Raw genomic sequence first — 72089 nt, 5'->3', positions numbered from 1 at the left:
TCCCATCAGCATTTAATAGAGGGGATGAGCCTGACTTTGTGGGTCCATAGATTTCGTTTATGACATGGTAGAAGTTCTTCATATCGTGCTTGTCAGCAAATTCCTGTATTGTTTCCACTTTCTTGCTAAGCCAGGTATCTTGCATTAGGCGTAGCTGTTTTTGCACATTTTTGCGGATGTTAGTGAATGCATCTTTAGTGGACTGGGAGTTTGGGTTGTTCAGATACAATTTGTGGAGCTTGTGCTTTTCGTCTAATAGTTTTCTGATCTCAGTACTGTTTTCATCAAACCAGTCCTGATGCTTTCTCTCCATAGGACCGAGTATGTTTAATGCTGTGCTATAGATAGCTTCTTTGAAGCATTCCCAATTTATCTACATTAGATTCAGTTAGAAGGGTGGACTTGAGACAGTTCTCTATCGCATCTGCAAGCGACTTTTCAGTTTTGTCATCTGCTAAGCTGGCCGTGTTTAGCCTTTTTAGGGGTTTAGATTTTTGCGGACGTCTCTTTGGTTGGATACGAATGTTTAGTTTTGTGATGATGAGGCGGTGGTCTGTTCCACACTCTGCACCACAGCAAGATTTGGTGACACGAATGTCCTGACGGTCCTATTATAAGCTATTCCGACAAGATCGACGTCTAATCTTTCGACACAAGAAAATGAGACAACATATGTACGAAGCTCAAAATTGGAACCAGCGAAATCTGCCCATGTGGAATGTCAACAGAGAATGCTGACCATGTCCTTCAAAACGGCTCCCTTTACCAAGAGGCCCGTACAATACACTGGCCCCAAATCACCACAAACTATATGGAGAGCTCCCTGATGTGGAAACCACAGCGCAGTTCATCTCATATATTGGTCTAGTCAACTGAACACTCCACCATAACAATGAGAACGAGGAAGAAGAAGAAGGAAACTAGTTTCACCGAAGGTGTATGTGGAGTTCTGTATAGAGGTGTTATACAATAAATGCATTTATAATATCAGAATATTAGATTGCATTGTGACTAAGCTCACTCTCAGCTGCTGTAGTATCTATGAAAAAGGAAGATGGGCCAACCCCAATTGGAAATCATGGACTTTTAAACCTCCTACATATGCTATGTGACATTGAAGAAAAGAAACATGACATCCCAGTGCTCCACCAGGATGTCACCTATGATTCGAAAAAAACAAACTTATAACATGCATGCATGACATTGCTCACACGAGGTCATTTTCTAAATTGCAGTGACAGTATTTTGTTATTTAATAATTTAGTGAGACACTCTGGTTTTGTTATTTAGTGAGACACTCTGGTTTTGTTATTTAGTGAGACACTCTGGTTTTGTTATTTAGTGAGACGCTCTGGTTTTGTTATTTAGTGAGACGCTCTAGTTTTGTTATTTAGTGAGACACTCTGGTTTTGTTATTTAGTGAGACACTCTGGGTTTTGTTATTTAGTGAGACACTCTGGGTTTTGTTATTTAGTGAGACACTCTGGGTTTTGTTATTTAGTGAGACTCTCTGTGTTTTTTTTATTTAGTGAGACACTATGGTTATGTTATTTAGTGAGACACTCTGGTTTTGTTTTTTAGTGAGACACTATGGTTATGTTATTTAGTGAGACACTCTGGTTTTGTTATTTAGTGAGACACTCTGGTTTTGTTATTTAGTGAGACACTCTGGGTTTTTTATTTAGTGAGACACTCTGGGTTTTGTTATTTAGTGAGACACTCTGGTTTTGTTATTTAGTGAGACACTCTGGGTTTTGTTATTTAGTGAGACACTCTGGGTTTTGTTATTTAGTGAGACACTCTGGGTTTTGTTATTTAGTGAGACTCTCTGTGTTTTTTTTATTTAGTGAGACACTATGGTTATGTTATTTAGTGAGACACTCTGGTTTTGTTATTTAGTGAGACACTATGGTTATGTTATTTAGTGAGACACTCTGGTTTTGTTATTTAGTGAGACACTCTGTTTTTCTTTTTTAAAAAAAGCTTATTTCAGTTTACCCCGTCTGCCTGTCTGTCTGGTACAACTTTTGTACACCTTATTTCTCCCACTTCTCTCTGTCGGATCAAGTTTAAACTTTACACAATTATTCATTGTTCCTAAATAAATATGAATCAATCAAAAATTAAAATAACTAATTAATTAATTAGTGGTATTTGTGTGTGTGTGTTTATATTGAAAAGGAGAGACAAATCTTGCAGTAATGCGAGATATGGTTTGTAAATGAGGAGTATTATTGTGGAGCTTTTTCTATTAGATAAACTATTCTTAAAGCATTTTTTTTTCATTTTTTTTCTCACTTTGCTCAAAAGTGACCTACATATAACTTACCAAAAAGTTGACCTGGCTCCCAATATGAAGAATTAAGTTGGCTCATAAATTCCTTTAGTATGAAGTAAAAGAATGAAACGACTTTTAAAAACAATTCTTGTCTTAATACAAAATATTATTATAAATTGGGTTTAAAGTAAAAGCTTATTGCAAGACATGTTTATCGGTGATAACTGACAGAGACTTATAGAAGAATGTGTACCTATTACGCTAGTAAGCCATGAGCCTATGACATAAAGGTCTATCTTTAAAGAAGATTTCAATGAAAAAAAAGGTCTTTTAAGATTTAAATGTTCAATTACCATTTGTTGAAGTGTTCGGGAAATGTAAAAAATGTAAAGAAAATGCTTATTATCTACAGAAAAAGAAACAAAGTGTGGAAAAGATATAAAACTATAAAAATGTAGCAAATATATCATGAGTATAAATATATATATATATATATATATCATGGGCGTAGCCAGGATTTTTTTCGGGGAGGGTTTTGCCCCCTCCCCCCGACTCCCCCCCCCCCCCGCGAAAAAGAATTATATATATATATATGTGTGTGTTTGTGTACATAATTAATCTTTATTACATTCTGACCCTTTCGGAAGACGTTTATTGTTTATTGTAGACTCCCCGCCCTTGCTAGCAAGGGGGTCTGGGGGAGTTCGCAGCGCTCCCCCAGCGCGGGGCGAAGCCCCGCCGCCGAGCACTATTTCTGGTATTCAAAGCCAACAAAATGCATATTCTGAGGTATCTACAGTGCATTATCTTGCTATTAAAAAGTTTTATTTCAAAAACCTAATGTGCTATTCTTACTGACTTAGACCCTCTCGCGCCGTTCGACGCATTTTCCGGCAAGCTGTTTCCGCAACTCTTATTTTGCGTAATTCATTTTGTCGGAAAACATGTCCCGCAAAACCTCATGCGACGCTCTGTCACAACCTTACTAAGGATTCGACTCCCAGTTCGGCATATGATTTCTTTGATTTAGACCCGATCTCTATGACTGACTCCTAAAATCTGTCTTAGCCATCTTTGTTGAGACACATTTAATGATTTTCAATTTCGGCAGAAGACTATTCACACTTAATTAATGGAGCCCAAGCCACTGGTAGAAATTTGTAACCTTTCTTGACTACGCTCTTGGAATTACATGCCTGTATTTCGCTTTAGATTTTATATCGATAAGGAAAGTTTTTTCGTCAAATCATCTGTTGAGGGGTTTTAAACTAAGAAATTTCTGGAGTTTTTTTTTTGTTTTGTTTTTAATTCAAAACCCCATTTAGCTACGATCATAGAATTTGGTGACTGTAGTTTGCTTTAAAATAATATTGAAGAGAGAGGTTTTCAACTCTAAACGCTCTGTAGGGGAATTTTAAACTCAAAACCATCTGGAGGGGTTTTTAACTTTAAAGAAAAAGCCATCTGGAGGAGGGGGATTTAAACTCAAAACCCCCTTTGGCTACGCTCATAGATTTTATAGTGTGTAATTTGCTTTTTTTTATATTGAAGAGGTACTTTTTAGCTTCAAACCCCAACTGGAAGGGGGAGGGGGGTTAAACTCAAAACCCCTTTGGCTACGCTCATAGAATTTTGAGTGTGTAATTTGCTTTTTTTTTATATTGAAGATGGGGTTATCGTAAATTTTGGATGGGGTTTTAAAATCAAAATCTTCCTCAACTGTGCTGTTGGAATTTGGGGATTGTTGTTTGCATTTTTTTTTGTTTTGTTTTATAGAAGAGGGGGATTTAACTGCAAAAACCTCTGGTAGGGGGTTTAAAATTCAAAACCCCCTGTAGGGGTTTTTAAACTCAAAGCCCCCTGGTAGAGGGATTTGTATCTCAAAACCCCCTGATAGGTTTTTTTTTTAATCTCAAAACCCCCTGGAAGGGGGATTTAAACTCAAAACCCCCTGGTAGAGGGTTTTTAACTCAAAACTGCCTCGGCTGTGCTGTGGTAAGTGATGATTTAGTATTAAAATCTCACCTAAAATAAATAAAATGAAAGCAAAAATCGGTCACTTAATTCCGTCCCCCCCCCCCTGCGGGGGGGGATTTCATTTCGGGGGGGGTTTGAACCCCAAGAACCCCCCCCTGGCTACGCCCATGATATATATATATATATATATATATATATATATATATATTAAATTATTAGCCTTTACATTTTTTCTTTGTTTAATGAAGACTTTTCAAAATTAAAACAAAAGGGTCCTATACGTACTTTAATAACTGTTACAAAGTTACATAGCTTCTCGCTTGCTTGGCAATAAAAGCGCGTTTTGAACAGAACAATAAATTCCAAAACAATTGGATCAGATATATAAAAGAAACACAGAGGTACATTATTCTTAGTAGACTCTGTATTCCCGATTTAAAAAAAAATGTTTATTTTAATAAAAGTAATAAATATAGCCCCTATGTTCCTCCAAAATAAGCCTACATCGTCGCTAGATTCCATAATACTACAATAAATCCAGAACAATTTACATAACATCCTTAAAATAAGTAAAGCAAAACTACATGTAGCCTACCAAAGTCCAGGAGCGAAGACGGGGTTCGGTGTGTGTGTGCGTGATGCAAATCAATGTGACTAGCATGCTACAGCATGAAGGAAGCGCTATAGTACAATCATTCTCAAAAGTTGTCATTTCAGTCTTTTTCACTATCCTTAAAATGATATATTTAGTTAAGTTAAACAAATTCTGAATGTCTGCAAACTTACAATTCACGTAACTTGGTCCTAAGGTTAACCAATGGGCAGCTTCACAATAACATTTCATAGAAAGCCTATATTTCATCCCGAAACAACCAGCTAAATCAAATGCATTTATTAAACGTACGTTATTTTATTGCTTCGACTACCAACTGAACATAGCGATAAACGATTGTATATTGTAACCCAATCCCTCCAAAAACAAACCCTAACTAAACCACACTCCAGTGGCTTTTCTGTTGAAATGTTTGTAACTCGACAAAAATAGCACGCCCGAAATAACGCTTAGTCAGTATGAGCTGTATTGTCGTCAGCCTTACATGTCATTTTAAAACGTAAATAGAGTCGAGTCACTATTACGGAACAGGCATATTTGTGGAACAGGCATGTTTACGGAACAGGCATGTTTGCGGAACAGCTCGTCGAAATTAGTTTGAAATTTTCTGCTAAACTACTGTAACGGTACCATTTTTCTACATTTCTAATAAAAATGTTTTCTTTTCACAGCGGAAGATTAATTTTGACACCAGGTTAAAGTTGACAGGTGTGAATCGACCATTATTTTTCACGTACAAGGAGAACCGCATGGGTCAGGGCTTAAGGCTTTATTAAAATAATAATGACCCATCACCTGCATGATACACCCAATTTTCGGATTAATTAAGAATAGATGTGGAAAAAAACGTGATTTCATAAACATTTAGGCCTTCCAATAATTGATTAAAAACAATTGAGAGATGTTCACCCAGTTTTTATCTTTTTTTAAGAGTCACAAAGCATCAAACAGCTATAGCAATGCGGGAAATTAATTTATCCCTTCAACCAAAACAAATTATTATTTGTGTATAAATATGTTTTGTATTTAATTAGGTTAAATTATGTAAATATCTGCTGTATAGGCCAACTGGCGGCCTACAATATATAGAGGTCTAATTAATTTTTGTTAGTATAAGGTTTTCTTTTTTTTTTCTTTTGGCTTGTTCGTTTAATTGTTAATATTATTGCTTTTCTACAGTTGAATACAAATCATAATATCGATTATAATATAATAATATAATTATATTATATAATAATAAACAATAATATATAATTTTAATATAACAAACAAAATAAGACAATACATTAAATTTAAAATAAAACTTTGTACGGAAAATCAGGGTAGTGTGATGTCAATTACAATGAAAGAAGAAGTAAAGAACCTAAAAGTGGCAATGGATCTTAAGCTTTAATACAAATAAAATTAATGTAAAGGATAAGAACTTCAAGACTAATAAAATATATGCTTTAGATAGGCTTTGTTCCGACATTTTTACCGTGTTCCACAATTGTGACAATTGTAAAAAATCATGTTCCGTAATTGTGACAGACCATATCAAAGTTGATTTAAATGTAAAATTTAAATATGTGTTGCAAAACTAAACAATGCATCTATTTGTATTGGAAAATGGATGGACAATGCCTGGATACGTTTAGTTTTTCCATAGGTCTAACTATAGGTCTCCGGATGTTCTTCTTCATCAATCAGAGCTTGCCGGAGACAAGCTGTAAGCGCCTCCTTGCTACCACCAAGCTTCAGGCGTCTATAAAGAAGTTCCTGCCTTAGATTATAACAATATGTATATCACTGTCACGTCCCTAGTGACACTTTATTGTTCACAAAATGAGGACAGTTTTACCTAGCTCAAATTAGGTCCTGCATCTGCTTTATATATCATTTGTACATACATTTATTATTTCAAGTTTGAGTTTTAAATAATTAAAACTCCAGAAAAGCATATCAGCATTTTGTTACTTCGTTAAATTGAAGTGTTTCAGCTATAATCAAGGCACCTCCGAACCTGCATATGTCACAAGATTATCTCATTAAGATCATCAAGTCAAACAAACACAATAAACACGTGACATAAATTGACACCTCCGACGTATGCCAGCCTCTCACTACGAAGAAAACTTCACGTTCAAGCACTGGCGGATCCAGTGGGGGGAGTGGGGGCGGTAGGGGCGTTTGCTCCCCCCCCCCACTCGGGCGACCTTCCCCTCCGAAAAGGGGGGGGGGCGAATTTTAGTATAGAATTCACACAATTTGTATATGAAATTATTACTTAAGTTAATAATATATACTAGCTATTTATATTTCAACCTATTTTTAGATTATTTCGCCCCCCCCTGTAGTATGTTGGCCAATTTGGTGGGGTCGACGGCATCAATCTCGCCCCCCCCCCCAATAAACTTTCGAGGGGGGGGGGGCAGTCCAATTTATTTGTAGAAATCACAGCTTGCTAACAGAATCAATTAAGTATCTATATAATAAAACTTGTTAATAATATTTTAACCGATCTTTTTATTATGTCGTTCCCCTGTTGGCCGATTGGGTGTGGGGGTGAATACCTCTACTGCCCTTCCCATCTAAAACCCTTTGAGTGGGGGGGGGGGGGGCGGTCCTACTTTTAAGGAGAAATCATAGTTTGTTAACAACATTATTTTAATTAATATATACATTTTATATTATGTCCCTTCCCGGATGTCTTCCTGCTCTTTCCTGTCCTCTTTCTTATGCTTGCTCATCAATTATATAGTTTAACAATTATTTTTTTTTTTGTATAAAGAAAATGATTCATTGCATGTAAATTATGAGTGAGTCTGGTGTGAATGTATATTTTGGTTTTTGGTGTGATGCACAAAGTGGAAGACAAATTTTCTTATGGAGAATAAAGATTATTATTAACACATTTTATTATTATTTTTTGGTTTATACAAAGAAGGAAAATAGATTCTTTTTTTTGTTTTGTTTTTACAGTGTTTTAAATATACTAATACATCTATATCTTAGACACCTCTACCACAGTGACTGCTACAACCCAAAAAGGCAAAATGTATATTTTATTTTAACACTTGCATCAACTCGCTCTGTCTTTTTTGTATATTGGACTTTTGCGATCGAATCTCCGACCGATTCTACTCACCCAACCATCAAAGTCTGCATACGAGCTCATGCTCGATGACAACACATATTAAATCACAAAAACAACCGAGTTGTTATAATTTATTGATTTATTTCGGTGGGAAGCGTGGTCGAGAGGCCAAGTGTGCTTGAACTTGGCTTGGCTACCTAGAAGGGGGCTCGAGGTTCGACACCCGACTCGGGCAGAGTTGTGTTTACTGAAAACCAACTCCTAGATACCCCCTCCCCGCCCCCCCGGTCCACAAATGAGATTGGACCAAAAGCGCTCTGAGCATGCTATAAGCATGAAAGTAGCGCTATATATAAGCTATAATAATAATAATAATAATAATAAAGATAATGGTCCGACAGTTACGCTGGGCAGGGCACGTATTCTGTATAGGAGACCAACGTATACCGGAGGCAGTCTTTTTTTTTGGTGAGCTAAAAGGTGGTCGACGTAACAGAGGCGTTCAACAGAAACGCTTCAAAGACAAGCTTAGGCGTCAACTTTCCTTAGCTAATATAGAAAAGAGCTCCTGGTTGCAAGCAGCCTCAGAACGAGACCGCTGGAAGGCCGCGGGAGACACATTTGAGACCAAAAGAAAATCCGCTGCCGAGGACAAACGCAGACGGCGAAAAGAAAATCTAAATCGACCACCTGCGGACAATGGTTATGCTTGCCCTGGCAAAATATGTAGGTCACAGTTGGGGCTGCGCAGCCACGGGAAATACCGCATTCCTCACTAATCTTCGAACTCGAAGAGAAGCCTTATTATTATAGATAATGTACCAAAAAAAGGGTGATAAGCTTATAAAGTAAACCCCTTTTTTAAAATTAACTCACACTGTATCCCTGCGTTCTAATTGTTTAATTATTTGAAACAAAACAAGAGAGCATTGCATTTGAAATGTGATCTAAAAGTTGATTTTTGTCAACAGGATTTAGAGTCGGAGGACCAGCGCACAACACACATCAAAAAAAAACAACAAAACAACAAACAAACAACAAAGTAAAACACATCAAGTGCATATTGTTGAAAAGATTGATACAATATAATTTGTTTTGACTTTGGGATAGTCAACTTTTTAAATGTGCATAGCCTAGTTAGCTACTAGTGTACAATTTCTTTACAGTGTGCAGCAACAGTTTCGACTGAACAACAAAATACGTTAATGACTTCCATTTTGGTATTAAATTAATAACTGACATACAATCACAGCAATGCTATATAGTTGAAACAGTAAACTACAACTTCTAAAAAATTAGCCAAACTATTTTCCCAACTTTGAAATGAATCTGTTGATTTTCCTCTTCAACAGATTATTTATTTTTATGTACTAAAATAAACTGGATTCTGATGATCTGCTTAATTCTTGAAGCCTCATGGCATCCAGCTTTCACCAATTAAGGCCAACCCATTACAAACTGCATTTATCAATCATACAAAACCATTATAAAATGTGGTTTATATAACATTAATATTCTTTAAAAAATGGTAACCATCAAGAAGTGTGTTTATTTATAAAGGTGAGCAGATGGTTTGGTTGTATAGGCTGGATAAATTATAATAAAACCAGGATGTGGTCTGTTGTAGTTCAAGCTAATAAAGACCAGCATGAGAGTTGAAGAGAGGGGAGAACAAGCGAGAGACTTTTGACAGCAACAAGATATATTATTTATTGAGTGAACCATATTTTGCTTAAATTGTTAAATATACAACTACATTGAAATTGAAATCTGTGTCATACAAAATTAAAAAAAAAAAAAAAGCTTCATATCTTTAGCTAGCATCTACATTGTTTGGTCTTTACCATAATGAAGATGGTTTTAGTCTACAATATTTGCATTAACAAGATCAAATGTAACCTAATGTAAGATAAATTAAAGATAGTAAGCAGTGGAAATATAGACAAAAAAGACATCTAATGTTAGTTACAGAATAACCTGTTGGTAAAAAAATTAAGTGTTAATCAATGTATTTGTTTTCTGAAGTTATCTTTGTCTCTCAATATACTGCACAAACTTACATAATGTTTTAACAATACACTGGTGACACAACATTAAGTTACTGTAGTTTAATCCTTTCAAATTCAATCCAAACAAAAAGAACAAAATCCATATGATGAAAAAAAAATCACAGTAAAAGAAATCACAGATAAAAAACTGTTATGATATAATGATAACAAGGTAGTTGACAGACAGTATGAACTGATTACAACAGCCAGAAAGGAACAATGAAACTCAATATCTTACTCTTTCTTTTATGGTCTTTAACTAAGACCATTCCATAAACAACAATAATTCTGGTCTCTTTTTGAAGTATTTTTTTACTGCCACAAAATCTATTAATTTACACAATTGGTCATGGTTATATACTTATATGCAAAGCTTTTATAGACATCCACTAGAATTTCATTTTTCTCTTCTAACTTTCTTACTGGATTGAATGTGCAGTCTTTACCTAACTAAGATGTTTCTAATCAACAATGGCGTCCAATAAAGGCATTCAACAACACAACCATTTCAGTCAAATGCGTGGGGCTAGAAGAGGGGGAAAGCTTCACCTTTCTTGGTAGTATTTTAGAGAACCTTGGAGGAACGGAGCAGCCTTTCATCAACTGAACAACTCCTGAGGATCTAAGGAAATAAGTGCCACTACCAAGATCAGTTCCTTCAAAACCACTGTTTAGCCAATACTACTTTATGGAGCAAAGACCTGGAGAACCACCACTGCAATCTATAAATATTTAAATATAACTGAAAAGAAGTGTGAAGATCAACAGTGATACAAAATACTCTCAGATATATTAGAAATTTATATGTTCAAAAATCTGGCCAATAAATTGTCTCCTTTAGCTGAAGTAATTTTGCATAGATGCACACATTTCTTTGCTTATTTCAGTTTGAGATGCAATTGAATATAACTTAACTAAAACAGGAACTGTAAGAATCTTTCTTACAAGTGAAATAATTAATAAAAGATTGTGTGAAACTAACAAACTAAGTGGAGACAACAAAGTAAGTAATATTCAAGCCAGATAACAAACAATAGTTTATCTATGAAGATACACAAATATTATAAATATTTTTTTGTTCAACAATTCCTTAGCACTAATATTATAATGTAATATAACACATTGATACAATAATGTACACAAGAAAAAAAAAATGTTTAATAATTCAAGGTTATATTATGACTCCTTTCAGCCATAAATTTATACATACCAGTAGGTACAAAAATTTCTTACACATAAAGGAATGGAGGGGTAAGTTTTCAAACTAGTACTATGTCACTGACAGCTGCACTACCACAGATTTTACCCATTGAGCTACACAGTGTAATTGCATAAAAATGTTTCAGTACTTCCACTATATAAATATAGACATCTAGAACTAGATCAAAATCTACTTGGACTTCTGATTTTGAACTCTTCTAGTCAACTCTAGAATGACCTTGGGACACATATAAGTGGTAATCATCTTCTTTTTTTGAAGTAACGTCTGTATTACAAAAGATGAGATCCAGATCTACTCTTAATCTAGAATCTAGATGTAATCTATATTAGATGTAAAAAATTAAGCAAAGCTTAGATAACTTATCAATAAACGGAAAGTAATTTTAATATTTTAAACAACTCAGTTACTGTTCATTATGCTGACTAGATCTATGCCATGTAAATGACTTGTTTTTTCAAAGCGAAATTTAAATTTATTTCTTGTTCTTAATTGAAAAATTATAACAGTTCATCACAAGAAAGATGATGCCTATTATAAGCTATCCTGACAAGATCAACATCTAATCTTTCAACTAAGGATCGGACACAACAAAATGAGACAACATATGTACCAGAACCTCAAAATTGAAACCAGTGAAATCTACCAATGTGGAGTGTCACCAGAGAATGCTGACCATGTCCTCCAAAACTGCTCTCTTTATCAAGAGGCCTGTTCAAGACACTGGCCCCAAAACACTCCAATAGAAAGAAAACTATATGGAGAGCTCCCTGATTTGGAAACCACTGCTAAGTTCATCTCATATATTGGTCTAGTCATCTGAACGCTCCAACATAAAAATGAGAAAGAAGAAGAAGAAATATAACGGTTCCATAACGGAGTGACTGGAATAGAGGTATTGTAAAAATTATTAACACTTTCCCATTTTTAAAGCATATAAATACAAATAAAGAGAGACAAATGAAACACTAACAAAATTGTCTTATTTGAAGAAAATTAAAATACAATTGTAATCAGCAGACAATTTTCCAATGCAGAGTTTTGTGGTGTTAATATAATGATTTTTTTATTTTATTCCATCTTAAAATGTATCAAAGTGGTAAAATAAAAAATGAAAGACATTTACCAGTTTCTGATATCTTTACAACCAGCATTATAATTTGATATCCATGCAATCAGCATTATAATTATAAAAAAAACAACTTTTAAAATAATTGGCCTTAACTGAAAAACATTAACAACTTTGTTTCCACAATTAGTATTTTTTTAACTCTGCTGTGACAGTATTCTCAAAGATAAAATTGCAATGACATAAAGGAGATAACTGCATTCTTTTTGTATTTACATATATGGCGAAATATCAAGGGTTTTATCCCCCTTATAATTGTACACATTATGTCTGTCACACCCACTCTTGGATCAAGTTGAAACTTTTAACAATTATTTATTGTACCTTACAAAACATTAATAAATAAAAAATAAGCAGTTAGTCCATTAATTATTGGTAATCAATTATTTTGTTTCATATAAAAAAGGGATATAACTTCTACATTATTGAGATACATAACAGCAAGTGAAAGAAAGAGTTATTTCCCTTACATAAGCTTTTTCATTTGCTATCACATTAAATGAGAGAATAAGAACACTGGTCTGAGCTTCCAGGCAATAAATTATCAGGAAGTAATAGTATCAAAATTTCACATACGGACTTCCATCTGGAAATACTAGACTAACTCCACTATAGTTAAGACCATTGCTCGGCAATGATCCATTATGAACATGGCCCACACCAAGTCCCACACAACGAACTGGGGCTCCACTACTTCCCGGACAGGTAGGAGTGTTATATGTTAGCATCATTAAATCTAATTTGTCATCAAATTTGCCCACCTTGTAGTTGTCCAAATACACACCGAAACTCACTTGTTTAGCGTATCCATGAGGATGTGACACAATGAAAGTAAAATAATTCTTTGAATTTTGAAATTTGTTACAAACTTTTTTCCAGAGATCAACCCGCTGCACTACCAAGCTCAAAAGCCTTTCCCGATAAGCCATGGACCCACAAGACATATAGCTAATTAAACACCAGTCTTGCTCAATATTAACCTCAAGTAAAATCAAATCTTCTAGTGTAAAAAGTTCTGACTTCTCCTCATCATAAAACAACCTGCAGCTGGTGTCAGCACATTCAATGTCATCATAGACAACATGAGTTGCTGTCCTAACAACTACTTCCCACCAAACATTTTTTGGTGAGTCTGAATTACGACATGGCCGACACATACATTTTTTGTATTCTCTTATTATATCTTTTCCATGTCTGTCACGTCCGACTCCATCTGTAAACTGAATAACTTCATTTACTTGCCCACTGCCAGTTCTTAAAAACTCTGTTCCTTTCTTGTCATAAAAAGGATACGGCATATTTGTATCCGGCCAGAATTCCTGCCGTTCTTTACTGACTTTTTTAACCTTGATTCTTACAGTCAGATCAGCTACGACCTTGACAAATTCAAACAGATCCACGTCACGGTATTCTTCTGACAAATCATTGATTTCAAATTTCTTGTAGGGAATAAAACTTGAATGGCCTGGATTCTTTTTGCAATCAAGCATATGTTTGTGCAGATCTGCCTCTTCACCTTCACACACTTGATTTTCATGCTGACCTTGAGAAGTGAACAAAAAACACACATACATTTTACAAAAAGAATTTTTAAAAAATTTGATAAAGTAAACTTGTTAGAATTAAATAAATGTAAACATTCCATTAAACAATTAGTGGTTTAAAGAAGAGAAGATGATAGCAGGTATAATTGTGTCAATCTAGTCATGCATGTTAATCAGTGATTTAATAATCTGTCTAGTTGTTGGTTTTCCTGGCTGATTCAAAAAACCCAATTCATGCTATAATGGCACCAAGGAAGAAGAAGCAAGTGTTAATGTTTGTCCTAGCATAGTGAATAAGAAATGTGCTTTTATCTTTTTGTCTAGGTATTTTATTACATTTTGTTTTTGCATTAGTAAATTATTGTTCAGTCCCTTCTTTATTATTACAATGAAAATTAAATATTGTCTGAAAGGTCTTACCATTCAGTACATGGGTACGCAAATAGGCAAGATTTTTTCTAGCTTCACTAAAATCTGTAAACAAAAAAAATCATTAGTTAACATCATTTGTGCTAGATATTGCAAATTGTTTTAAAATTTTTAATATAATTTTTATTTTACTCTACCTGGAGATTTATTACTATCTTGTGTGTCCATTTGTGATGACATCGCCTGCAACATTTTAAATTAATATTAAATTTACTATACCTTTTTTTTTTTGAGAGAGTTTATAAGATTGTTACAGTATAGAAAAATAAGTACAAGATATTAACATGAATTCTTGTTACCTTCTGAAGCTAATACAGTTCTTTACAAGTAACCTAGATCCCAATTTTATTTTAAAAACGAGGCTAGGAAGTGTATATAATATGTTGGTGGGGGAAGATAAAAAAACTATGGAGTATTTAAAAAAATGCATAACTGGAAGTTGACCAATTAATGTGGTTGTGACCAAGCGTTGCATGAGGTTTTCGGGACATGTCCTCTAACAGAATGAATTATGCAAACCATCAATTGAGATGACATGGAGGCCAATACGAGTGCAAGACACTTAGTTGGTATTATTAGTTTGTATAGTGATGCACCATAGTTGACTGACTTTGAACTTGACATTTAGTGACGTCCAAACAACTTAGTTGGGTTATAGATATTTATGTTAATATAGTCAGTTGGTGTTAGGATTTCAGAGGGATAATGTGTGATATTATGGACAGAGACTTGACTGTAGCCTTTTCAGTAGTAGTTTCTATAACGGCTTGGATCTTACTCTTTCTACTTGTTACATGTGTCTACAGTCTTGTTAGTTAAGTACATCAAATACACCCATACAAGAAACCCAGACATTTCCAGAGTAATCTGTCGAAGTTAGACAGCCATCAACAACAACAAGGGTAAGGCCATAGATCACAGAGGAAAGCATGACAAACAGGCACATATATAGCTTGGCACCGCACTTTCATGAGGACCTCAGACTCAGAGCAGAGCAGTGGGCACCAGGTGGGAAGAGGCTTCAAATATTGCCAGTGACAGATATATATTATATATATATAATATTTGGGCAGACATCTTGCTGCCCAAGCAATGTGAGGAATGGTGGGGTAGGATATAAGTATTATAAGTCTCTTAGTCCAAGTATTTATAAATATATATTTGTGCAAGCTGCTAGATCTATTTTTCCATATTTATTACATATTAGCCCTAGATCTAGAGATAGTCTGATTATGTCTGATATCTGTTCTAATTTAGGGTTTTAGTTTTAGTTTTTTCTTCAAGCTTTTTTAAGTTAACCTTTAGAAATTAGAGGCAACCAATAGATCTAAACCTTAATTTAAATAACAAGTATCTATGAATTAATACATATTTTATTAGATTATTAGATCTAGCTAGGACTAGATCTGTGTGTAATTACAATTTAAAATTTAAATATTTTAAAGTTAACAAAAAAAGTAACATCCAATGGACAATAACTGAATAAGTTGAATAATGCACTATATCTAGACCTAATTTAATACTAATAGTCTGAGTGTATAAAATAAGAGGAGACGGTAAAGTCAAACAGTTATATTCATAATAATAATATTCATTGTGAATAGAGTTAGAGGTCTAGTTAGATCTAGATGTCTAGTCTAGTAGTTTTTAAAATAAAAAAAGTTAGATTACTAGAATCTAGATCTAGATCTAGGGGCTAGTAGTTAGTAGTAGGGCTAATAAATATGCTACCAATGCTAGAATCTATGGCAGTCTAGATCTAGATCTATCTAAATAGAAATCTAGATCTGCTAAATTAAATACCTTTTAATTCCTGGTTACTGGTTGATATAGATATTTGTAGGTAGACATGCTAGAGTTCTAGAATTTAGAATAGGCCTAAGCCTATAGTATATCTAGTCAATCTAGATCTAACTATAAACATGCTAGACAAAAAGATGAAAGAAAACGTAAACAGCCTGAGTCATACCTATTTTTAGAAAAATGAAACTAAACATAGCCTATATATGTAGCTTCTTATATTAGGCACAGCTCATCGAATTCTCCTTTAAGAAACACGTCGCTTTTTTTGTTTATAATTAATTTGTTTTTATGTTTGGAGCTAAAAACGACGTTTCGGGACAGTGCATGTCCAATTTTAGTTAAGTTCCTGTATTTTTGTTCCGCAGTTTTTTAGATTCTCGGTAACCAAGTATGTAAAGCTATTGTTTTATATATATATATATATATATATATATATATATATATATATATATATATATATATATATATATAGAGAGAGAGAGAGAGAGAGAGAGAGAGAGAGAGAGAGAGAGAGAGAGAGAGAGAGGCAATATACTATAAATACATATTGCAGAAGTGAATCTACTTCTTTTAATACAATCTAAATAATTTTTAATTAACACAGATATAATTTATTAGCAATAACATTGTGGTGTTTCTTAACGGTGCTCGATGTGCGCTAAAGGAGAAAGCACAAAAACTGCGTTTATTATAGGAGCATGAAGTGACCTAATTTATTTTAAAATAAAATCTTGATTATGAGTGGTAATTCAAAGAAACACAGCTATTTTTATAGTCCTTTAGTTGCAGAATAAGAATCTGCTTTCAGTTTTTTTTAGTAAGTTAAGCCGTCACCAAATAAAAATAAAATAAAAATTTGACCTAGTTCCCGAATACGGTGTGCCTAATATAAGAATCTACTATATATCATATGATTTCTACTCTAAGTAGTCTAAGTCTATACTCTATGGTATGTTACAGTATGTACTCGTCTCTACTCTAGACATAGACTTATAATAGTTAGTAGTAGGCCTATATTATACTAGACGTCTAAATCTATATTCTATATCTCTATATATAACTTAATATAAGTCTATGGATCTAGATCTAGATTCTACCCTTCTAGAATATTGTTATGACCCTATTGGCGGCGCTAAAGGGTTAACTATTAGCTCAGCTGACACACACGTGAAACACTCAGGTCAGCGGGGCCATGGACAAGGGACAGTACTACGATTACACGCAAATATGACCAATGTTATGGTCATGTGATCGAAAGCCTGCGTGTACGAGTGACACAGTGTGTAGAAAGACAGTTCAAGACCGGAGAGTGTCGAGACCAGGACTGTTAGTCGGCCATGAAGTCGGTCCTGATTGAGTTCTCATGTGTAGATGTATAAGTCCAGAAAGAGAGACTGTAGTGTTTTGTACGGTGATGTACAGAGTGACATTTTAGTTGTTGATGTGTTTGATGCCAATTGTCTAGTATTGGCTGTTATCTACTTATTCACTCATTATTAAAGTACCCGATATTGTGAAGCTCTTGTTGTCAGGTTCTTGATGTGTTGATGTGTTGTCTTGTGTTTAGCAGTGTTTACAGAAGGCCTGATTAGGAAGAGAGATCGTAACACTGGTGTCAGAAGTGGGATTTCCTATGGCTTCTGTAAAACCGCTAGATGAACTGAATCTGAAAGAACTGAAACAAGAGCTGAAGTGGCGAGGACTGAAGTACTACGAAAGGAACAATGAAACTCTTAAAGAACGTCTCCGGCAAGCCCTGCTGGATGAAGAGGAAAATCCGAACACGTACCTCTTTGAACTCGAACCTGATGTGGTAGAGCTCTTGATCACATTTCAAAAACAGATGTTGGCTGGCTTTCAGAATGTGATTAAGGGTGACTCGCAGAAAGAAACAGGTGAAGAAACAAGAGAAGAGACCGAGACCAATAGTTCAACCAACGCTTTTGATACAGACGTCCATGACGTGAGTGCCTCCATCAGCCAGATAGAACAAGACAACGTCGTGTCTTACCTCAAGCCTGTAGCTGAGGACATTAAAGACATCTGTCAATCTGTCAGTGCTGATGAGAGGAACTCGAATCCTGATGGCTGCACCCAGATGTTTGGCAAGAACTTTGTGTGCCGAGCTTTGCAGGGAGAACGCCAACTCCAAGGAACCCATCGGCAAGGTCTGCATCCAACAGACGTTTGTCCAGCTGACGAGACCAGAGTGAGAAACCCTGGTGATGGTCAAGTAAGCGAACTGGGGCCTGATGATGATGATGAGGGGCCTTCGCAAGTGGAGTGCTGCCAACTTGCTCCACTGGTTTGCCCTCAGGACAAGACTGAAGATGATGTGTGCCACTATTTCCCCTCCTGTGGACCTGATACCCATTCCCAAAACCCATCTCTTGAAAGCCCTATGAAACAACCTGATGGGCCAACGGTCCTGGTGACCCCATTCCTGACATATCCCTCCCCATGTGTTAAGTGGCTGCTCTCAGTAGTGAGCTACCGAAAAAGACGACGTTTGCTGAGTCCAAAGTGCACGGCGATGCAACCACGACGTCAGTGCAACCAGGTGAAGGTCAACTGGAGCAGAAGGAGAAAGAGACATACGCAGACTACAACACTGATGGCTCCATCGAGATGGCAATATAAGCCCATTGTCACCCCCACCGATAGACCTCCTCCTGCATTGATTCACCTCCACTGCCCATGTCGTGTGATAGATTTTTGTCCGGGACGGACAAATCTGAGAAGGGGGCAGTGTTATGACCCTATTGGCGGCGCAAAAGGGTTAACTATTAGCTCAGCTGACACACACGTGAAACACTCAGGTCAGCGGGGCCATGGACAAGGGACAGTACTACGATTACACGCAAATATGACCAATGATATGGTCATGTGATCGAAAGCCTGCGTGTACGAGTGACACAGTGTGTAGAAAGGCAGTTCAAGACCGGAGAGTGTCGAGACCAGGACTGTTAGTCGGCCATGAAGTCGGTCCTGGTTGAGTCCTCATGTGTAGATGTACAAGTCCAGAAAGAGAGACAGTGAGTGTTTTGTACGGTGATGTACAGAGTGACATTTTAGTTGTTGATGTGTTTGATGCCAATTGTCTAGTATTGGCTGTTATCTACTTATTCACTCATTATTAAAGTACCCGATATTGTGAAGCTCTTGTTGTCAGGTTCTTGATGTGTTGATGTGTTGTCTTGTGTTTAGCAGTGTTTACAGAAGGCCTGATTAGGAAGAGAGATCGTAACAATATTCTAGATTGACTAGATCTAGATCTATAAGATATGCTAGAAAGAAAACGAAGTAAACAGCCTGAGTCAAACCTATTTTTAGAAAAATGAAAATAAACATAGCCTATATATATATAAAATTAAAGGCTATCATAAAATGCGTAGTTCATCGGTGAAATAAGTCTATATGAGTGAGATATAGATTAGATATATAGACAATGGGCGTAGCCAGGGGGAACAACCCCCCCCCCCCCCGATTTGAAATTCCCGGGCAGGTGGGGGGGGTCTGGGTCGGAATTTAGTGACTGATTTTTTGCTTCATTTTGTTTATTTAGGTGAGATTTTAATACTGAACCACTAATTGTCCCAGCAGAGCCAAGGGAGTTTTGATTTTAAACCCCCCTACCTGTGGGTTTTGCAGTTAAATCTTCTATAATCAATACATTAAAAAATGCAAACGACAATCCCCAAATTCCAAGAACACAGCTAAGGAAGATTTTGATTTTAAAATTTTAAACCCTCCTCCAAAATTTACGATAAACCCCTCTCTTCAATATCAAAAACGGCTACCTGGTCATGCGGTTTGCGCGCTGCACTGTCGTTTTGATTTATCTATGGTCCTGGGTTCAAACCCTGCCCGCTCCAATCCACTGTCGTCCTGCGGGAGGTTTGGACTAGGAAGTAAACTTATCTTCCACTCTGAAGAAACATTCGAAACATGTAAAACATTTTACAAATATAAAAGCAAATTACGCACTCACAATTCTATGAGTGTAGCAAAGGGGTTTTAAAATTAAAACTCCTTCCAGTGGGGTTTGAAGCCAAAAAAATACCTCTTCAATATAAAAAAAGCAAATTACACACGTTAAAATCTATGAGCTTAGCCAAAGGGTTTTGAGTTTAAACCCCCCGCCAGCGGGGTTTGAAGCGAAAAAATACCTCTTTAATATATATATATATATTAATATATATTTATATATGTAGAAAGCAAATTACGCACTCAAAATGCTATGAGCTAAAAAAAAAAACCTCTTCAAAATAAAAAAGAAAAGCAAATTACACACTAAAATTCTATGATCAAAGCCAATTTAAGCCAATAGGGGGTTTTGAATTTAAACCCCCGTCCTCCAGATGGCTTTTTTTAAAGTTTAAAACCCCTCCAGATAGTTTTGAGTTTAAAATCTCCCTACAAAGAGATTTGAGGTTGAAAACCTCTCTTCAATATTATTCTAAAGCAAACTACAATCACCAAATTCTATGACCGTACCTAAATTGGGTTTTGAATTTAAAGAGATTTTTTTATTTTAAAACACCCCAACAGATGATTTTGACGATAAAACTTCCCTTTTCGATATAAAATCTAAAGCAAACTACAGTCACCTAATTCCAAAAGCGTAGTCAAGAGAGGTTACACATTTCTACTAGTGGCTGGGCTCCATTAATAAAGTGCAGTGCATAGTCATCTGACGAAATTGAAAAATAATAAATGTGGATCAACAAAAATGTCTAAGACAGATTTTAGGAGTCCGTTATAGAGATCGGGTCTAAATCAAAGAAATCCTATGCCGAACTGGGAGTCGACCCCTTAGTAAAGTTGTGAAACAGCGTCGCATTAGGTTTTCGGGACATGTTCTCCGACAAAATGAATTGCGCATAATAAGAGTTGCGATGACAACTAAGCGCTACTTTCATGGAGGTCCTTAGAGCAGGTGGGAAGAGACTTAATTTGCCAGTGACTGATTTTAGTGGAAACAGCTTGCCGCCAAATACGCCGAACGGCGCGAGAGGGTCTAAGTCAGTAAGAATAGCAGATTAGGTTTTCGAAATAAAACTTTTTAATAGCAGGATAATGCACTGTAGATACCCCAGAATATGCATTTTGTTGCCTTTCAATACCGGAAATAGTGCTTGGCGGCGGGGCCGATTCCCCCGCTGGGGAAGCTCTCAGCGCTCCCCCAGACCCTATTGCTGGCAAGAACGGGGATTCTACAATTTCTCCACTATCTCCAGGAAGAACCTAGAGTACAATAAACGTCTTTCGAAAGAATGCGAAAGGTCACAATGTAATAAAGATTAATTATGTACACACACACACACACACACATATATATATACATGCGGCTCGCCGGATTGTTTTATTCGTCTCGCAGACACCTACAGATATAAGGAGCGCCCACAAATTATACATATAAAAAATGCAACAAAAAAAAAAAAAAAAAAAAAAACATAAAAATAAATACGTACATTTAAATATATATATATATAAACTATTGAAATTTGTTATTCTAATCACCTATGGTGAATAGGCTAAAGAAAAAGTATTGTTATATATCATTCTAAAAAACTTTTTTTTTAAATTTATTGATCAAATTACTCTAAACTTTATATGTATAATCCCTATGAATAACCATAAAAAAAAAATGTGGTTAAAATTGTTTTCTTATTATAGTTGTCATGGAAACGGCCGCCATTTTGGATTTTTCGTTTATCGTTTTTAAATCGCTAAGGCTCTAAAACTATTTAATCTATTGCCAACCAAAAATACACAATGTGTAAATCAATCATACCAGAACATTTTCTAGCATTTAGTTTCTAAATATAATAAAACCTTTTTTTTTATATTTTTTTTTCAACCTTGCTATAGAAAAACTTTTTTTTTTTCATTTTTCAAGTATTTTATTGCAATTAAGACAAAATATTAATTCAGACTTAGAAAATGTAAGCTAGAATTTGTTGTACGTGGTGTAAGTAATAAGCAGGACAAGTTGGATTGAATTCTATGCAGAAGTAGTGAAGGAGAAGTAAAAAATATGAATACAAATAGTATTTTGAGAAAAAAAAAACGAAACAAAATTGGAAAAGAGACAGCTGTAGATACCTTACAAAAAAAATATAAAAAAATAAGTAATTTTTTGCCAATCATGAAAATGATATTTTTATGTCCAGAAATGGTTGGGCTATTTAAGTTAGGTTAAAATTGAAAATCGAAATTTGTGACCTTTTTACCTAAATTTAGTGTCCCACATAGCCTTAAAGCAGGGGTGGGCAACATTATTGTATCGAGGGCCGCATTAAAAGAAAGTTTGGGAATGGCGGGCCGCATATATATATATATATATATATATATATATATATATATATATATATATATATATATATATATATATATATATATATATATAGAGAGAGAGAGAGAGAGAGAGAGAGAAAGATAAGCTTGCTGTTTAGAATGTCTTTTAATTCATATATACACTGTATTACGATTTAAAAAAAATTGATGTTGCATTTTTATATTACAATATCCCCACAAATATACAGTTGTACTTAATGTGCAGTATTTTACTTCTTAACTGTGAAACTATCTTACTAGTTGTCCTTCATGGTGCAAGGGACCCGAACAAGACTCCCCAAAGACTATTCAGAGAACTGCCTGATCTGGAAACCACTACGCGGTTCATCTCAGATATAGGATTACTAACCTGAACCCTTCAACATGTAAAATGAGAACGAAGAAGAAGAACTGATGTATGTGTACCCAAATAGTGTGAACAGCAGCAAAGGTTTTTTTAAGTGTGGAAATACAGCTTCTGGCACCCATAAAGCTCCCGTGGTAGTGCTGACTGGAAGTTCTCTTTGCTTTGATTTATGTCCTCTGGAGCTGAATCGGCTTCTCTTAATAAGTGTTGTACTTTTAATCATTTCACTAAAGATAGTTTCACTTTTCAGCAAAGGAAAATGACAAAAACCTTTTTTTTTTGCTTGCCCATAGAAATGGGAAAGCCTTGTTTGAAAAGATTTAACATGCATTTACATTTCATATGTAAACAATCCATTGAAATAGCAATTATAAAAAAAACATGAAATTTTGTCTTCCACTCTTCATTAGAAATATTGGTATCAAAGTCACAGTCAATGTACTTCTTCTTCTAGTCAGCTTTATTGCTGCTGAGCTGTGAGCTCTTTTGCAGACTGTACCAAGAAAAATGTGTACTGTTTTCTTCAGTTGTTCAGCACTGCCGTACAGGTGTTGGTTATGTTGGGCTGTAGTGAAAGTAGGGTCTGCCTAAGGTGGATTAGGGAGGGGCATTCAAAGAGGATATGGTTTACGGTTTCAAAAGGGTGGGCGCAGGGTCTGCAAAGGGGGAGTTGTGTGGAGTTTATTTTGTTCAGATGGTGTGTGTCCTGTTCTTAGTTGACAAATTGTAGATTTTTCTTTGCGGGGGAGGAAGTTAATACTGTCCAGTTTGTTAGGCATAGTCATTTCTTTGTACATGGCTCTGCCTGTGTTTCCTGATGCCCATTGGTTGAGCCACTCCTCTTTGTGATTGGTGACTAACATTGACCTTAGGGTGAGGTAGCTTGCAGGTCTGTCTGGTTGTTCCATAGAGGATGATAGCTTATCTGCATTTTCATTTCCCATGATGCCAATGTGTCCAGGGATCCACTGTAGTGTGATATTGATATTTAATTTTGATATAATCTGATGGATTATCACAATGAGTGTTGTCAACTCTCTTGGGCTGTTTGAGGTGTTGCTGTTAAGTGCTTGCAGAGTGGATTGGGAGTCTGTAAAGACATCAATATTTGATAGTGATTGCACTCCTTCATATTATTTGTTTTCCACTGTCTGTAGTACTATGGTAGTCAATGTCCTTCAAGTAACATAACAATTTCATCCTTGAGATTTTATATCCTTCTCCTTTGCCTTGCCCATACTAAGCTAGCGGATACATTGGATTATTTATTCATAAATCAGAGCTACCCGTGGTTAACTCCCCAAGCTCTAGTAATTTTTATTACTTTCATTGGCTCTATAATTAAATGTTTAATATATGCAGCTTTGTGCAAACTTTCCTGTTTCAAGTTTACGGTTCTCAGTTAAAGATCGAGCTCCATCAGTTGTTACACTTACCATCTTGTTCCAAGCTTACCCAACACTCAGACATTGTGACTTGAATTGAGTATATTGATGTATAGCCAATAAGCATAATCTTCGTTTACTTAAAGCTTTTTATAATGAGACAGTTTCAATAATTTATATAGATTTTTTTAAATATTTGCATTTTTATATCTATATACTATCGGCACACCTGATTTCTGTAGGTGTCGGCGGGCCGCATAAAACACGTCGGCGGGCCGCATGTGGCCCGCGTCGTCATTTGCCCACCCCTGCCTTAAAGTAAACGATGATTAATTTCACACAAAAAGGTAAACTCATGCCAGTATGGATTCAGTACTGTTACGAAGAACTGTGTTGAAAGTGTTGTATTGGCATGGAACAAGATGGTAAGTGGTAACAACTGAAGGAGCCTGTGCTTTGACCGAGAAAATATCCCTACCATAAACTCATCATGATAAAGTTTGCACAAACCTGCATTGAATAGTGAGCATATTAATGATCGAATAATCTTAGTGACCAAACCTATCAGAGCTAGATATCTTAACCACAGGCTGAGAAGTACATGAAGATTTGGAAACTAAACCTTAAGATGATTGGTAACAGAGTAGTATCCGCTGACTTAGAATGGATAAGGTATTGAGAAGATTAGGGGATTTCAAGGAATAAATTATGTTCCTTGAAAGAAATTGACTGTCTTTGTTATTAATATTTCTAAAAAAGAGTGGAAAACAGACTTCATGTTTTTCATTGACATTATTTCAATGGGTAGTTTGGACAAGACATGTAGGCCTATGTGCATGTTAAAGCTTTTGAAACAAAGCTTTCCCATTTCTCCAGAGTATCAAGTGAAAACAGTTGTGCTTTTTTTTTTCATTTTCCATTGCTGAAACTGAAAGGTCCATAATATATATTATACATATACACATATGATGATGTATAGTATGGCTTTCATACACTGAATGACTACACAACACACATTTCGTGAACACATTCTTACGGACGAGTTACAAGCACATGTAAAGATAAGAACGACAACCGATACAGAATATAATTTACATAACATTCACCCCCGGTTCAAATAATGCTAACTAGTATTATAAACAATGAAAGAATTAAGTAAGTGCAGAATAATAATAGAGATTCAAGTAAACAAACAATGTAGAATAGCATGACATAATGTAACATGTTGATATAAGTAAGTGTAGAATAATAATAGAGATTGGAGTAATTAAACAATGTAGAATAGCATGACATAATGTAACATGTTGATATAACATGGTAAATAATATAGCGTATTAAAATATATCATGATATCATGATAGATCAAATATCACATTAAAGTCAAGTCAACAAAACCAAATAAAAGTAGTAAAATAAACAAATGTCATTTTGGAGACAAAACTGAATGTCAAAGTAAGAACTTTACTAAGCTGATGAGCTTTTACACTTTGTAGTTGGGATTAGTTCTCCTTACTCTAAGATTGTATGTATGTGTAGTTTCATCTGCTTGAGTTTCGGACGGTCTGGCTATGTCTTCAGTGGTGCTGGTGGTTTCTTCAGGCATGATAGAATCAGTAGGTTGATTCCTGGGAGGTGAGCTTTGGATGGGGCAGCCAATATCAAGCTCTGTTCTACTCTGATTCTCATTTTCTATAGCTTTTTGTTAATGAGCGAGAGAAGAAAGCAACGGGTCGGCCATCTTGGTTGAGGGTAGCTGCAATGGCTATATCAGAAGCATCCGTCTCAACGGTTAAAGGGCGATTCAGATCAATAGTATATACGGCGGCTTTTTCAAGCTCATTTTTCAAACTTTCAAATGTTCTTTTGACTTCTCCGGAGACAGGAAAGTGTTGATTTCTTGTTAACAAGCTTATTTTTGTTGAGAAGTTAAGTATCCACTGTGAGTAGTAAGCCAGAAGACCCACTACTCGTTTCTGTTCACGCATGTTCACTGGTACGGGTAATTCCCTTAGAGCGTGAAATCTCTCAAGATCCGGTTTAAGTTGTCCTTTGGAAATCTCGTATCCTAACAGTCTCACTTTAGCAGTGCTAATTTCATTTTTTGTTTCATTAAGAGTGATTCCATACTTTTGAGCACTATCAAGAAATCGCTGTAGGTTTCGGTCGTGTGATTCAGAGTCCATACCGCAGATGGTCACATTGTCCACATAAGCAAAAGTGTCAGTGAGTCGTTCGTCTTCGATGATTTTGTCAATCGTACGCTGAAAACAAGCGACTCCATTCGTAACGCCAAACGGAATTCGACGGAATTGATACAGTTTCCCACATGCTTCGAAGGCTGTGAACGGCCTTTCCTCTTCTTTTATAGGAATCTGATGGTATGCACTTTTCAGGTCTAAAGTGCTATACACAGAGTATTGCGAAATCTTCTCTGCCAGTTCGTCAATTCTTGGCATAGGGTAGGCGTCTAGTAGAGTGAACCGGTTTATGGTTTGGCTGTAGTCCACAACCATTCTTTTCTTATGTCTGTCATTTGTTGTGACTAGGACTTGTGCACGCCAGGGAGATTTAGATGGTTCAATAATTTCATCCTTTATTAGTTGTTGAATTTCCTTCTCTATAAACTTTCTATCTGGAACCGAGTATCTGCGAGACCTTGTAGCCACTGGGGTACAGTTTGGTGACAGATTACTAAATAGACTAGGAACCTCTACCTTCGCTGGCTGGAGAGTACTCAGGCATAATGATGGTTTCTGACCATCGAAAGGAATAAACAAATTTCGGTGCATGATAATCTTTTCGATGGCTACCATAGATTATGTTTTTTCCAGTGACGGCAAAAGGGTCGTTGTCACTCAGTGCTGTTAGATCAGTGTGTCACCCACACCGCGCAACAACTTTGGGCTTGTGATGTTCATGGATTCAAACGCTCAACACGTTGTCCCGGAGTAGGTTTGAGATGAAGGTACTGATCTTTATTTCTGAAGGATTGCTCGTGATTGCTTGTGTTGCCGAGAGGCAGGGGCGGCCTTAGCAGTGCGCGAGGCACTGGGCGAGCGCCATTTGCGGGGCCCTTAGCCATAAGGGTAGACTATAATTACAATACAACATCACGCTAACGGGCTAATCTGTCTCTAACGCTGTAACAATAACATTACAGTATGTCCATCTCTAAGCTGTGGGCCTTATTTTTGCTACAAAACATAGAACATGTCGTAGGTACTGTTGGCCTACTATTGTCCGCTTTAGTACATTATATACTGTATTGTAATTGTTCTGCATTAACAGAAGCAAATAATACAAATTAGAGTTAATAAAACCGAACATTATTTTAACTCAAGTGGGGTATAATCAACAATATTATCGATAATTAGGATAGAAAGAGTTAAATGCCGCGAAAATCTGACATTCGCGTGCGGTCTTAGAACATATCAATAGTGAAAATCAATAAAACACTGTATATTTGTTTATTAATTTTCATAAAAAAATCGTTTTGTCAAAAGTTGCATCTATTTTACTAGAAATATTATTAATGACTCTTTCATATACCACTTTTCATAATGCAAAGATAAGTTCAAACTTGATCACTACGCATTTTTCCTAATAAAATCCGATGGATACGTCGGTGTTCATATACGAAATAAACTATTTGGATTAGTTGCTTCCATCTAAACGTTTTCAATGTGAACTGTTAAACAATGAAAGCCTCTTAAAATCGGCAGGTCATTAGACGCAGCCTTTACCGAAACTGAACGGTATTTCGAAAGAAAAATGTATGTTAGGAGCTTAAGTAATTAGTATCTCAAAGATACTTGGAAAATATTGAGTAACAAGTCCTAGCTTATGAGAACTGATTTGGTTTTCGAAGTTGGTGACAATAAAATTTTCGATCGCAGGCCCTCTCCCCCTCCCATAGGTGCGGGGCCTGGGGCGGTCTCCCCACTTGCCACCCCCTTAGGCCGCTACTGTCGAGAGGCTTAATCCGAGAAGGTACTGATCTTTATTTCTGAAGGATTGCTCGAAACTGATCCAACAAACTTTAAAACTTAACTTTCAAAATAAAATTATCGTAATTTTTATTTTTTTTTTACTTTTTATGTATTGCATTGGCAACCTTTCAATAGTACTCCAGTTTGACACTCGCCTCGAGAAGAGGTTACAGTACGCCTAAAAGCAGCATGGAGATACCTCTTCCATCATATGTCCGCAAAAGAGATTAAACAAAACACATGAAAGTAGCTCTATAATAAATGAAAAAAGAAACTTCACATGACACTTTCTCAAGCTACCAGCAATATCAGACTTTGTCGTTAAAGTCACTTTAATGACTATTTGATTTTTTAATTTCTTTATTCTTTTATTGTATCTCATTTTATAAAAAAAAAAAAACGAAGCCAAATTTCAGACTCTCGGTCAGCTGTCTGAAGTAGCACACTTAAATCAGGACCTGTTGCGATATTCAACACAGATCATGGACATAAATAAACTGAAATCTCATAACTAACTTTCGGAACATACAAACAAACAAACGCGTCGTATTCTTATCGCTTCATAAATTTTAGTTCTTATCTTAGTCGTTCAGTTGGCCTTTTAAACTTTTGGTATAAATCAGTGATTCCCAAAGTGATCTATATAGACCCCTAGGGGTCTACGAAGACTTCCAAGGGGTCTACTAAAGTGAAAATATAAATTGGGGGTCTATGGGATGTCCACAGGGGTCTACGATAATGGATTTTATTTAACGCAGGATGTGAATTTAATTTTTACATCTTATCAATGTAATTATTTCCTACACTATCTTGCTATTAAAACTAAAAAATTGTTGTATTTAACTTCAATACTTATTAATTAAATAGCTTAAATAATTTTGTCTACAAGTAACTAATGTTTAACATAAAGAAATTTAGATTTTAAAGCGTTGATTACTTAAAATTGGGATTCATTCCTTCCTTGTCAAACAAGCGGTTGCTTAGTGCCTTTTTATGACGATATATGAAACAAATTATGCTTCAGGATCATTTGAGACGATGCCCCCCCTGATAAAAAGATAAAGGTTTGAAAAAGTTTCGAACTCTCAAAGATTAAGTTCAGAATCGATCCACAAAATCTCTTTTCAACATCATATAGAGAAGATGATGGTTTGTAAGCGTCTTACTAGATCTCTTTATTTATAGCCAAATATTGAAAACACTATGGATAAAACATTGATTTTACCAGCTGTTGAAGTGGATTTAAATTTACATCTGATATTATTAAACGAATTTCTTTAAGCAACAATACAGTTCAAGGGCACATCAGTTTTAAAAGCTTACATAAAAGCTTCTTATAATTCTTTGTAAACAACATATACAGTTTGGACCAGCGGCTCGGACAGGGTGTAGAGCTGTGTGCTGCAAACTGCCTAAATGTTGAGGGCTCCTTATTTTTCCTCAGGTTGACGCATGAAACCTTTCCCATGTTTGGGTATAGCTGCAAGGCGGCAGTGGTTTGAATTCAGTTTTCTTTCTACTAAGTGGGTAGCAAGCTGAGGCTAATGAGGCCCTCTTGCCAAAAGATGTCTGGTTTAGGCGCCAGTTACTCGCCTTCGCCCTTTCTTCTGTTAGTGAAAACAGCTCCGTGGTTCCTATATTGAGCCTGACAATAAAGTTAAAGAAATACATGAGAAACTGCTCTATTGTCACAGCCTGGTTCTTGTTGTAGGCGTGATGACGCGAATGTCTCTGTGTGTTGTAGATACCTCTTCTGGTACTACCATAAAGTTCTTCTTAACCAAATACTTTCTTACACGCACTAGATTTGCTAGTGCGTAAGAACACTAATATACTAAACTCTCCAACGACAACATTTAGAATCATTTATAAACACTCTGGTAGCAGACTTGGATTTTATTACGTACAAAATATAAATCACAAAAGATATTGGCGACTTCAGCCATTAGAAATTATACATCCAGTTTCTCACTTAATTTATCCAATGAAATACGTATACAACACAGTAATAACTTTATGATCATATATTATACCCGAGGAGATAATAACGCTCCTCTCTCTACAAGAGACCAACCTCAACTGAGGTGTTCACCTCGTGGTCATTTCCCGACCAAGAAAGATCTCGTGCTGACCGCACGGAATAGTTAAGTGACTACTAGTCACCAAATGTTGCAAAGGTTCTAAAACTGATATATGACATCTATGTGAAAACTTTTACATTGATACTTAAGCCAAATTAATTAATGAATATTTATTGTTTGAAGGACTATTTCATTGAACAACAAATTCCTGTATGAAACATAATATACGTAATGATGCAGAAAAAAACAACAAAAAACAGAAACATTTCCAGTGTGTTTGGTGATTCCAGTAATAAATCTTAATTGTTATATTAGTTGGTTTAAATTTAAAAAAAAAAGATCTCTCTAACTTATCATGTAGCTTTAAAATACTTTTTCTTTCTTCGACTCACTAAAGTTGGTAATTTGTTTTAAAAAATGGAGTTGATGAATTTGCAAAAAACGCAATATAAGTTAAGCAGGGGTCTACCGAAAACCAGAAAACATGGCAAGGGGTCTACGAGACAAACAAGTTTGGGAACCACTGGTATAAATAATCTAGGGGACATAGCTCATATATGAATAGCAGCAAAATTAATTTGGGTATTCCTATTTCCTAATTGAAATAACAGCCTTCCTTTTAGCATGGGGAGAGTTCCATTTAGAGCAGCGTGAGGCGTCTAGTTTTATTTTTGAATTGCAAAAAATGTTTGTATTAATTTTAAATGTTATTAATAATCTAGTAAAGATTGTATTGTTACTACTGTTTCAAAAGAATAGATAATTTAATTGGGAGAAGTCATCCCTTTCTATAACTATAGAAAAAAGGAGGATTGCCTGACCGTTTGGTAGAGCCAATGCGTTCGTCTTGATAGTCCCGGCTTCGAACCGTGTCCGCCCTCGCGAGAATTGGGCTGGAATGTAATAATTTTTAAACTCAATGAACATTCAAAACATTCAATACAAAGAAGACTTTTTTTAAAAAATAACTTTTCTAATGTATAATTTTCGACAACACTATAGACGCACTGTACACCCTCTAGCAGTAAAGAAGTCATTACATCTCCGCCCATGTTGTCTTTTTCCCCGTAAGTCACGTAAGTAAGGTCAAATTCACTCTAGTGACAAACCATCAACGAATCTTTGTTGTTGGTCCTTTAAATTAAACTTTTGCTCATTCTCACAAGACAGGAGGAAAACAATCCAAAATTTTTAGATTTGAAGAATAAAACCCACAATTTTATTTCTTTGAATCAAAAGATGCAACTTTCTCTCCTTACTAAAAAAAAAAACCCATCTATTTTTACAAAGCTTATATCAACTCACTTTGTCTGACTGTATGGTGAAAAGGTTAAACATGTTTTTTTGTTTCCTCCCATTTCCCACTCATACATTGAACCTGACAAGACATGAACAAATATAAACAAAATTAAACAGTTAATTTTTTTTTTGTTGGTGATTAACTATTGTGTCTGATTTCGAAATAATGGAAACGAATACTACTTAACGTGTGTGTGTGTGTATGTGGATTAAGTCCCATTATTTGGTTTCGACACGTTTTTCTCCCACTTCCCATTCTGGGATCAAGTTGAAATTTTGCACAAGTATTTATAGTCGATAACAATACTCGATAGTTCCAAAAATTAAACAATTAGTTAATCATTTAGTAAAAGTAATTTTGTTTTATAACAGAAAATGAATTAAATCCTCTAATTTTTCAGATAAATGACAGTAATTAGCAGTTATTTTTCCTTAGATAAGCTTTAAAGCTTGATACCTTGTAATGATGTTAAATTTATTGCACTTAGTAAGAATAAAAAGAATGTTACCCTTTCAGACCTTGCGATCTATGGGACAAGGTAATGTAAAGGTAATACGTTTCTGCGGCCCAAGAATAATGAGGGTGTTAGGTGGCCAGCACAACGACAAACCGCCTTTAGTTTCCTCAAGTAATTTCAGGTATCCATTACAGCTAGGTGCAGTTCGAGGAGTTCTAAAGATACAGATATTAAAAATCCCAATCCTCACCATGATTTGAACTTTCGACCTCCTCAGTTCGAAAACTAATTGTTTTACCACTTAGCCAACGCGCCTCTTTCAGATATGCTAGTTTTGTCAACCATGACTTTAAGATCCTTTTGTTCTGAATTACCTTGTGTCTTAAGGCCCAGCTATGCGCCCCGGAGAGGAAGCTCAGATACTGCATCAAAGTGGCTGAAAACAAAACATGGAGGCAACAGTCACGAGTTTTCAGCAAAACCAAAATCATCTGGGAGCATCCATTGTCTGCAAAGACATAAGGATCTACCTATCTCTCTCTCTCTCTCTCTCTCTCTCTCCATATATATTTTTTTGTGACGGTACGCACGTTGCGGAGTATCGGCACCTTTTTCAATGTGGCGAAAAATTATTACTTTTTTTGTATTTTAACGTTTATTATTAATTTATTAGTAGTTAAAAGTTAGGCAATCCATCACTGAGTAACGGCATTTATTGTTTTTTTTTTAAAGCACTGTATATATATATATATATATAAATATATATATATATATACATATATATATATATATATATATATATATATATATATATATATATATATATATATATATATATATATTGTTATAAACCTGGTGGTGGCACAGATGGGGGTAGTGGTGTGAGTGTAGTCAGTCGACGAAAATCGCCCCAGGCCAGCGCTAGACGTGCGGTCAACCGTGACGAGTTACGACGGTCAGCCGAGACGAGTGTCAACAAGGCGGTTCGGGAAGGATGGACGGCGGTCCGGGAAGGAACCTGACGTCGTGAACAGAGCTCAGGAGCGTCACGAGAGTTATAGTCATCTGACCACCTAGAAACGTCGAGGGGCGTTCTGTCCGGTTCGAGAAGGCCAGTAGGGACCCTATATAAGAGCGGTGGTGTCGCAGTCAAGACGGTCGATAAAAGGGGCTCAATACAGCAAGGGTCAGAAAGCGGGTTCACGACAGGAGTTCAGAACACGGTCGACTACAGCACAGTTCAACTGTGTGGTTCTGTACGGAGCATTACGACGGTTCAGTGCGGAGTACTGTCAAGTACAGTTGAGACGAACGGCGTCTTGATCTTGGTCTGTGATCGAGTCCGACACAACGAGCCCAAGTGTGTGAAGTCAGTCCCGAACTGTTGAACCCAGTGCAAGCCAGGAACGAGACGGAGAGGCCAGTGCAAGACTTGATACGGCGGAACGGTGTTATCGGAGAGATATTTGTTATCGCAGAGCTATTTGTACTGTTCTACGTGCTGCCAATTGTACAGTATTGGCTGTTATTTATGGACATTAAACCTTTACGTTATTTTGGAGCCCTGACTTGTCAAGTTCATTAAGTTGGTGGTGTAAGGTGCAGTTTGCAGAGAGCCTGGATAGTGAGATTCGTAACAATATATATACTAGCCTGACATTACCTGCGGCCTGCGGGTCTACGTTTGTATTTACTAATGTAGTGGATTGGATTTAGATGTATGTTAAACTTAGCTAATGATCCTTTCAAATGTTTTTTCTTTCGCTACGAAAATAAAATTAGTTTTGCGAAAATGGATTTACATACATATCTATTAAAAACGAAAAGAGCGATAGCCTTGTTAAATGAATGGAATTATAAAGTAAACAATTAAATGAACAATTAAACAATTAAACGAAATAATTTTTAGTACGCGATGATTCATGAATGAATATAGATCTAGGCCTATCTCAACTCGGCTTCGTAGCTTTCGTAAACGAATGTATTAAAAATGCTTTAGAAAACAAAATTTGGATGTTAATATGATCAAAATATGAAATGAATAGACTATAATTAGTATGTTCATGTGTTAAAGTATAAAACTATCTGTGCGAAGAGAAGTTATATCATCTTATAGTTGAATTAGAGTTTTAGATCTAGGGATGGAAAGATGTGTAACATTACGGTATTGTCTAATGAAAGTATACTCGTCAGGAAATCTGTAGTCACAGATATAAGGAACTAATTTATGTCAAAAATGGTTTTGAAACACAAATTTGAAGGTTAATTTTATTATATAATGAAATCAATGGACCTTCTTTTGTATTTTCATGTGTTAAAGTAAAAAACTATCTGCGCAAAGTGTATTTTTTAAAATTAGATCTAGATCTAAATCCTTTCGATCTTTTCTCATGTCAATATTGTAAACAATGCCTAGATCCATAAATACTATATTCTGTTAATAGAGTCGGACAACTTTATTTTTTTTGAGTGTCTTAAGTTTGTTATAGGGCTACAATACATACACTACGGTCTAAGTTAGTACCCAAGGAACATTCCTGCCAAGTTTTATCAAGATTGGTCAAACGGTTTTGATTTCTATTCGTCACATACATACATATATACATACATACATACATACATACATACATACATATATACATACATACATACATACATATATACATACATACATATATACATACATACATACATACATATATACATACATACATACATAATACATATATACATACATACATACATACATACATACATACATACATAGATACATAAATACATACATACATATATACATACATACATACATACATATATACATACATACATATATACATACATACATATATACATACATACATATATACATACATACATACATACATACATACATACATACATACATACATACATACATACATACATACATATATACATACATACATACATATATACATACATACATACATATATACATACATACATACATACATACATACATACATACATACATACATACATACATACATACATACATACATACATACATACATACATATATACATACATACATACATACATACATACATACATACATACATACATACATATATACATACATACATACATACATACATACGCCTTACTTTCTACTTTATAGTATATATATATATATATATATAGATAGTATATAGTATATATATATATAGATATATATATATAAACAAGTTAAAACAAGTCACTTTGAAGTGCATGAAGTCTGGATGAAGTTTTCTTTCTCTGACAAGCTATCTTAATAAGTTAATTAGAATGTAATAAAATTGCTTCATATTCATTTCCCTTTTCGTCGCTAACTCGTTTATTGTTACTTCTTGAGACACCTATCTAGGTCATAATTTGGAGAACACTGCTGTGGTCCTTATAAAGAACACACTTAGCCAATTTCACAATACCAGTCATTTCTCAGGCTCAAAAAGAAATCAGATACATCCACAAACTTGAGTCACAACAACCAACTACTCACGCGCACACACACACACACACACTAATGGCGATACACACGATCGTAAATTCGCAGCTACCAATCACAAACGCTCATGTCATGTTTAGGGGACCATTTGTTATGTTTTAAATAACAGGGAACTAACGTTAAATATAGTATCATACAAAAACAATTAAAATGGTAAATAGATAAGACAAAGCCTCATTTAGTGTTGCCTCACCAGATATTGTAAACAGTTCGAGAAAAGAAACAATATTATTGGATATATGAAAAAAACAACTTTTGTCCAAGGATGAACGTGAAGGTAAGGTTCGTTGTAAGTACCACCAGCCGCCAGGTGGTGATATTTTATATTCAGTCTACATTTATATGGACCTATACGAAAGAGACTTTAACTCCATTATTATTATTATTATGTTAGAAAAGAACAAGTATTTATTCTCTGGCGAAGCCAGAGTCAAGATTTGTTAAAGCGAAACAAAATTCATCGTAGTCCCTTTATCAGTTTCCAGCGAGGAATTTTCTGGTGATGTGGCAGGTCTGCAGAAGTACCGCCTTCTGACAGGCAACGAGAATGTTGCTAGGAATGCCAAGGGCTTTGAAGGTATCTGTGAAGTCAATTGTTATTATCCCCTCGGTTGATATAACAATGGGATAATTTGTTGTTTTAGATAATTTCCATAGACGCTTAATCTCCAAGTTAAGGTTCCCATCGTTTCGTTGTTTTTTTCAGCTTTGTGAGATAGTGGTACAGCAATGTCAATAATGGTAGCGGCTTTTTCTTTTTTATCGATGAGCAGCAAATCAGGGCGATTAAAATCTACCGTCTTGTCAGTCAAAATAGGCCTATTTTAGTAAAGTAGATAACCCGTAGACTCGTAACCTCTTGTGGTGAGTATTTGTAATAAGGAGAAGAATCCTTACCGATCAAATTGTGAGTCAAAGCCAAGTGCTGGTGTATTAGCTTTGCAACTTGATTATTGTAGGCAGATTCCGATAGGGCTGAACATCCTGCCATTATGTGCTCAATTGACTCACCCACATTTACACATTTTCGGCATTGGTCAACAATATTTAGTTTTAGAATATGTTTCTCGTAATTTTTTGTCCTAATTACTCTGTCCTGTATTGTCGTGACAAAGTCTTCAGTTTCAAGGTAGAGATGACCTGCTTTGAGCCAAACTAAGGAAGCAGCCTTGTCAATGTTGTCCCCATCTAATAAAGTCGTGTATTATCCGTGGAGAGTTTTTTCTTCCCATTAGTGAATCTCATGCCCTACGTCAACATCGTGTAGGTATTGGTTCGGAGGGGTCGCATCGGAGTCGTATTTGTGCAGGAAAGAAACTAGTTCATTGCTGGAGGCGTGCAGTTTCGATCGTATTTTGGAAACTTGCGTCTTACACAGTTTGAAGATGTTTAGTGGTACATGACTCTAGTACTAGTACACTGAATCTAGTACTAGTAAGACTAAGACTAAGACTGCTTTATTGATCCTTACGGAAATTTGTTGTGATTACAAGGACTCGTGTCTCATATAAAGACAACACAACAGAAAAATACACATAAATACAACAGACAACATAAAGAGTTCATTCAGCGACTACACACAGGTATCTTGGTGCATTTCAATGAGTGGCGGTGATAGAGTCTGAATGTACACTGACTCTAGTACTGGTACACTGACTCTTGTACTGTATAATTAACGTGTTGAGGTAAATGGTATAACGTTAGGGACATTTTGATGGAGCTTTTTAGATTCTATTGTTTAAATGGGCTTTTACAAAATTGCAATTTTGTGCGTTGTGTCCACAATCTTCTGGCATAAGCGAATTTGGAGGTGCCAACAAATTTATCCAACACACCACTATCACCAAAAGAAGAAACACAACGCTGTATTTTCGCTAAAGCCCCCCTCAGAATCTGGGCACCTAGAGGAGCGATGTAAAACGAGTCCTTTTTATTTTTAGTTTTTTTAGAAATATTGCTGCCTACACAATTTTTAAGCGTCAGTAAAGTTTTTTTCTGGTGATAGAATTAAACATTCGGCTGGTTTCCGTTTCAGTCGGCAAGGGGTCTGATTTCGGGTCTGGGCCCCAGCGATGAGCGTATTCTGGGGTTTTCTGCTTTAGAAATTCTTTCCCCTACATTTACACCTTTTTATAGTAATAAGAAGAAAGAATATAAAAAAGTTCAATATTAATGAGTTTTCTTTTAGAACGCACTATTCATCCTAGTAAAAAAAATAATGTATTAATAAAGAGGCAGCCCTGGTCAATAGTATTATTCGGATGTCTGTAATGGGCGTGGTCTTTTTCAAGATTATCTTCGTGCTAAGTAAGACGTCTCTGCCGGGGACCAATCTCAGATAAGAAAATCCAGAAGAATCACACTAGTGAAGACGTTTTGAAATGTTTCCTTCAAAAAGTTTTAACACATATTGTTGCATACGCCTCTCGCAAAAAACGGTCTACATTTGACAAGGTGTTGTTAACTTAATATATTTTAATTTGTAAACATTGGTAATATTCAGATACATATAAATAACTACAATGAGATTAAAACATTTTTTCGCCGACCCTCCCTCCTTGTTGTTGATCGGTCGTTGGCTCCAAACAGCTAGTATCATACAACTTAATGTAGATCTACATCTATGATGACCCAAGAATATTCTACGCTAAACTAACAGCCATTTAACATAAAAAGGAAAATGATTTTAACATTGAGTTTTTTATTACTATATATACTTATAGGGCGGGGTGTTGACTAACAACAATATTTATATGTAGTAAGTAGATACTAAGAAGAAAAAAATGTTTTGACTGATCTGCATCTGTAAGCATCATTCGAAACAAATATTACAGATAACCCGCGAAAATTCAAGGTCAGAAATATGTAGGCACCTATGGAAAAACCCTTGGGACTCCCTCGGGCGCCGATCCATTTTTTTCATATTAAAAGTTTCTAAAATAGCTTCTTATGTACGAATATCTTTTTTTTTTTTTTTTTTTTTTTTTTTTTTTTTTTTTTTTTGTAAAATAGTTTTCAAAGGATAATGGAATAATTAGAATTTATAGAAAATATTAAAAAAAAAAGTGATTAATTTTTAATGAAACTTAAAATTAAAAAAAATAAACGTAACCTTGGAATAATGATTTGGCTGCCCCCCCCCCTCCCTTACATTCAGGCCGCCTGCGTGCAATGCACACATTGAATAATAGGTGACGGCTGCCCTGATAATACATGCATTGATTATGGAATGGTGTCATTCACGGAGGATTACTTAATATTAGTTTATAGTTGTTCAAGAAAGTTAGCACTATTATATTTATACCAGAACTCAGACCAGGCTTTATTTAAAATTACTATGAATATATAATTTGACAGGAATTCAAAGCCCCACAGATTGAAAACGAGATATTTGGCCTGTCGTGCAATATGAATGCAGCTATAGTGAAAATACAAGTAGTTAAGTAGATCCAATCCTTATCAGTTTTCATATGTTATCAGCAGAGCGGTCTTTGGCCAAGTTGCGAATGATCAAAAAATTATTGAAGTTCTATGACAAAGAGAGGGGGGGCGAGATGGCTGAGTGGTTGAGCGCTGGGGAAATTAAAGGCGGTTGGTCGTGATGGACGCGTTGCACCCTGCTCTTAGACTGTTGGCAAAAGAAAAGATGACAATATCATTTGTCCAATAGATCTTGTTCATATGTCAAAGAGCAGGTTGGGTTCCCTTCCTGTTCTTTTAATTAGACAAAAAACAAAGTTTTAGAAATAGATGCACTGGTTCCTGACTTGGCTACTTAGAGTACCAGAGAATGTAATTTAGTAAATCAATTTTAAATATTGGACATGGAATTAGTTTTGTATCAATGTTTAATAGCTTTATGCGCCTCTACCGCCCCCCCCCCCCCCCGGATCCGCCAGTGCCTCCGACTATCAATAAAACACGTATTTTAGTTAGAAAATTACAAAATGAAAAAAAATTATACCACTAATATAATTTATATATGCTATAAATTAAATTCTTATATCAAGTCCCACGCCCCCGTATTCTGTAAACATTAGCAGAAATTATAAAAAGGAGCGAGGATTAATCGTTTTTACTCTGCCGCCCCCTCCCCTTTCCAGACGAAAACATGACATGTTAAAACAGAAAAGTCAAATATGGCAACACATTTTATGTAATAGTACATGAATTGATCATAATTTTTTTAGAAAGACTTTGTTTTTGAAAATGTAGAATTCATATGAAATTTTTCAGTATAAGAGTAGCTATCGAGATGAGTTGAAACCCAAATATCTTTTTCCTAGTCGCCTTTTTCCAGCCTGTATTCAATCTGATATTTTTCTATTGTATAAATACATTTTATACTATAACTCACAATTTATGCTTTACTCTTTAAAATGCAAAAAAAAAAAATTAGAGTAGAATCTAATTGGCCCACTTAGTTTCTTCTCCTACTTCCGATTTTGTTTTCTGTCAGAATTAGAATTTTAGTTCTGTAACAAAACAAAGTTAAAAACATGCATATTGAACAAAATGTTACAATTGAGCTTTTCTTAAACAAATATTATTTATCGAATTTTTTTTTCTGACAACGACCCTCAAAGCCATAGTCTAGATCTGTGAGTATCTTATCTTTTCAAGTAACAAATCGGTTGTATTTGCAATGTAGTAAAGACGTATAAATTCCTATTAGAATATTTTTCAAGTAAAACATTATTCAAAAGGTTCTTGAAAATTAGATATTTTTAAGCGTTTAACCGTCGTTCGGTGGATGTCCTATGCTGACTAAAACAGGCCTACTACAAGAGGTCTCGCTTAACATGAAGATAATATTACGATAACTACGCCTAATAAAGATATATTTACGCTACTTGCGACTCGATTGTCAGACGCACTTTAGGATCGGCCCTTGCCTCCATGTTACTTTATTTGACTTAATATCACCTGCCTTTTTAATAGGATGAATAATGAGCTGTAGATATCAGGAGAATGCGTTTCTGCAGTGAAGAATGCAAGAAAACGCTTGGCGTCGGGGCTGACAAGGCTTCCCCAAGACCCCCTAGCTGAAAGGTTGTGTTAGTGTAGTGAGTTAGATTTGTTAAAACTATTATTACTTAATGTTTACTACAGTTATTTCATTGTATCACAAGTTGACTTTGTCTATATGATAAGAAAAGTTAAATTTAGTATTGTTCACCAGGAAGTTATGCAAGATTTTTGACGTTTAATTAGTTAGGATAAATTACTCCTACAGTGGTTTTAATTGTCTACCATCACTTTGGTGCTACAAGTCAACGACCAGTGGGCCTAATTACATCATTATAGAGAAATGGAATATGTCTACTGTCGGCGCTGTCTATATGAAAAATTACTAAGTCCTAAAATAACGTCAAATACTGCTATACGTAACAGAGATGCCTCACGGAGACGCTTCTGTTGAATACCAACTCAATTTTTTAAAGTCTATTTGGAAAAAAAAAAGCCATTTTACTTTGTTACAAAGTGTATGTTTTACTTGATCAGTTAATGTTTCGTACTAAAAACTTATTGAATATACTAATTGCAATATTTATTTCTGAACGTAAACATTTGATACGTTACACTGCCAATACTAGCCCAATACTTTTAGGCAATGTAAACGATCCGATGTAAGCTACGTTTTTCTAGACTGTATTATATCTTATGAAGTACAGACGTTACTTAAAAAAAAAGGAAGATGATTACGTCCTACGCTTGCTATGTATGGTGACTTAAGAGACTTTCTTTTCTAATCGTCCTGTACATTGACAATTGGATCTAAAAGAACACGAAAGCAAGTTTTCGAATTGGGAGTCTTGACCCGATCCAAAAAAAAGTAAAAATATTTTCTCAAAAAATTATTCAAACAAAATATAAATACATTTTGTTTCGTGATAAAAAAAAACAACAACACTAAACAAATTCACACTGTTCATTTTCTAAAAGTAAAATACAATAGAGGTTTCATATCAGATATTCACATTACAACTAGTATTCTATAACATCATCAAAAGCGTATTTAATTTACTATAATTTATGATCTTTTTAGGGTCGACGTGTAGTGGGCTGGGAAATTGTAAAGAAGGGGGATCGCTGATCTATAAAGGTTGAGAAACGCTGCTCCTCTCAAACAATTCATGTCAGTTGTAGGTAACTATCTTTGGGGGCAGAGGATGCTTCTATGGGCGTCGGTTAACTAGCTCTTACGTTTCCACATTTAGAATTTGTTAGGCCTCTACCTATTAGATTTGGGGAATCATGGGCCGTTCCCTAGCTCGAAATGTCAATCTACAACTACGTGGATATTCAAAATCGAGAAACGACAGATCCAAAGCCAAACGGTTTAGACCACGCCAACAGCCAAACGGTTTAGACCACGCCAACAGCCAAACGGTTTAGATCACGCCAACGGCCAAACGGTTTAGACCACGCCAACAGCCAAACGGTTTAGACCACGCCAACAGCCAAACGGTTTAGACCACGCAAACGGCCAAACGGTTAAGACCACGCCAACGGCCAAACGGCTTAGACCACGCCAACAGCCAAACGGTTTAGACCACGCCAACAGCCAAACGGTTTAGACCACGCCAACAGCCAATCGGTTTAGACCACGCCAACGGCCAAACGGGTTAGACCACGCCAACAGCCAAACGGTTTAGACCACGCCAACGGCCAAACGGTTCAGACCACGCCAACGGCCAAACGGTTAAGACCACGCCAACGGCCAAACGGTTTAGACCACGCCAACGGCCAAACGGTTTAGACCACGCCAACATTTCCCTTTACCGTTAATGCCTTTCGAAACTATTTCTAAAATAGATGTAGATCTAGATCCAAAAGCGACTTATCTCGAATGGAAAGAGTGTTGTTAAATAAAACTCTATTCGAAAGTAGAAAGATGTTATCCTTTCATTCCACTGTAACTTTGCACAATAGTTGTTTCTTTATCAAGTGTCTAGTAACATAAGCCCCTTGTTTTAGGCTGTCTATGCTTTTGTCTGTGTGTGTTGTGGCTGCAGTGTCTGTGTTTAAAGTTTAGTGCTATTAAACCTCACTCCATTACGATGTCCAGTAGGGTAACGATGGGGAGTTGTGAGTTTGACGAGGGCTGCCGCCCCAGGTTCCGAAGCGTAGCTTTCTTTAGCAAAATTAACATTTCTTTTTTTTTACTTTGAAAAGTTTTAACGGTCAACCCATGTTCTATGCACCCAGAAATATCCATGAAGTTACAAGTTGAATATAGGTATTGTCAAATTACGTCTGCAAGAAATGAAGACTCTCTCTGCAGATTGCTCCTTCGTTAGCTTTGTTGACATTTAATATAATTTTTTTTTTTGCACTATCTACTGGTCTACTAATCTTATGCAAATATGGATTGCGTGTTGGCGTTGGTACACAATGGAGAGGAGTGGAGGGGGGGGGGCTGAGATCCCTTGAAACCTTCGGTACATCACTAATAGTAGTTTGGTCATTCTTTTTTTTTTTTTTTTTTACAAATTATATAATATACAAAATGTAGAAAATAAAGTTTCTCTTTAACCTAGTAATCTATAAAGCTGATGATGTAATAATCATCTATCAATGTGGCCTACGATTAACAAGGGTTTAATGTGGGCAGCATAACTACCAACAACCTTAATTTTTTTTTCCCAATCTAATGACAGGTGCCCAGCTTGGTAGACTCGGAGACGCTTTAAGGATCCCGAAATTGAAAACCACAGTCCTCACCAGGATCCGAACCCGGGACTCCTCGGTTCGGAAGCCAAACACATTACCACTTAGCAACAGCGCCTTCACACAAAATGTAAATACATTCAATAATTTTTTTTTAATGTTTTTCAGGTTTCAAAGACAAGCTTATTTATATTTGGAATAATTTATCTGAGTGTAACACTGATCACCATAGTCTACGTAACTCTGGTATTATCACCAGTCAAATATCAGTTCCTGGAAGTTAGGCCAGATTTTAACTTTTCCAAATCTCTGGACACGAAAGAATGGATACGGGAAGCACATTTAAATACAATATTGTTGCAAAATGATTCAGGACAATCAAAACAACTTTTTCAAAACATATCAACCACTGTAACAATCTTGTTCACATTGAATAATAAAATGACAAAACCGGCTTTTCCTACAAAAAATGTGTATTTAGCACAATCTCGTGCCAACTATTCAAGACAGTGGAAGGGTAAACACCGAAAAGCTGGTGAAATAATAAAGTATCCACAAAATTTGCCTCCGTCTTTCAACTCAAGTAGCTATAAAAATGTAACTAAATATTTGTGCTATCTATGCGACACCAACTCGATGTGTGGTGGATTGGGAGATAGACAGAGGCCGCTGACATCTGTTTACATCTGGTCTAGGATTATACAACGCAAGTTTAAGTTGATCATGACTACTCCTTGTAATCTGTCTGATTTTTATGTTCCCAACAAAGTGGACTGGTTACCTGAAGCCAATGAGCTAGAACCCCCTTCAGTAAATAATACGATTTCTACTTATGGATACAACCCAATGGTGAAAGACCCTTGGTCGATGAGCATGCAAGGAGATTTTGAGAAATACTTTCCCAACAAAGTTATCTACGTTCGAACAAACAACGATCTTATCTATCATGTGACTGATAACAAATTTTATGCTGACATAGCAAGGCAATGGTCAGGTCTCAGAGATCCCAGAAGTCGATTCTTTTGGTCCTGGCATGAGCTAATGAAACCTTCGACTAATTTAACATCACGCTTACAGGGCATTTTAGGCTCAGAATTCATAAAGAGAAAAGGACTAGATTTAAGCATGGAGGACGTTACTCCACTGTTCAATGTTGGTAATAGAAGCCTTATCTGTGCTCATGTCAGAGTTGGGAAAAATCCATCTAATCCAAAGGATGAACCTTTTATTGCAATAACAGATGAGGATATTCCTGTTTTGTTCAATTTTATGAAGAAGAAAGACACCAACAGTAGCGCTAATTTCTTTATATCAACCGACTATATAGCTGTCAGAAATCTGGCTCAAGACTTCTTTGGTACTCAGTACATAAATTATGGAGGTCTAATCTCGCACATTGATCGCCAGAGAGGTGATAAGAACTCGTGTCAAGGTTTTGAGAGCGCTCTGTTAGATCAGGCAATTCTTAGTCTTTGTGATGTCCTGGTAATAAGCAGAAGTGGCTTCAGTGTTAAAGCCGCTCACATGCGCAACAGCACTGCACCAGTCTACGTGATTGACAATAAAGAAGTTAGCGTTTTGGAAGAGTAGGTTATTGAACAACCTGGAAATCTCTCATGTATATGAAGACAGACTATTTCTAATAGCTCTATACAATGTAGAGTTTACGTAGATAAATACAACGTTTGAAAATTAGCACAATATATTTTAATGGTTGTAGTAGTTTTAGCAAAGTGATTTTTTTTTAATTGCACAATGTAAATTTTAAAATCGCTCAGCGCATCTTTCATGCGAAAGCGTTCTAATTGCGCTATGGTCTACTTACTATTGCGGAAGCATGGGGAAAAGGTAACTGGAAAAAGATGTATTTGCCGCTTTTAGACGCTCAGCAAAAACATAAAGCTTGAGTCAGGATTCGAACTCAAGCCCCTTAAAATGTAGCCAATAGCATTATGTCAGTCAACTACATCAAGTAATATATTTTCTTCCATATCAAAAGGTTCTTTAAAATAAAACTTAAGAAAAATAATGCGGCCCTATATAAAAGTAAACACCGAATGTCGGACTCGACGAAAGGGTGTAAATGAGGAAAATGTTTATTTACAGGAAGTTGTACAGCTGAGTACGTTGACTTTTTTTAGTTCATAGAAAACATAGATAAAACATAGATAAAATCATGAAGAATAGCATTAGCAGAGACGTAATGAAATGTTATCTTTAACTTTTTTAAAAGATTGAGACTGCTGACAAGATAATTGCACAACAAATACATACACAATAGAAGTCTCGTCTTTCCTCTGCCTCACAGGTTGTAGGGTAAACAGTTTTCAGGTACATACCACAGTGAAAAGTCCGTATCTCAGCCGCCTCTAACGCAACCACACATCTATTGTCTCCGGAACTGTATGTCACACATTGATCTACTGCAGTTACACTGTTAAGGTGTTCCTCTACCATGGAACGACTTCTCAGTCTATTGAAACACTCTCTTTGTTTGATTTTTCACTGTGATTGTTATATTTCATCGATTTAGTTTAGAATTAAGAATGTATTGTGAAAATCTCCGATAGTCAGGAAAGAAAGTTGTTCCCGATAGATTTCTCAAAGTTTTAATAAGAAAATCACCTTCGATTCTCATTTATTGTATAACAAACACAATGCGTATAGAAAGTCTGCTATTCGGATACAAAATTATGATTTTGATTTGGATAAGGTGAAAAAAAAGAAACCTATGACTATGACTCTATTCCACTATCTATATATATTGTTATGACTTTGCCATGCGCACCACCATCCAGGCTAGTGCAGAGATGCGCACTTCTAGTAACCAAACTAGAACAGGATGTTGACATGAAGAGACTAACGATTTCCGCCCAAGTAGAAAGCCAATATGGAGATGCTGTACTCAAAGCAGATGCCCTTTGTGTTTGTCATGTCTCTATGTAAATAAACGTCTATGTCCTCGTTGGGTTGCCTCACTTAAGTTATTACAATATATTTAGTGTACTTTGGTTCTCTCATTAACCAATGAGCGTGTTTATTGTTTTGCCCTCTGCTACTCACCCCTCCCACTTTACGCAGCGGTTTTGTACTTTGATGTGAAATGCTTGTCGGAAATAATACCACTTAATCAATAAAGATAGACAGAAAATAGAAAGACAGCAACATGTCATTCCAAATCAATTATTATGGTAGACAAAGACTTGAAATAACCTAGCAAGGACAGTATTTAAACAGTCATAGGAAGCTAGAATTACATCGTTTAGAGGGGCTGCACTAGTTAATACGTATTAGCAGTCAGAGAATCGAAACATAGAAGGATTGGCAAGTGAACCTTTCCTTTTTCGAGGGGTATGAAATGAATATGACGAAAACTTTAAAAAAAAATGTTTTCTTTTTCATACTAACTTAAGAAACTTATGTTAGTAAATCAGTACTAAAAGGCCTGCAAAACAAAGCTTTCACAGTTGAAAACCCATCTCAGCGTTATCGTTTATTTGAAATCTTGCAAATTCTAGTGAAATGTGGATATTTTACAAAAAAAGTCCGAGTTTGTTTTTTTCAATAAATTATTTTGCGATATTTTTAATCTTATCTTATCTTATATGATACAGACGTTACTTCAAAAAGGAAGATGATTAAGTCCTACGCGTCATGTATTTAGTCATGCATATTAACCAATTACTTAAATGTTAGTGATATTAATTTAAGACAGAAAACGAATTTGTGTAAAAAATTGTGCGACATTTATTCATACCATTCATACCATTTTGTTAACTGTAATAAAAGGGGTAAATAAAAATAAAGATTAAATCAAATGGATGTTTTCCTCTATAATACCTACTACAATTATCAGAACACGTTAATTTGTGTTTATAAATGCTAATAATTCACTTTCCTTGCTTAGCTAAGTCCTGCCAGAACCTGCCTTGTGGATGACCCAAAACTATCAGGTGTCTTGCCATTGGACACTTTGGATGCACGCAGACTCTGTAACTGTGGGGACGACAACGTAACGACCTTAGTTAATGTCAAGAAAATTAACTCTTTCTCTACGTAATTATTTACCACATTCAGGTGGAATCAACGTTGGTATCGTCTGTTAGGAGAGAAAGAGTTAAAGTTCCCCTTTCAGACCTTGAGGTCCTTTGGGCAAATGATGAAAAAGGTCATCAGTCTCTAGGACTGACAGTTTAAAGGGGGGGTCAAGTGGCCAGCCCCACTTCACTTTCTTGGACTCAAGTCAGGTAGCCATTACAGTTGGCTGTTGCTATCACACGATTAGGAATATCGCTCGAAAAATTATTTGTTTCATAAAAAGGGAAATATTTGACATAGACAGTGACGTGGTTATTAAAAAAAAAAGACTAGGATTTAGGAGCCTAGCAACGAAAGTAAACAAAACACATTTTTGAAGCTATAGAATAAGGTCAGCTTTAGTGTCTTAGATAATACGACATTGGACGGTTCCTGTAACTTATTGGTATTATATGCACATTTCAACACTAGCGCGCCAGTGCAACACTGCATGTGTTTACGTAATAAATGGAGTTCCTAATATGTCTTCCCTCTTAAACATTAGTTTGTTATTTGTGTAATACAAGTATTTTACAGTTCCCTTCATTAAGTATTAACCTACCGACATTATGTATCAGCGTTTTGCGTTGACAACCTTTCTATTGTTGGCCTTTTGATCGTAATATTTCGTTATTAGAGTCCTACTTCCTCTTGACATATATGCACAAGACTCAACGAGAACGCGCCTAATAGTGGACTCACGGGCGTCCTATTACGGTCTTAAAACGACCGACATTACAGCCTTCAGCGAGATAGAAACCTTTCGATTTGGAAGCTATGCGGTTTACCACTCAGCCACCCCGCCCTAAGTTAACGCCAAGTCTTAGGCTTTCATATGATTTACATGAGATAAGATAAGATAAGAGATGAACTATTGTATATACCCTTTTACCCCTTTAGCCAACTGGTTCAGACAAGTGCTAGGATCACAACGCGTACACATATTTTTAATCGCACAGATTTATTATTGTTAGTCTAGATCTATTACAAATTTAATGACATGACTGACCCAAACTAATTGATACCATTACACTTAATATAGGCTAAGCTTTTTCCTTAAGTATTTTTTTCATTCATTAATTTTTCTTGTTCATTGTATGTATAGTGTGGACACTGTCGTGGAGTTTATCTACATGTTTGAATTGGATGAATAGAGTCTGGTGTGAATAGGGCAGATGAGGTTATGAAAAAAAAAAGGGGGGGGGGCGAAACACATGGTGAAAATTAAATGTGGAGATTGACGGACAGACGGACAGACAGACTTGTGACTATTGTAGCTTTAAAGTGAGTTTTTTTTTTTTTTTTAATTCTACATCTTCTTGTTAAACTTATTTAGTCAGTACGTTTAAATTTATTTTTTTGTGTAAAAAGTTTTCTTGAAGTTGATTTTTTTTCTGTAAACAAAATAATAATAATAATAATAATAATAATAATAATACGCCTGGTTTGCTACTGTACCAGCTATGTGGGTCTAAAAACTAACGGCAGACTGTGTAATAGTACAGGTATAGTCCTTCGTTCAAACTATTTTCAAACCAAATTTAGAAGTTAATTTGAGTAACTGGATACAATTCAACTCCGAGCGTATCAGAATAGAACATGATCTGTAATTTCTATATTACATTGTTATCATTTTAAATACATTTTGATTTTCGATCGCATATTTGCATCGAAAATGATTTGGAGATAAGAAGATCTTGAGGTAAGAAATGGAATTGCATTCATGTATAAACAAAATATGATAGAAATGATCAAGCCTCCCCTGGTAGGCTTTATTGGTGCTAATATTCTTGCTTTGATTAAAATTCCCATTTCAGACCTACTGATCTACAGGGCAGAGGATGTTAAGGCTTACGGCTAACGGCTAGCGAGGGTGTCATGTGGTCAGCACAACGACCAACCGCCTTTACTTTCCCCAACTTAGGTCAAGTAAACATTTGAGTTTGATGGATTCAGGGACGACCCAAATATCCCGAAATTTAAAATCACTATCTTCAGCAAGATTCTAACCAAAGACTCCAGGTCCACTGCATCCAAACCCCCCCCCCCCTTTCTTGTTTTTGTACTGAGTTAAAAATAAACCTATGTAAGAGTGATTAAAATATATACGTTGTAAAATAGAGAACAATGTTTATTTTTTTATAATAATGAATCAACCTTTTGCGAAATTAATAATTGAATATTTGTAAAAATTTTATAACATTAAAAAGTTCAAAAATTACATTACTAGTTTTGCTAGAAATAAATACCAATAGTAACACACACACACACACAAATAAAACTAATCTCACAAAGATAAAAGAGATACAGTTTCGCTAATTAAAGGAAGAACACGATCTTTAAATCTCAAAGACGTGGTATCCAGAATATTGTTTTGTGGTGAAGAGTATCTCCTTTGGTGGTGAACCACAGCTAGATCAACGTGAACTTTCACTTTGGCGATCCCCGGGCGATACTTATCCGGGCTGTGTATGTCGTTGAACAAGACCGTCTCCGGCCGGACAAATGATTTCTGCCTTTGACCCCTAAAATACATGTTTAATCTCTTTAAATCTGAAAATACATTTAGAGAAAAATTCGCAAACTTTTGGAAATCTTGGTCGCTGACAGAAAATTTTCGTTTTATTTCCTTCCATTCTGAAGAGCTCGGGGACTGCTGATAAAAACTACTCAGTACGATGTAAGCCCCGAGATTCTCACTTGGACTTTTGTTACTTTGTTCAAACTCTTTGTTTAAGACCTCTATGAGTTCAGTCCAGTTGTCATGCTGGTGTGGAATAATAAATTCGTCCGTGTCTTGAATGACCACATATCTGGACACACCCCTGTTGCGATACGCGCAGTCGTTGAGTGAAAGTATCTGACCGTGATAATGTATTTCGCCAACTGGAATAGGCCATTCTATGACGGTCAAGAAGCCTTGTCTCTGATAATGTTTCAGTACGGTGTCTACAGCGCTGGAGACGCTCTCCCTGTACAGAAAGAAGTGCTCCGCCCCAAGGACTCTGTTGAACTCGACGTTCTGAACCAACTGGTAAGGAGTATTGAAGTTAAATAACATTGAATAGCAGACGGTAAAATTTCTCTGTATACGTTCTGGATATAGAACCAGGAAGCTGTTGGTGGGCGTGTCTGTTTCTACAAATGTCAAGGACACATTGTTTGGTCGACTTGTCTCATTCAGTGGACACTCGTAACTGAAAACTCGCCTTCTGAAAGAAAAATCAAATGGAGCAATATTACAAAAAGAACAGAGGAACCCCCTACCAGATCCGCCCATGGAAAAGGAATATTCAAGCCGTGGACTTGTTTTGGTGGTCTAACGTTCTCCTTTCAGCCAATGTGGTCTACAGGGCATATGCTGTAAAGATCATCTGTTTCTGTGGCCTACGGTTAACGCCAGCACAACGACCAACTGCCTTTACTTTTCCCAAACAAATATCAGTTACCTATTAAAGCTGGGTGAACTCAGGGACGCCCAAAGATTCCGAAATTAAAAATCCCACTCTACACCCGAATTCGAACCTGGGACCCCCGGTTTGGAAGCCAAGCGCCTTACCGCTCAGCCACCGCGCCTCTTTGTGATCTAAAGTAATACAATTTTAAAGAATCCCATGGTATTATTAAGTTTATTGCCTAAAAGCAAAAACACGCTTCTTCTTTTTTTTTCCGATCTAAACTAAACAGACCAACAGACAGATAACACAAAGCTAATAGCTTATTTTCATCTTACTAAGGTCTCTATGACAACACTGATGATTTGACACTTTTTTTGACAATTCCTCCCCCACCCCTGCGTACATGGAAGACACGCCAATGTACGAACTACTTTAAACCTCAACAAGAAACTTTTTTTAAAAAATGTAAATCCTCCTTTTTAAAGAAAATGAGCCGAAATTTCAATGATCATTAAACGTTAATAAATAACGAATAATAGATTTGTTTAAAAAATTGAACATTTTTTACCTCCGCCCTCCCTTAAGCCCCTCCCCCACACATACAAGTACGCCTATGTATAAATCTACTTTCAGAGTATGTAAAATTCTAGTTTGGTGATGCAGTCCCAGAAATGGCAACGTTTAAACAATTAGCCTAGTCTAAATTTGTTTTTACCTCTAGAAGAATTAGTAAGCTGATAAGAGGAATGATGAAATGACGTTAAAAACGAATCTCGCCGCTACTAAAAGAATGTGGTATCTGACTGAATGTTACCGTCATTGTTTTTAAAATGTATTAATAAAAATAAAAAAAGGTTGAAAAACCTGAATTACACTCGAGAGCTCAAGCATCCTAAAGCCTCCTCAAGACAACACACAATAACCACTGTGCCAGCGAGGCGCTTATGAAAACATAAGCTTTTATATTTATTAATTGTTAACTTAAAACTTTAAAACCTACATAGTATAAAGGGGACTAATTCACCTCACCGTCATATCAGTCAAGTACAATTTCGTTCCCTGGTTTTTTTTTTAAATTCTAATACGTGGTGTGTAATAGTGAAACAGCACCTACCTATATTAATCGCAAATAGAAATCAAATACCTAAATTTATTTTAGTATAAATAGGTCTTTTTCCTTTTTTTGGTTTTATATTATATAACTTTCGTAACTTCTTTGATAGAGAATTAACTTTTGTAATTTCTTTTACTAAAAAAACGGACTATTAGCGCCTGACACATGTATAATTTTATGTGCAGCAACATAGTTCATCATTTTATTGTTACATTTTTTTTATTGATTCTTATGTTGTCAAGTAAAAGAAATAAGTGTGCGAAATTTTAGCTTGATCCGATGTTGGGTGTGGGAGAAATAAGGTGTACAGTCTTTTTACCTGACAGACAGACAGAGTGAGTTGATAGAAGCTTTGTAAACACATGGAACATTTTTCCCTGCCCATCCCCCCTTCTCCCCAAGAAAGAATCCTGTTTAAGCAAATGTATATATCTAGTACACTTTATAATATTCCAATGATAGATATTTAGATCTAGACTTGAGAATTTCTTTTGAGATCAGCGTTAAGGTTCCATCCTGCCAGGTTCCATGAAGATCTGACTTAAATAGATATATTGTAAAAAAGGAACATTTTATGACTTGCCCTCGCCTTTCCCCCCCCCCCCCCGACAAAAAATTCTGGTTAAGTGAATGTATACACCTACTATCATTACAAGTTGTATAAATGAGGTAATTTGTTTTTCACAAAAGTATTTTTTAATGTTTTTTTTTTGTTTCTTATCTATTAGGATAATGATGTATTTATGGATGTGTGTGTGGGGGTGTGTGTGGCTGAAGTTGTGTATTAGTTGGGAAGGAGAGAAAATGTACGCCTTCTGCTCAGGCCAAAGAATAAATCGCTTCTTCTCCTGTTTACCTTTTCTTATGCCAATCGTTTAAAGCTGTCTTCTTCCCCTCTACGGTGTAAGTATCAATACCTTCTGTGAGATGACAGAAGACTGGCGTGTTTAACAGCAATGGTTGAATGCCAAACACCCTGATGAGATCTGAGTTATTCAAGTTGTCATAGAACGCGGAAAAAAGCCAGGCGTCAAAATCATTGACTTTTTGAAACCTTGGCTTGTCTGGTATTCCTTTGGGACTCATTGAGATGCTGCTGCAGATACAAAGGCACATTATAGAAGCTTCTTTGATAAAGCAAGTAGAACTAGCCTAACACAAATCAAAGTATGAATGAAAAGAAAACTTCAATTAACACAAGCATAAATACTGATAATATAAACGTATGAAGCAATTAACAAAGAGACTACATTACTTATAGGTAGTGCATTATCCACTAAGAATGGGTCAGGTGATTGTAAACTTGTTTTATTGTCTTATGAATTTCAGGTAATAACAGTAAGAAATGAAGGTTAGCCGTTTTATTGTCAAAAGATTTAATCCAAAAGCTCTTCGAACTTAAGCATTGTAAGGTTGATTGAACAAACCGCTCTGTTGGGGTAGTCTCCAAGTCAATGTCTATAATAAACACTGCTATTTTCAATAATAATAATAATAATAATAATACTGAACATCTGCTGAACTGGGATAGGCCTATTCTGACCAACAAAACTGTAGATTTCAATCGCCTGGATCTGCTGTTCATCGATAAAAAAGAAAAAACCGCTACCATTATCGATATCGCCGTTCCACTGTCTCATAATTTAAGAAAAACTGAGATAGAAAAACAAAAAATATATGGGAACCTAGGCTTGAAGATTAAGCGTCTATGGAAATTGTTCAAAAGCAATATACCCCATTGTTATATCAACCGAGGGGATAATAACAACTGACCTCACAGACACCTTCAAGGCCCTTAACATTCCTAGGAACATCTTCGTTGCCTGTCAGAGGGCGGTACTGCTGCAGACCTGCCACATCACCAGAAAATTCCTCAGTGGAAACTGTTAAAGGGACTACGATGAATTTTGTTTCTCTTTAGCAAAAATCGACCCTGGCAGCGCCAGAGAATGACTACTCGTTCATTTCTAACATAATAATAATAATCTTTATTGTCCGTATGGAAATTTGTCTTACAATCTGTGCATTACACCAAACAAAAAAACATTATAACTATAAGAAACCAAAGTGTACATTCACACCAAACTCATTCATAATTTACATGTGTTAAGTTCACCAGATTGTTCTTATTTAATGATTTGATTGCCAGGGGAACAAAAGAGTGTTTGTGTCTGTTTGTCTTTGCTATCGGTGTCTTGTATCTCTTTTGTAATGGTCAAATCACAAAATCCTGACACAAAGGGTGATTCTTTATTTCGAGGATCTTGTTAGCTTTTTTATAGATGTTTGTATCAAACAACTGCCCAAATGTGGTTTGTTTTTTGCCAATGATTTTACCAGCAGCGTTTAGAATTCTTTAAAGTTTATATTTATTTTTAATGCTCAGATTGCCATACCAGGCAGTGATATTGAAACTTAAAATATTGCAGATATAAGCGTGATAAAACATAGCCAAGGCCTTTTCGCTAACATTAAACGAGGACAGTTTTCTTAGTAATCGTAATCTTTGCTGCCCTTTTTTGCTGATATAATCAGTATTTGCAGTAAAATTTAGTTTATTGTCTAGGATAGTACCAAGGTATTTAAAGGTTTGCACAATTTCAATAGTCTCTCCAGCTACAGAAACAATATCATTTTCCTTCTTTTCCCTACGAAAATCGATTATCATTTCTTTGTTTTTTTTTTACATTTAATAATAAAAAATTATCTTTACAGTATTTTTCAATGTGTTCTATTTCTTTGAAATACTCATTTACGTCTGAGCTCTCAGAGAGCAGGGCACAAAGAGCCGCATCATCAGCGAATTTTGTGAAGGAGCAAAAAGGACTATCGGATTGAAAATCATTGGTGTACAAAATGAACCACCATGGCGATGTCACAGCCCCCTGGGGCGCCCCTGTGTTAACTATGCGTTCATTTGAAATAACATTGTTTACCCTAACCCTCTGAGATCTCTGGTCAAAAATTCATTAGCCCATAGTATTATGTATGGACTAATTTTCAACGCTTTCACTTTTCAATGAGTAAATGAAGTTGTATAGTGTTAAAAGCTGATGAGAAATCAATAAAGAATAATCTTACATAAGTGTTCGGTAAGTCCAGATGTTTGTAGACACAATTTAAAATATTTAGGATGGCATCGTCTACACCTTTACCCTTTTGGTAAGCAAATTGTAAAGGGTCTAACTTATTACAAAGATCATTCAGAAGAAACATTTTAACCAATTTTTCTAAACATTTAGACACAATGGAAGTAAGTGAAACAGGTGTATAGTCATTCATTTCTTTTGGTTTGGAAACCTTTGGCACAGGTACAATTATAGATGACTTCCACACAGGTGGTATCTCATGGTTTAGTAATGAAGTAGAAAAAATATCTTGGAAAGGTTCAGCTAGTTGTTCAGCAGATTCTTTTAAGATTCGCCCTTTTATTCCATCAGGCCCACCAGCTTTCATTGGGTTGACGTTTTTGAAAATGTTACAAACTTGCTCTTTAGTAATCACTAATTCTAAACAGTTGTTAACATTGACATCCTCAGGGGCTTTGAGTCTTAGATAATTAAAATATTTCGTGTCGAAGCGACAATAGAAATCATTTAACTCGTTGGCTAATGCTTTTTCGTCTCTTGTAGCAAGATTATTTTTAATTTTGACTTGTGCTCCTGCCATTTTGTTCATGATGTCCCATGCCTGTCTCATGTCACTTGTCTTAATTGAGTCTTCCAGCTTGGTGCGGTAGTTTCTCCTCCCTTCCTCAAGAACGATGTTGAGATTTCGTTGAGCTATTTTCCTTGTCTGTCCATCGCCACTCATATATGCTCTTTTCTTTTTGATTATTTCCCGTTTTATTTTTGCAGTGACCCATGGTTTATTGTTGGGGTATATCTTGATGCTCTAAGTACTGACACACATATTTTCACAGAATTTGATGTAATTTGTCACTGCGTCGACCCATTCTTCCAGATTTGAAGTGGTCTCTTTAAACAAATTCCAGTCAGTGCAGTCTAGACATCCCTGTAGTTTGAGAATATTGTCTTGAGTCCATTCTTGTACGTTTTTTGAATGATTTTTCCTTCTTTAAGTTTCGTGGGGTAAGTAGGCAGCAGTTGTATTGTTTTGTGGTCCGATGATCCTAGTGGTGGCTTTTCACGAGATGTGAATGCTCCTTTAATGTTACAGTAACATAAGTCCAGAGTTCTGTTCTCTCTTGTCGGACATGAGATGTGTTGATAGAAGGTGGGTAGGTCAACCTTCAATGTGCATTTATTAAAATCACCCAGTATAACTACTGGTGCGTCAGGTGACCTTGTCTGAAACTCATGCACTACGTCAGCGATGATTGCAGCTGCAACTTCCGTCTTGGCTGTAGGCGGAACATAAACCAGGACTATGTAAATAACACCAAAGTCTCGTGGCAAATAAAAAGGTCTCAATGAGAGCGCCAGTAGTTCTAGATCCGGACAGCACATTCTCTTTTTAACCGTGTAGTTGGTACAGTATTAGAGGTTGATGTACACACAAAGCCCTCCACCTTTCTTCTTCTTAGACTCAGCCGTTCTGCCAGATCTCACGCAAGAGAAACCATCAATAGCAATCAGGTTGTCGTTGTCATCCTCCTCTAACCATGTCTCAGTAAAAGCCAATAGACAACTTTCCCTAAATACGTGGTCGTAGCGTACATGGGCACATATCTCATCCACTTTGTTTCTAATTGAGCGGACGTTAGCTAGAATAATCGTAGGTAGTGGTGGACAAAAACCTCTTCTTCTCAGCCTTTGCCGTAGTCCTCCTTTTTTCCCTCTTTTCCTTGTACTAACAGAGGAAGGGTAGAGACAATTTACATGTGCATAACATGGTGGAAGAGGCTTCCTCTTTGAACGAAGTTTGAGGAGTTGATCTTTACTATAATGAATAGATCTAGGACTAGATCAGCCGCCATCTTGGGTCGCCATTTTTCTTCTTTTATTTCTAACCAAATAACTAAAGTTGAACAAATCTAGATCTAGTAAAATGTGTAATGTAAATACTCATTGTAGAGCCCACCTTGAAAACAGAAGTCTTCATCTGCCTAACTAATTACAAAAGAACATTCAATATACATCCAGCAAAGAAATAATAATGAATAATGAAAGCACATGGCCGAAGGTCGTGCACACCGGGAACCCCTGCCATTTTCCTATAGTTTACCAAGCTAACTGAGCAAAAATGCATAGACGGATTTATATTCTAATATAAACTCTTAAATTTTACTTATTATCCGCTTCCGTACCAAAACTTGGCCCCCACGAAATCCGATTCACATAGGGCCCGACAATGGTTAAGTCCGGCCCTGCTATTTAGTGACGGGTGATATCCATAGTAGATGTGTTTTCTTTCCATGTCTTCTTGGTCACAATGGTTACGTCCGGCGCTGCTATTTAGTGTTTGTAAAATGTTTACATGTTTCAGATGTTCCTTCAGAGTTGAAGATAGTTTACTTCCTAGTCCAAACCTCGAGCAGGACGAAGGGGGATGGGTGCGGGCAGGGTTTGAACCCGGGACTATCGATAAATCCAAACGACAGTCCAGCGCGCAAACCGTAGTGACCTGTGAATACTTGTTCCCCCCCCCTCTCTTGTTTTTTCGGTGGGTAACTATCCGCAGAAATAAAAGAGTGATCTTTCCTTTACTTCTTCTCGTCCAAACTCTTGAGCCTTGAAGAGAATTATATATATAGATTCTGTGCAAAAGTTGTTTAGGGCCAGATATCACTGCGTCTTGGGTAGGATATAGCTCGAGGGTCATAGTTTGGCATCACTAATATAAATGATATTTTAAACTTACCTCACCGTACGCAAACGTAGATTTAAAACATCTTCACTGGGCGCTGTTGTTGTTTCTCTTGTTAAACCGGCCTCGGTGCTCAAATGAAAAGTTTCATCCGTCCTGTATAAGACAGATTCGATCGAACTTGATGTCCACTTCTCCCAGGCATACAGGGATCTGTCTATAACGCTTGAAAATGTTTTGTTCCTGTAGGACTGGAAACGTCTCAACGCGCTGTTGATTTGTATCAGCAGAATGGACGTGCCGCACAGCAAGAGCAATGCAGTCAGGTACCTGAACTAGAATAATCAAAATATCGACACACTGAGACAAATTTACATTGGAAATTTTCGAGGGGCCACTGTAAGAAATAGTGGCCCCTGGTTTTATGTTGTCTGTCTGTCAGTCAGTTCTGTCAAAATCATTAAAATGTTGATTTGCCAGACTGTAATATTGAATCACTTTTTGAGTCTCCGCAATAAGCTTTTCGGGAAAAAAAATTAACGTAGTCTCCAAGAAGTGGCGTAACTAGAGTAGGGGGAGGTGGGGGAGAATTTGAAAATACCACCGGGCCTCCAATTGAGAGGGGGGGGGGGCTCAAATGAGTGGGGTTTTTTTATTTTAAATATTAAATGTTACGCATATGCAGGGGCCCCCAAAGAGGTCAAGTCTCTCCCGGGCCCCAAAATGATGACAAATTCCTAGCTACGCCCCTGTCTTCAAAGTTTATGAGTTTACCAATAAAGACCTATTTATTGCTACTAGTCGGTCTACGTTTCACTTCACGGACGTTTACTTTGAGGGCGTAATAGTTGATACACCCCTGCCCTTAAAAAACAGAACTACTAACTCGTTACAAAGCGTTACGTTCTTGATAGAGCTTGTGTCTTCTTTATATTGTTACGTGTTTCTGAATCTTCTGGCTAAATGTACTAGTAGGCACACAAATAAAAACAAAAGATCTTGACGACTCAACTTTCAGCTTCATTTAACTTTATTGACTATTAACTCTAACAATTCGTCACTGTAACATGTAGCGTAGAAGACTGTACAATATCTGTCAGTTTACAGTTAGCTATACTTCGTTGAAATTCATCTCTTCACTTCGTTGCAATTCATCTCTTGTCAACTTGCATCGAGCCGTATTCCACAGAACAGACCACCGACACACTTCCCAGTGTCGCTCCAGGTCTCCCAAAGTTGAACCAAGTCGTACTCAAGTCTACCGAATCAGAGCCGTACACGTCTTACATCGACTGTAACGGCTCAAGTCCACTGTAGTTCACTGTATAGACTTTAACGACAGTAGTCCACTCCAGTTAACACTATCCTAGTTAACTTGCATCGAGTCGTACACATTTCTCTTCAACTGTCTCGCACAGTAGACAACAGTAACGACGACTGTACCAAAGACTCTACCGACGACTTCCTACGACTGACTTTCACATTAACTCTCTGGTTTATATAGAGTCTCTAATCGCTCCTCCAAATTGCACAAACACTGCTAGTATCTTCTGGAACAACACGTGAGGAAACGTCACATCCTGTCTTTGTTTATACATGTACATTCCAGAGAACACTCGCTGCTGTGTTATCTCGCCGGGGTCACACGTTAACCTCTTCCTGTCACTGGTCATTTGTAACAATCTGTTATCTACTGACGAGTCAGATATTATGTTAATTGCAGCCAATCAGCTTTCTGTATAGCTCAAGTGAGAACGAGGTGAATGAAACGTCCACCGGAAACGCTATAACGATCAACTCACGCGCGAGGTCGCCCTTACTGGCATAGAGAAAGTAGCTGGCAGCAAACGGCCTATGAAAGAGACACATAGAGAGCTTTTACGATGGTCACTGTTGAGACCGAAAGAAGAGACCTTGCAGGCACAGACAACTTAAATAGACCTTATGCGAACATAGGGAGTCATCTGCATTAGATGTGGCTTAATATTTTAGTCGTAACTTTGTTTTTATGTGAAACAATCATCGTTCATAATAATCTTCGGATTCGAAGACAATGCTTTCATTGATAATGAAATCGTAATGATGTAATTAAGGATGTAATTTAGAACCGAAACAATTGTTACTGCTACAAAAACATGTCTAGGAAGTTATCAATCAAATAAGATCAACGAAATTAAACTAAGCGTCAATGGCTGGTAGAGTTACTGGAACTGAAATCTTGCTTATATCTGATACTGATGCGAGCAAGCTTATTCATTCATGTGTTTATATTTTAAAATTTAAAATCGCTAAATAGGTCTATAGTCATATTAGATCAAGACGTATCTCTATATATTGACAAAACAATACAACTTACACGACAAACAAATTTCAATTTCTTATGTAGCAACATTCTTATGCATGAATAGATGAACAGTGAAACGTGTTGCGTTTATAACTGGGTCAATTCTGGTCCACCTTGCATACGTAGAATGTTGTGAGGCGCGAGGCAATCTGTCATTAGAAAAACAAAAGTTAATGGAGATGTTTTTTGCTATTGGACATTTTTAGCGGCCCCGAAAGGGGAAAAAACGCTATTAGTTTCATGTGGTCTGTCTGTCATTCCGTCTGTCCGTCCGTCCCGTTTAGATCTTGTAAACTAGAAAATATTAAGAAAATCCGACATCACTATATATATATATATTAGTATTAGTACCAACCGATCTGGGGTCGCGGTGGCTGAGTGGTTAAGATTAGTAAAATCACTAAATTTAGAAAGCCTTCAGGACAGAAGGCTCAAAAGTAAAGTAGCAATAATACATAAAACACTGAACCATAATCTTCAAATACAAAAACAAAATTTAATAAAATACTCTGAAAGACACAAAGATAAAGGCACATTCCTCGTCCCATATGCTAGGACAAATTTGTACAAATACTCCTTCTTCCCTAGTGCTATTAGAGCATGGAATGGGTTGCCTGAGCTAGCCAGGAAAACCAGTGACTTGGCAGAATTTAAGTCATTGGTTAATATGCATGACTAAATGCATGACGCGTAGGACGTAATCATCTTCTTTTTTGAAGTAACGTCTGTATTATATAAGATAAGATAAGATAAGATTCCTGGGTTTGAATCTTGGTGAAGACTGGGCTTTTTAATTCGTGATTTTCTAGGCCGTGGTTGAGTCCACCTGACTAGTTGGGGTACGTAACTGCAGTTTGTCTTTGTGCTGGCCACATGACACCCTTCCCTATAGATCGAAATATCTGAAAGGGGAACTTTTTATTTTTTGTTTTACCAGGCGAGCCTCTCACGGTTTAATGTGATTTTTGAAAGTCAGTCATGTCTTACAACACGAACAAACCTGCTCAGCTCATGTCTTCTCACAGTACTGAAGAGCTCTTCCTTTTTTTAGATCCTGATTGCTTTATGTCATAAAATCAAGTATTACAAGGTTACAAAGACAGTTTGTGTGTAAACACAAACTGAAAATCGGCTCCCGAAGTGGTCCACCCAGGCAGTTAAAAAGGCAGGTTGCAATATTATCAGAATGACATTCTATCAAAGACAAATGACAGAAAATAACGGAGAAAAAAATTAAACAGATCTTGTGTGGTGCCCCTGCGGTCCAGCAGACCAAAGGACAGGTGAAAGTGAATGTGAAGTTAGATGTGAACCTGGCCTTACTGATGTTTTTTAACAAATATCTAAATGATCTAATTGTTTTGTAAAAGGGCCAATCTCTTATTAATCAAGAATAAAACATTTCCGTAAAAAAAAAAATGTTTTTTCTTTGGTTACGGGTTCTATGGCGAATATGTAACACTACAGTTCACGCGATAATACGAAAAACTTCTTATTAATTGTTGTTTTAAATTATGTCTGACTTACATGTATACTAAATAGATTTTTTCTCTTTAAAAAAAAATAAACATTTTTATGTATGCAAATATTGTACTAAGTATAACAAAACTTACATAACTTAACAATTCAAATATAAAAAAAAAGTTTTTTGGCAAAAAATCTACAACCGTTTGCGTACATGTGTTTAAAATAGAGAGCCTCAAGTATTTGTTACTATTAATAGTGAATAGTTGTAAAATTGGTACATTTTAATGAAAAAAACTGCTTGCATAAGTGATTTTAAAAAATCGATTTTTCGCCTTCAGATAACAGAACTTTTGCATTTTTTTTACGAAAATGTTCTTTTTCTTGAGGATTTAAATAAGACCTTGATCCTTCACAATTAGATCAATTATAAGACATCAGTTAGGCCAGGTTCACATCTAACTTTACATTCACTTTCAGCTATCATTTTCTCTGCTGACCTCTGGGGCACTACACAAGATCTGTCAACCTTTTTTCTCCATTCTTATCTGTCATTTGTCTTTGATATAATTTCATTCGGATGTTCTTTTTGAAAATATCGAATCCTGCCTAGGTGGACACCTTCGGGGGCCGATTTTGAGTTTGTTTTTCCATACAAACTGTCTTTATAAACTTGTTAATAATGTTTACTACCATGATCTTACTAAGTTTTGTAGTGGGGTATCCAAATCACTTGACTAATTTTGTAAACTAAGTCTTTAATAATGTAGTAAAAACATTTTACTAAGTTCATAAAAATGTACAAATATCACCGTAACAATTTTATAATGGTACATGAACATCATCTGATCAAATGTATAGAGAAGTACAAAACATGAACTAGCTTATAACTATGTCCGAGGATTACCTTACTAAGTTTACAATGGTGTACAGTCTTAATTTTAAAAAGATTATTAATGTGTACTAATATTATCTTACTTACTTTATAAAAGGTGTATGGTCATGGTTATTGCAGTTTAAAACTACGTACCAACATTATCTTATCCAGTAAGTATTGGTTGAAAAAAAAAACAATTCTTTTGACTCATGAATAATGATGTACCAACAATAGCTGACCGTGATTGTTGCCCTCATCGCTCTTAAAAAAAAAAGAAAATCGATAGTTAAACCTATTTAGATCTAGTTTTGTTGTTTTGTTGATATGACAATGGGATGATTGACATATTGAACAGATACATGGAGGAAAATCCATAAAAAGTGAGTTTATTTGTTTTTTTCTTTTTTGATGTATACAAAGCAGATGACACTGAAGTATCGATAAGCGACATATTTTTATAGTGCTCCCAAAAAGGAAATATCCACTATTTTTTTTTTGTTTGGTCTGTCTGTTCGTCTATTTTCCGTCTCTTCTAGATCTTAAAAACTAGAAAAGATATTGAAACTTCAATATTATGATATTTTAAATGCAACGGTTACTTTTTTCTATTCTGAAAGCGAAGAGTTTAAGTTCTGAATTAATTTTGTAAAATGTTAACAGTATTTTCATAACTATTTTTACAGCTTCTCTATTCAATATTTTCAATATATGTCCGACACTTTTGTGCTAACGGATTAGTTTAATTAAGCTAATATTAACTCTGTCTGTTTGCTAGTCTGTCTGTCTGGTAATAAAATGACGTGGTGTCTGGCAGCGCATGCGTCACCCAGATCGCGACGATCCATGGTGGCGACTGAGGAGGTCAGAGCAGTCAATAGTTGCGCAGTGCAGGACGGAACACTGTCCTATTGGGGCATACTTTGCCCGGTTCCGCACTAACTTTGACTCCCGATGCCGTCACTGTGGAGAGAGCGTCGAAACAGTGTCGCATGTCTTGTACGAGTGTCCCCAGCTCCGCGAGCTAAGGGGGGACTTGCCTGTGCAGTCACTCGACTTGTATGGTAGCTATGAGGCACTACGCCGGACGGCTAAGTTTCTCGCCAGAGCACTACGGGAGGACTAGTCCTACATGCTCTGATTTTTCAATAGGAGTTCATCTCAGGTAATAAAATGTGTGCACGTTATTTCTCTGACCCCCAATCTCGGATCAAGCTGAAATTTCGCAAGATTATTTCTTTACTTTCATATGTTCATTACTTTCATACTCCTCACTTTTTTTCTGACGTGCCCTTAGAATAGCTTCTTTCTAAGCTATTGTAACGAAAGTAGAGCCCCCTCCCTTTCCAACGAGGGGGTTCGGGACAGAGCCCCGAGGACAGACATTATTTTCTGTATTTAAAACTAAACAAATGCATATTCTGTGAAATAATGTCCTTATTATATGAAAAAAAAAATTAAAAACATATTGTCTACATATGTGGACATCAATTGAAATGCCCAATATTTAAAAATATAGTTGATAAATAGTAAACAAGTATATATTTTAGTAATGAACAAATTTAATTAAAATATTTAAATTTGATGTTTGATGATGACACATACATCATGTGATTATCGAGGAGGGCCGATATCACCGCTTTTTAAACCGGATAAGTCCTATTGGGTTGTTTGTTAACTTGAGAATCACTGAAAAAAAGTTACTTACAATTGAAACACAAAAAAATAAAAAAAAATAAATAAAAACTCCTGATTTCATCAATATTTTATATGTTAAAAACGTTTTTTTTTTCCCAGACATTAAATAGCAGGTACATATTTAATGCCAACTTTGCAAAGGCCAGTTCCAGTTCGACCTGGCGACATGGTGACCACGCCATTAGTAGCAAGGTAAAGGTCGTAATTGATAGGCCCTTCACTTTCTGCTTGACCCCTCAGAGCAAACCAGCCAGGGTTGCTGTAGTAATTGACCTTTGTGGCGTCGCCGTCTGCTATCCACACCACGTGCTCGTCTCCAACCAGGAGAGTCAGTCGTGTCCTAGAAACAAAAAGTTTCATAGAAAAATAATTATATACTAGTCGACAGGCGGCGTAGCATACGCGGCTATTTTGCAGGGCCGGACTTAGGCCACTGCAACCTATGCGTCCGCAGTGGGCCCCGCACTTTCATAGGACCCGCGCGATGAAACAAAAAAAACGGCATTATGCAATACCCGTAATTATGTAATCTAGTGAAAGAAGCTTGTCGCGCCTCAAACTAATGATGAATTTCTTGAGGTCAACAATTCTCGTAGATAGATTGAAATATTTGGTAATTCTTGCTATTGAGCGTGATATGTGTAAGAAATAGACTTCTTATAATATACTGTATGACTTCGTGTAGTAATTCTGTGCGTAGTAAAGAATGAATAAAATGCAAAGACGAATATATTTTCTAATACAAACTCTTAAATTTCACTATTATCTGCTTCGCTACCCAAACTTGGCTCGCGAGATCCGTTTCGCATAGGGCCCCACAATGGTTAAGTCCGGCCCTGCTATTTAGTGACGGGTGAATATACATAATAGATTACTTGTTCTCTTTCCATGACTTTTTGGTCACAATGGTTAAGTCTGGCGCTGCTATTTAGTGTTTGTAAAATATTTGTTTGTAAAATGTTTTAGATGTTTCGGATGTTCCTTCTGAGTTGAAGATAGTTTAATTTCTAGTCCAAAACCTCCCGCAGGACGAAGGGAGATGGGAGCGGGCAGGGTTTGACAGTCCAGCACGCAGCCATCCCTATCGAAGTTTGAATACCCACTTTTCCTCCACCCCCCCCCCTCTTGTTTTTCCGTGGGGTGACTATCCTTTGCTTCTTGCTCATCTAAACTCTTGAGGGAAGTAGAGAATTATATAGAGAGATTTGAGAAGAACACATTTTGATTTGACAATAAGATAATGTTTTGATCCGACAATGTGGTATTTTTGATCCAATAAAGAGTTTTTTTGATCTAACAATGAGGTATTTCGATTCGACAACGAGACAATATATTGTTCCAGCAATGTGGTATTTTGATCCAACAATGAAGTATTTCGATTTGACAATGAGGCAATATTTTGATCCAATAATTAGGTATTTTGATCCAACAATGAGGTATTTCGATTTGACATTGAAGCAATTTTAATCCAACAATTAGGTATTTTGATCCAACAATGAGGTATTTTTGATTCGACAATAAGGTATTTTAGTCCGTCAATAAGAGTCAATATTTTGATCCAACAATGAGGTATTTTTTATAAGTCCATGTGACAATATTTTGATCCGACAATGAGACAATATTTTGATCCGTCAATGTGATAATATTGTGATCTAACAATGAGATTTGTCCACTAGGAATATATATATATATATATATATATATATATATATATATATATATATATATTTAAAAGTATTTCAAGCTTTATAAAACTGATGGTATTAACGGGTCAGAAATCATCAGATATATCTATAGAGATTTAGAGATTTAAATTTAAAAGTTTATTGATGAACATTAACTCTTGACTTCCGTTCGTCATGTAGAGGACACCTAACGTCACCTAGCTATACAGAAAGCGCTGAAAAAAAAGTTCAGCTTCTCAAATAAATGTAAGGGTATAAAATATACCCAGGACAAGGACAATTTATCAATCTGATGTCAAATATTATATCAGATTAAATCGAAAAGATCGAATAAATTTGGATTAGATCGGATCTAATAGAATTTAATCTAATCCGCATCAGATCATATCCAATCATTCGGACTAATTAGCTTACTGATCTTATCAGGTCGTACCGGATTAGATGTGTGCTCTCTTTTAAATCATTAAATAAAGGCCAGGTGTGTCCAGAAGAAAAATGATATATTTAATTGGCTATTATTATTACTATTATATTAATTATTATTTCTTGACGTCATTGGCTGAATTTGGGGGTGTTAAATGAACCGCACAGTTGCAGCCATGCGTCTCTTCCTTGAGACATGGCGTCACCAGCTGTCCAGAAGTCATGGTCAGTCACAGGCCCAAGAATGCAGAGCACAAACATATATGAGTATTGCCTCAAGCAATGATCAACATCAACTAAATTAACATTCTCTTGACTTTTCAAGGAAAGACATAGCCGTTGGTAACATCAGTGGAGTCTTTTGAGATTTTTATAAAGATATCCAACTTGTTCTATTTAAAAAAACATTATTATTATTATTTTTATTATTTGTATTATTTCTATTATTATAATTATTATTATTATATTAATTATTATTTTTTATAAGTATCATACTTGGCTGGATTTGGTGTGTTAAATGCTTGACCACTTGGACCAAAGTCACTGAGATAGCCAGTTAATGACCCGTACAGTTGCAACTCTGCGTCTCTTCCTTGGGACATGGCGTCTCCAGCTGTTAAGAAGAGATCGTATGGTCAGTCACAGGCCCAAGCATACATAACACAAATATTTATGTTTATTGGGGTTTAGGTTGGGCTTACAATCCTAAGTGTTTATTGCTTATACCAAAAGGAGGACGAGGCTTACAACGGAGAAAAAAAAATCAAGACAAAGTAAAGTTTAACAAGGTTACAAAGACTGTTTGTGTGGAAACAAAAACTCAAAATTGGCCCCCGTTTCAATATTTTCAGCAAGGATATCGGAAACTATGAATTATAAACTATCAACAACTACAACCCTGTCTCCTTCCATACAAAAAGAGACGTATGTCTCAAACGATGAAAAAATAGTATCAACATTCTCTTTACTTTTCAAGGAAGACACTAGCCAATGTTAACATCAGTGGAGTCTTTAGAGATTTTTTATAACGAATACCTTCAATATCATTCAATCGGTTATGTTTTTACTAAATAAATACTATCTGTATATAGGCCTAAGAGTGATACAAAGTTTTATTTCATAAAAAGTGAGTTAACGTTAGTCATATTGAGCTAAGAAAATATCGACACTGTACTTTTAATTATTCTTGTTTATTTTTATGTTTTTTATGTATCTACTAAAGCTTGAAAAGCTGTTTGAATTAACTTTGGTTCTGTAAGTTATTAAATTTGGCTCTTTTGGCTGACAACTTTGGCGAGTATTGTAGTAAGGTTACAATCTATTTATTTCATAAGACAAAGAGTAAACAATAGGATGTAAGGTTATTAAATCTTTAGTATTTCCCCCTTTTGGAGGCGCGGTGGCTCAGCGCTAAAACGCTTGGCTTCCTAACCTAGATCCCGGGTTCTAATCCTGGTTAAGACTGGAATTTTAAATTTCCGGCTCTTTGGGCGCATCTAAGTACAACCAGCTCTAATGGGTACCTGACCATAGTTGGGGGAAAAGTAAAGACGTTTGGTCGTTGTGCTGGCCACATGACACCCTTGTTAACCTTGGACCTCTGAAATCATCTGATTGCAAGGTCTAAAAGGTAAACTTTACTTTTTATTATATATATATATATAAGGCTTTTCTTCGAGACCGAATATTAATAAGGTTAATGAGGAGTGTATTATTTTACGTGGCTACGCAGCCCCAGATGCTACCTACATTCAACGAAGACATAATTATTATCCGCCCGTGGTCGATTTAGGATTCTCTTTTCGACGTTTACGTCTGTCCTCAGCAGTAGATTTGTATCTTGGTTTTAAATGTGTGTGTGTGTGTAAAACTGTTCAGGATCAATAGAATATGAAAGATGCATATCAATACAGAAGTAAGAACCGAAAATAAAAATGTATGTTTTCTATTACCGTAGCCATTATTCGTCTCTGAATCTCCGAGATCAAAGACCCAACCTTGTGGATTGTCGAAAAATAAATCTATCAGCAATCGCTTTTTGGTCAAATCATCTTTCGAGACAGTAAGTTTTAACACGCCTAGAAAAGACATAAAAGGAAATATTGTTTCAGTCCAAAATATTTAAGCACTTTTTTAAAAAGTTTTTTTGAAATGAGTAGACAAAATTAACATTAAGGCTGTCACATGACTTTCTTTCAAAATGACGTCAGGATTGTTCATACAAAGATGGATGGCTGTCTTGTCGTATGGTATGCGCTCTGGACTGTTGTATTGATGGGGGTCCCGGTAAGCATCACAATAACACACACAAGTCTCTCACTCAATTCTCACATCTCTCACACACAACTATTTCACACATAAGTCCCACACGAGTCTTTCACACACATCTTTCACACATAAGTCCCACACGAGTCTTTCACACACATCTTTCACACATAAGTCTCACACGAGTCTCTCACACACACAAGTCCCACCCCACACGAGTCTCTCACACACATCTTTCACATACACAAGTCCCACATGAGTCTCTCACACACATCTTTCAAACGTAAGTCTCACACGAGCCTCTCACACACATCTTTCACACATAAGTCCCACAGATAATATCTCGCACAAAAGTCTCATACACATCTCACGAACACATTTTCATACACGTACAAGTTAGGTTCTCAACTGAAAGGCGCCGGGTTCAATCTTGATGAAGTCTCGGGATTGTATGGACGCCCCTAAGTCCAAACAACTTTAATGGGTATATGTCGTTAGTTTTGGAAAGTTGTGCTGGCCACACAGCACCTTGCTTATTAACCTTTGGTCAAAGAAACAAATAACAAATTACCTTTGCGTCATTTCCCCAGAGATCGCAAGTTTTGAAAGCAGGTAATTTGGTGCTTTATTTTAACTTTCTTAAAAACACATTTCACCAACACAACTTTGACTTTGACTTTATCTTATGTAATATTCCGAGACAGTCTAATGTTTACAAGTCTATCAACTTACTCTGTCTGTCTACCTGGTAAAAGTTTGAATTAGTTACTTATTTCCTATTTCTTGGAACAAGTTACAACTTTGCATACTTTTGCATTGACGTAGACAATACATGAATCAATTAAAATATTAACCAACTAGTCAATTAACTATTGGTAATTACCCCTTTTGTTTGATATTGAAAATTGGAAATAACTTCTACATTCTTGAATTCTATAGTTTTTTGTTTAAGTGCAGAGCTCTTCCCTTATATAAGCTTTGTATTATTTTATTTTTTTTTACTTTGTTTTTTTTTTTTTTTGCTTGTTTGTTGTTTTTGTAATAAAAAGCGCTAACAAAAGTCGCATACTTTATACTTAATCTACACTCAAAGATTCTCCCAGACATTTTGTTAACGAAATCTAAAACGACTTTTGTTAAAAAAAAAGAAAAAAAAAGAGGCAAAGAAGAGAATTAAAAAAAAGAAGAAAAAAAAAGTCTCCATTTAAAATGAAGACATTTTTCTTACCTCTTGAGCTGCAGCCTGATCCTTGAAAATTTGTAAAGACTGAAATCCCAGTTGCAGTTCTAGCAATATTTTGTGGGAAATCAAACAAAGCGTCATATGGATCTGATTGTATTGACAAAACATAGGAGATTCAGTGCATAGCAGGTATGTGGCAACAAAGAACTACAGTAAAATATGAAATACATTTTAATTATCTTCATCTATCATCATCATCAAACTCCATTTGAGTGAGAGCTTGAGAGGCTCAAATCCTCTCTTGCAAAAGCCCTGGACAGAAACCTTGCTATTTTGCGTAGTGCATACATGTCACCATAGAGGTCGATAATTTTGTGGTTTCCCAGACCTTTCAGTGCATAGCAGGTATGTGGTAACAAAGCACTATAGCAAAATATAAATACATTTTAGTTATCTTCATCTATAGAGTTACCGATCATTTGTACATTGCTGGATTTAGACTTCAAAAAGGCCCTAAGCTAATTTAGATATAGGGTACTAATGGGTCCAGATATATGTGGCTGCTAAATATTTCTTTGGGGGTCTTAGCTTGAGTTCCTATCGATAAATCTTTCCTGCATTAGTATATCTTATCTTATCTCATAAAATACTGACGTGACTTCAAAAAAGAAGATTGTGTGTTTCAAGGTCAATCTAGCCATGCATGTTTATTAATGACTTAAATTATGCCAAGTCTTTGGTTTTCCTGGTTGACTCACGCAACCCGTTCCATGCTCTGGTCGGTTTGGGAAGAAGGAGCATTTGTACACATTTGTCCTAGCATAAGGACCGAGGAATGTGCCTTTCTCTTTATGTCTTTCTAAATATTTAATAACATTTTGTTTTCGTATTTGAAGATTATTGTTCAATTTTTTTATGTTAATTTCTACTTTACTTTTAAGTCTAGGGGCGTGTCTAGATTCTGGCATAGACAAAAAATATACCCTCATTCTCCTCGTTCTAAGGCTGATCTACCGAGTGTTAGTAGTTAGACTCCTTTGTAGATCAAAAAAAAAAGTAAAGATATTTATGATAAACTAATAAGTACAAACCTGTTTCTCTATGTAGCCTAAATAATGAATCAGCCTCATGGGCGTAACTCTGAAAGGGAAAATACAAAAGAAATCAAAATTATTCCACATTTTAAAATTTCCATTTAAAATACTATAAAGGGCAATTTCTCTTGAATGAATTCAATGACATTTTGCCAATGTAATTATGTTGCTCTTAATAACTAATGAATGACATATTCAAAAATGTCAACATTTTTTATAACGCCCTTCCCCCTCCCCCCCCCCCCCCCAAACAAAAAATAATTCCTAATTAATTAAGCTAATGCATAAATCTACTCAGAGGATATAAATAAAATTGTAATGATACACTACTTGTGCGCAAAATTTTCTGTACTTCTATTATTTGCGTAATACATTTAATAAATTCGGGGATTTCATACAATAATTTTTAGAAAAATTATCGCTGTCAACCAGAGTTTTCCCATTGTGGTGGATTAGGAAATATTGTGTTCTAAAAGATATACATAAACAACTGACACATTTCTAGGTGAATCGTTAGAGCAGTTTTCGACATCCACATACCCAAAAGGTTTGATTTTCCTTACTTTTATTTTTGTTGTTTACAAAGCTAATATAAACTTACTCTGTCTGTCTGTCTGTTAGTTTGTCTATCATCCTGTCTGGTAAACGTTTAAACATGTTTATTTTTCTTCCCACGTCTCACTCTCAGATGAAGCTAAAATTTTGCATAATTATTCATAGTCAATGACAATACATGAATCAATCCAAAAAATAACCAATTAGTCATTTAGAACTAATTATTTTTTTTATAGCAGAAAAGGAGTTAAACCCTGCAATTTTCAGTAAATGGCAGTAATCAGCAGTTCTTTCCATAATATAGGCTTTGTTTTTTTTTTAAGTATTCTTTCTTTCTATTGCATTTTTCTTATTATGAAGAATTCGCAAGCTGAAAATATGAATTCTAAAAATATTTTTTAACATTTAATTGTCATCTCGGATTGAAAAATAATATAATTGTAAAATGGTAAAAAAAATTACATAAACAATAGTTGCACCTATCAGCCACCAAGTGAAGATACATTTAGCCATGTCAGAAACGTAAAGCCTAACACTGTAGAGTAAACTAAGGCTTTGCTTTAAAAATTCGAATAGTAAACGTAAGCTGTACTGACCTATATATACTACAAACTCTATTGATTTGAAGTGATCTCATTACTCTACGTAACGAAACCATTACCTGGGCATTGGTGACGCTTATCTAGAGTTGAGAAATGTAATTATCTAAAAAAAAAAGGCATATGTTGACATACAGTAATTATTGTGTACAAGATAAATCAACGTTTACAATATGATGTAACGTTCACAGCAGGAGCTAAACAGCTTGTAACAAATGTACGCAACAGACAGTTCAGTCAACGTAATCTCTCAGCATACGAGCATGTGCGCATCTCATTTAAGCAGTAATAGCTGGATTTACAGCTTTTA

At 35.9% G+C, this 72089-nt stretch overlaps 5 protein-coding genes across 9 annotated transcripts in view; 1 reads left to right on the top strand and 4 right to left on the bottom strand.

Annotated features, from left to right (window-relative positions):
• Positions 1-5278, bottom strand: part of LOC106076698 (uncharacterized) — an 11749-nt gene extending 6471 nt beyond the window's left edge. The window contains exons 1-2 of one of the 3 annotated variants that reach the window (XM_056040933.1): positions 5042-5277; positions 2330-2381 (exon numbers count right to left, since the gene is read on the bottom strand). In XM_056040933.1, the coding sequence (XP_055896908.1) occupies positions 2330-2375 (46 nt within the window). In that variant the 5' untranslated portion in view covers positions 2376-2381; positions 5042-5277. The other 2 variants (XM_056040931.1, XM_056040932.1) reach the window with 2 other exon arrangements.
• A 3709-nt stretch (positions 5279-8987) lies between these two features.
• Positions 8988-17730, bottom strand: LOC106053064 (uncharacterized). The gene is made up of 4 exons (XM_056041750.1): positions 17622-17730; positions 14451-14496; positions 14305-14358; positions 8988-13883 (listed from the first exon to the last, which is right to left on the bottom strand). Exons 2-4 carry the CDS (start codon positions 14491-14493, stop codon positions 12901-12903), a joined length of 1080 nt encoding a protein of 359 aa, XP_055897725.1. The 5' UTR covers positions 14494-14496; positions 17622-17730; the 3' UTR covers positions 8988-12900.
• Positions 17731-35772: 18042 nt separating this feature from the next.
• On the top strand, positions 35773-44947 carry LOC106065513 (uncharacterized). The gene is made up of 2 exons (XM_056041969.1): positions 35773-35840; positions 43406-44947. Exons 1-2 carry the CDS (start codon positions 35829-35831, stop codon positions 44825-44827), a joined length of 1434 nt encoding a protein of 477 aa, XP_055897944.1. The 5' UTR covers positions 35773-35828; the 3' UTR covers positions 44828-44947.
• A 3954-nt stretch (positions 44948-48901) lies between these two features.
• Positions 48902-63067, bottom strand: LOC106065515 (beta-1,4-galactosyltransferase galt-1-like). 3 transcript variants are annotated; one of them, XM_056041996.1, is made up of 5 exons: positions 62386-63067; positions 59952-60088; positions 57650-57930; positions 52683-52922; positions 48902-50526 (listed from the first exon to the last, which is right to left on the bottom strand). In XM_056041996.1, the coding sequence occupies exons 2-5, from the start codon at positions 59985-59987 to the stop codon at positions 49602-49604; spliced, it is 1482 nt and encodes a 493-aa protein (XP_055897971.1). In that variant the 5' UTR covers positions 59988-60088; positions 62386-63067; the 3' UTR covers positions 48902-49601. The 3 variants fall into 3 exon arrangements, with proteins under 3 accessions (XP_055897971.1, XP_055897974.1, XP_055897972.1); XM_056041999.1 differs by having other exon boundaries at positions 52683-52919; XM_056041997.1 differs by having other exon boundaries at positions 62434-63067.
• A 959-nt stretch (positions 63068-64026) lies between these two features.
• On the bottom strand, positions 64027-71800 carry LOC106065512 (uncharacterized). The gene is made up of 6 exons (XM_013224352.2): positions 71643-71800; positions 70623-70671; positions 69577-69678; positions 68036-68161; positions 66579-66696; positions 64027-64315 (listed from the first exon to the last, which is right to left on the bottom strand). The coding sequence occupies exons 1-6, from the start codon at positions 71691-71693 to the stop codon at positions 64078-64080; spliced, it is 684 nt and encodes a 227-aa protein (XP_013079806.2). The 5' UTR covers positions 71694-71800; the 3' UTR covers positions 64027-64077.
• Positions 71801-72089: the final 289 nt, after the last annotated feature.

Source organism: Biomphalaria glabrata, chromosome 9 (genome assembly GCF_947242115.1).
Source record: "Biomphalaria glabrata chromosome 9, xgBioGlab47.1, whole genome shotgun sequence".
NCBI lineage: Eukaryota > Metazoa > Mollusca > Gastropoda > Planorbidae > Biomphalaria > Biomphalaria glabrata.
This window is presented reverse-complemented; position numbering and strand designations above follow the sequence as displayed.

What these genes read in the sequence shown, in the direction of transcription:
- LOC106065515 (XM_056041996.1), bottom strand. Translation starts at nt 59,987, where the DNA reads ATGTTGCTACATAAGAAATTGAAATTTGTTTGTCGT. An exon ending in AATTGAAATTTGTTTGTCGT is followed by an intron (nt 57,931 to 59,951) that starts GTAAGTTGTATT and finishes TGATTATTCTAG; the next exon opens with TTCAGGTACCTGACTGCATT. An exon ending in AACGATTGGCATAAGAAAAG is followed by an intron (nt 50,527 to 52,682) that starts GTAAACAGGAGA and finishes TTTTTCTTTCAG; the next exon opens with AAGGCGAGTTTTCAGTTACG.
- LOC106053064 (XM_056041750.1), bottom strand. Translation starts at nt 14,493, where the DNA reads ATGTCATCACAAATGGACACACAAGATAGTAATAAATCTCCAG. An exon ending in AGATAGTAATAAATCTCCAG is followed by an intron (nt 14,359 to 14,450) that starts GTAGAGTAAAAT and finishes TTTTGTTTACAG; the next exon opens with ATTTTAGTGAAGCTAGAAAA. An exon ending in GCGTACCCATGTACTGAATG is followed by an intron (nt 13,884 to 14,304) that starts GTAAGACCTTTC and finishes TCACTTCTCAAG; the next exon opens with GTCAGCATGAAAATCAAGTG.
- LOC106065512 (XM_013224352.2), bottom strand. Translation starts at nt 71,693, where the DNA reads ATGGCTAAATGTATCTTCACTTGGTGGCTGATAGGTGCAACTATTGTT. An exon ending in TAGGTGCAACTATTGTTTAT is followed by an intron (nt 70,672 to 71,642) that starts GTAATTTTTTTT and finishes TTTCCCTTTCAG; the next exon opens with AGTTACGCCCATGAGGCTGA. An exon ending in TAGGCTACATAGAGAAACAG is followed by an intron (nt 69,679 to 70,622) that starts GTTTGTACTTAT and finishes CAATACAATCAG; the next exon opens with ATCCATATGACGCTTTGTTT.